This window comes from Dermacentor variabilis, chromosome 8 (genome assembly GCF_050947875.1).
Source record: "Dermacentor variabilis isolate Ectoservices chromosome 8, ASM5094787v1, whole genome shotgun sequence".
Taxonomy (NCBI): domain Eukaryota; kingdom Metazoa; phylum Arthropoda; class Arachnida; order Ixodida; family Ixodidae; genus Dermacentor; species Dermacentor variabilis.
Window position 1 is genome coordinate 14,065,137 of NC_134575.1, and position 72,089 is coordinate 14,137,225.

The 72,089-nt window shown below is 46.5% G+C and overlaps 2 protein-coding genes across 2 annotated transcripts; both read right to left on the reverse strand.

The window, feature by feature from the left end:
• Window positions 1-19,126: 19,126 nt before the first annotated feature.
• On the reverse strand, window positions 19,127-24,532 carry LOC142590835 (uncharacterized). The gene is made up of 3 exons (XM_075703238.1): window positions 23,597-24,532; window positions 20,283-20,652; window positions 19,127-19,149 (listed from the first exon to the last, which is right to left on the reverse strand). The coding sequence occupies exons 1-3, from the start codon at window positions 24,530-24,532 to the stop codon at window positions 19,127-19,129; spliced, it is 1,329 nt and encodes a 442-aa protein (XP_075559353.1).
• Window positions 24,533-25,395: 863 nt separating this feature from the next.
• On the reverse strand, window positions 25,396-57,143 carry LOC142590836 (uncharacterized). Its single transcript, XM_075703239.1, has 4 exons — window positions 56,200-57,143; window positions 54,399-55,335; window positions 51,764-52,133; window positions 25,396-25,742 (listed from the first exon to the last, which is right to left on the reverse strand). The coding sequence occupies exons 1-4, from the start codon at window positions 57,087-57,089 to the stop codon at window positions 25,396-25,398; spliced, it is 2,544 nt and encodes an 847-aa protein (XP_075559354.1). The 5' UTR covers window positions 57,090-57,143.
• Window positions 57,144-72,089: the final 14,946 nt, after the last annotated feature.

The following is a 72,089-nucleotide window of genomic DNA, read 5'->3' on the forward strand; positions in this document are numbered from 1 at the left end:
GGAGATTATTGAAAGGTGAACATGCCTTCCTGGTCATGCAGAAGCCTTGTTAGCTGGTTTAGGGAGACTAAAACGGTATGAAGAGAAAAAAAAATGACAGGAAAAATTGAGCATCAACGAGATTGACAACTGAACTCCGTGTTGCATTTACCGATTTTTTTTTTTTCCGCGTATATGTGAAGCAAAACTGGCGTGTCATGTCATCTATTTGTGTTTTGAGCTAGCGGAACGTCTTCGGCATACATAGTATAAAATAATAGCGGCAGCGCTTAAACAACCTAGAATATCTCGCTATCATCGCTCGTCCACAAACTAAATTCGGTTTCATTGCTCGGGAAATCAATATATCGTGACATCATGATGCTTAAAGTGGACACATTGGATGTGAACATTGCGACGACTGAACTTCGTATTTTATCTGTGGAAGCTCTGCTATGCTGCCAAATAGGGCCCCGTCGGGAGCAGACGTGATTGAACCTTTTATGTGAATTAATTATATTATTTTTCATAAATTAACTTGCTGATGATCCGCACCTTTTCCTAACCACTTTATTACCAATGCATACCAATCACCACAAGCTAGAAGGACAAAATGGTGACAAAAACAGCCAGTACCGGTTCCTAATTTCTTCTTGGTTAAGTACAGTACAAAAAACAGACTAGAAGAATGAATAGAATAATAATGCGCAATCTTCTTCTTCTTTATTGGAGTTTGATCACGCAAATACTGTAACGATGCTAAGAGACACAAATAGTACACATGAATTCCAACCAGATTGATAGATTGAGACTTCTGTGATGAAAAAGTCATAGTTTGGTCCGAATAGCGTAGCATCGATCGCGATAGCAAGTAAGTGGACAGCTACACCAAGTAAGGGCAGTAGTTTTATCGGCCATATAAACTTGTAAACAGAAGCACGTGAAGTAAATTATGAAGCATGTTGTCACGGGCGCACTAGCAAGCACGAACACAAACCAACATGAACCCCGGAGCCTTGCGGGCGAGCCTCCCTCCTTCCCCCCCTTTGCGTGCGCGAATTTGAGCCGCGATGGGGGGCTCACACTCACACGCTTTCCCTCGCACATAGAGCATACGGCTCGCTGCGACGATGTTTTCGCCCTTGGAGTTGATACGGAACCTTACAGCGACGGCAGAAATTCGTTTCGTATGCCCATATAATTGCTATCGCAATAATAAATATTTCATCCGTAACTGGAACAGTCTTTGTAAGCTAAAAAGCGTTGAAAGTGTAAAATTGCCATGGCGCCATCTATTTCGTACTATGGCATCTTTCCTGAGCTGTCCTGACTGGTTTATTTACTGAAATCTGTAAGGCGAGTGGTGTCGTGAGGGTTACGTCAACTCGTCCGTTTCGGAGCGGACAATTCAAACCGAGGAGCAGCACCGGGATATTCCGTTGGAGTTATTCGCGCAAGAAAGTCATCGATAGAGAAAAAAGTTATACTTTTTGACAAATATTCTATTGATTAAACTCTGCCTCATATTTTGTAGTGTCGTTCCTTAAACTATCATGGCCTCTTACTTTGCATGAGTTTGCGTGCACGAATGCTCTAACTTTCCACACACCTCCAGTGCGAGAGTCAGATGACTATAGGGTATTTATTAATTTGGGTGACTATCGTTTCCTCCAAGTGTTGATAACGCTCCCAAGTAAATTTACCAATATATACCTGCTTCATCCTGCAGTCTTCGGCAGCAGAGCTTGGCATCCTGAGGGGAGAGGAAGACAACGTGGCTCCTGCTGTCGTCGAAGAAAAGCTCTTAAATAGGGGCTGCTCGTTTCAACTACTAGGACGAGGCTGCACACCTCTTCACTCTTCTCATTCCCTACACCGCCGCACCGGGAAGCTGTTCCGAAGCCAGCGAACACTGTTTGCCAACGCCAATTTGAAAGTGTTCCAACTTCTATTTAATGCGTTTTGAGGTGTTGTTGTTTATGTTCTAGCAGCATCCTGTCATTTTGCGCGTATTGCATACCGTGGCATGAACAGCATTGGGAGATCAGTTGACACGTGTTAATTTGGAACAGTAGGCGTTGTGGCCTTCTTTCTTATTGAGCCATATTTCGGTTCTGCAAGAAGAAAGTTTAGATATATATATCTGTCCCTTTACTATTGCTTTCATTTGCTTTGTGCACTTTGAAGCGAGCCATATGTGGCACTTATTAGGCGCTGGAGTTCTGCGAACCAATCTCCATGGTTTTGAAGTAAAAAGTAACACGCAATAAAGCGACTGTTTCGCCTTCTACGTGTTTACCTGCGTGTGATCGTCTGCCGATAGGTTTCTTACTTTTTATCTTATTCTGTACATAAGTATCAACTGCCAGGCGTTGATTGCTGTGCTGTATGGTGTAATCATCATGCCTGACGAAAGTAAGAAATATTCCATGTGTTCCTGCAGTGAAGCACTAGCCAGCATTTACAGGTGCAGAATCGGGTCACTACACACGTTGAAGGTGAGAGGTGGGAAACGAGAACTTGAATGTAGAACGTCATGAGCATTTTGTTGGACATGTATATGTACGCTTCTTGCGTATGAATGCGCAAAAAGAAAACGACTGTAACGCGATCTTTCAGTCTGAATAAAAAGTTTACTTGCTGCCCAGCGCTTGTCTGATTTACACTGCCATGCTGACTGCCGTGGCTATAGGATACCAGAAAGTTTGCTTGGCCCGAGGCCGACGCAACATAAGCAGGGCATTCCGCATGACGGCGGAAAGATGGTCAATCCCCAACGAAAGCATCTCGTGCATATTAATCGAAGCACAATCAAGGCAACGGAGTAATAAGAAGACGGGAGAGAGAGATGGGGACACATGGCCGTTACTGCATACTTGTTGTGGTGTTGGTGTTGGGTTGTAGCAACAGGTTGGCTTGGCCTCGCTACGCTGGGCCATTTAACGACACACTGCGCCTACTTACAGAGGGCGATGAAGAGAAGTCTGCGCAATAAGCGGATTCTACTCAGCCGAGCACCGGAGAAATTTTAAAGGACCTTTTTTGGTCATTCAAGAGAAGAACACACGCGCATGCGCAGTTGTATAAGTTGGCGTCAAAGAGGTTTAGTGCAGAGTGGCCGTACCGAGTGGCCGCATAGGGAGTGGCATAAGTTTGCATCAAGTTCGTTGAGCAGGTGCACAAACCCAGTGCTCCATGTTGGCATCAAACAGCTTTATTCAACAAAAGCACATGCCCAGTCGTACACACCCAGTTACTCGGATGGATGGATGGATGGATGGATGGATGGATGGATGGATGGACGGACGGACGGACGGACCGATGGACGGACGGACGGACGGACGGACGGATGGAAAATTTGTCCCCGGAAATTGCACGGAGTACCCAAGAATGCTAGTCAAATTAAAACATTTCACGTACTGTTAGTCAAAGTGCCGCTAAATGTCACTGCCAGTATAGGGTTACTTCGGTCTCCCTTTATGTACCCGGGATTGTTTTAAAGAGTAATACGTGCATCGTTAAGGTAAAAGTAATAATAACCACATAACAAATGTTTATTCAGCGGCACCTAATTCTTTATTCTGCAAGGACCTATCTTTATTATGACGTTATCTTACGCACTGTGGAAGATAAGTTATTTTCCGGCTCCAGTAATAAATATTATTTTTATGTTGTTTTTCATGTACTCGCACAACCATTCGAGCAGGCAGGTGAGTCGGAGTCAGTAACGCCAAGGGTGCGAAACGAACTTAGATCGCAGTCTTTAGACTACACACTTTTCCCTTCTGCTCTCATGCGCGTCGTCCCAGTGCGTTGTAGGCATGCGATCTCACCTATTTCTTTATTGCATTGAAGAACCGAGAGCCAATAGTGTTAATTGCCATGTGCTTCTCGAGGGATTTGGGATACCAGATTTCGACACTTTGCAGGCAGCCAAATATATCACGTTAATGTAGCATCATTATATAAGCGATCTTTAACCCGTTAGAATTATCGTCGTATCACATCAAAAAATGGGGCCGGAACATTCAGCCAGTCTTACACAGCATTTCGAAGTGCTAACTGTCACGGGGGAAGAATTAAAAAAAAACAGCCCGTAACGCATGTGTCACAGGCTTGAAAGAGGTACATTGAACTGAAAGCACACTGCGTGCATTCATGGTCTAATTCAGAGAGCAATGAGATGCTATGCTGGAAAAAGTATGATGCCACCATCGGTCTCGAATTTCTTTGTAGCCGTGTAACCATTGTTCAACTGTTAATATAGGCAGCTAACAGAAAATCCGTGCTAAGGATCCAGCTTACGCGAGCTTCTTGCAGCTGTCACAAAATCTAAACTTTGTGAAACATGCGAGGTACAGAAAAGCACGTCACTTGGATTAAAAAAAAAACAGTTAAATTCACTGGTTTTACGGGACAATACACGATACGAATATGAGGCGCGCGTATAATGGGGGACGTCGGATCAATTTCGAACCCCTCGAGTCTTTAGCCTGCATGGAATGCACGGTTCACGCGTGCTTTTGCATTACGCCCTCATCGAAATGCCACCTCGACAGCCGGGATTCGATGTCGTTTTAATAGAGGACGGTATGCAACGTTCCTTGTCGCCATATAGGCGGAGGCCTTTCATTTCCCTGAACAGGAAAGCGTCCATTCCAGGCGGCTTCATTTTGTACGCTGCCAAATAATATAAAAACTCAATGTTCATGTAGGCTCGGCGCATGAGTTTATTAAATTATTACCTACCGAACTATATTGAGAATGTAGAGTTAAAATCAGTGCAGTGGAGGAAAGGGGATGGTGGCTCTTTCACCTGCACTTTTCTTTGTTTTTTCGTTCCTCGAGTGGCCACTCTGCACTGGGAGGAAAAGGGCAGAAAAGAACGTGAAAAAAAGTAGAGACGGTGCGGGCGAACCAATATGTCAAAAGAAAAGCAAGGTGCATATAACAACGCCTACACTTTCTCGGAAAATCAGAGAAAATGTGCTTAGGGAAGCGAAGAGCTGACCTACGTGAGGACACGGAGCCTTGGCTCGCGAATTTTCCAAGTCCCTACCGAATGTAATGCATGATACGGATCGCTGTATATTATGTGAACCTTAAATCACTCGTGATGTCGGCTTTTTTGTAAACCCAAGAAAATAATACAACTGATCTGCGTCCATGCTCCTATAAACGCAATAAATACCGACCAAGCTCGCGTGCAGTCGGTCGGGGGAGGATTGAAACAGCGAAGGTGGCCGATCAGGGGCCATTCGGGCTACTTCTAAGGTTGTAACTTCGCTACTGCTAGATTGAAACTTGGCTTCAGGAAGTTTTCACCTCGTTCAAACGCGGTATTCTCCCTGGCTTGGGTGAATACTTGAAGCCGTTTGTCACGCTCAACTGCGGCACCTTCCCGCTTAAGGCCGTTTGCCGACAGCTCCATGTGCATGCTTCTCCCCGTCTATGCATACGTTGTAGAATTATATAGCGGATTCTTGACCAGAAACTCCAACCAGGCGTAAATTTTTTTCTTACAAAGTATGTAGTCCAGCTTCGCGACGCGCAGCCTCTTCTTCGGCAGTACGAACTTTCCTAGGCGGCCCCATGAGGTTAACTGGCCTAGAGCCGCCGTGTACATGCTTTGATATCCTTTTCAAGGTCAAGCGCATGCGCATTCGTAACCGTTACCACGGCGCATGCGCAGATCTCGACGCGGCGGGGAAACCGGCTGGGCGCGTTGTCTCCGTCGGTGGCCATCGGTGGAGTTTTGTGATACGCGGTCAATTTTACGTCGGGCAAGAACAGCTTCGCTGTTAAAACGGCTTTCCGCCATGGCAAGCTGAACAACTGTCCCTTACGAAAAACAGAAAGGATTCTTGGACCCTGGTTATAGCAGAAGTAACCACAAGTTGCTCTAAAGCTGCCGGTGCATGTTTTCTTAAGAGCATTGCTGACTAGTTGTGCGCAGTATTTATTGTACCAGCGCCTCGCGCAGCGGTAAATGAAGCGGCTCTCAAGGCGGCAGAGAAGAAGACTTGGTTCAACGAAACGAGACCCGGTATGCGCTGTTCTGCTTAAGCGCAACTATTAAGGCGTAAGCGTTTAGTGGCTCATGAGTGTCCGTGCACAGTCAGTGGTGGACGCAGGAAAGCGGTGATCAGCGGTGATCATTTCCGCGGTGCGAAAACCATGATTTGACTCGACGGCACATTTCGAGAATCGTATGCAGCTTTAACGGGAAGCGCTAAAGGGGTAAACATTCATCAGTGTACGCATTGGAGAAGCAATGCTTTTTTTATTGTTTTGTGGATGTTGACTTGCACAGGAAAATGACTGTCGGGACGACAGTCGGTGCGAGCCAAATGGCCGCCCGTGTTCTGCGCCAGCGCTGGCCTTTCATCGTTCACGGCGTTCTTCTGATCGCCCTCGCCCAGTGGAGAACATTCAGGTGAGAGTTGAAGCTCAGTCAGTGCGTGCGGAACATAGCCGTCTCACCTCTCGTTAAAGTTTTGTGCTATGCGAAGGTCACTTGGCATAAGCCAAACTGGTTCCCTCAAATATTTGTTTCTTCTGTTTTCCTTCCTCACGTGGCCGAATACAAGCTGTTTGTCCTTTGCGCCCAACGTGGTCACTCCTTTTCTTGTGCAATAAATTGATGGCTTACCTGGTATAGGAAAAACACGTGTGGCGCGGACTTTGTTTCCAATGATTTATAGGGTCTGTAGACTATTCAGCGAAAAAGCACGTGTTATCACAGGAGGCAAGCCGGTAATTTATTCACAGACACTTGCACTAATCACTGCCTATCATTGGTATCGCTAATATTGTGGCGACGCAGAACTGCTCTATAAATACAACACACTGTGCGGAATACCCGGGCTTCCGATGCTAACTTGTATCTTAGCACCGGCTTGTGAAACTTCGTAAATTACATTCCATACAAAAAAAGAAGAATGAAGGATGACGTTTCGATGCTCGCTTATCTAAGAGTCTAAGATGTAACTAAGCCTAAGATGTCAGACGATAAAATTAAGATAGAGGTTTTGCCGTGATCTGTGATTAGCATTTGGCGTTTCGTGTGGTTGGAGCTTGTGTTGCCACTCCTTTCTGGTAACCAAACGCCGATCTTCCCGCGCTTTTGTGTTTTGCGCTGCATTCGGGGCATGAAGTTATCCAGAACCCTCTTTGTGCAGTAGCGAAGGAGCCGCATTACCGCGCGACATGTATAATTTGAGGTGAACGAGGCGCGCTATCTATGAGTGCCGCTGTCGACAAACCTTTGATGTGGCATCGTGTGTAAGTGGTGACTAAGCAGTTTTTCAAGCAACCATGTGGGCACGTGCAAGAACTCTTCACGCACCATCCGAGATCGGGTCGGTGCGTGATGTGCGCTCGCGCGATTTAGCAAGCTTCCACTGCGTATATTGCAAAAGTTGCCTGGCGTTGCCAGCTATAGAAAAGCGGAAAAACGACGCTATGCGGGAAAATGGCATCCTAGGATTGTCTGGACCTCTAGTATGGTGGCTAGAAAGGGGAGGTGTGATGACCGCGGCGCCCTTCCCATAGAGAAGGGTGATCCCATTATGTGTGACCGCCGCTAGGGCAATACAGAGTGCTGCCGCCCGGGGCGCCGTCAGCATTTCCGCGGAGACGGCGGAGAGAAGGCAACGAGTACGGCTATACAGCGCTTGGGCGCCGGATTTTCACGGTTTTGCTGCAGTTTGTCGCGTGTGCTGCTTATTTATGACTGCTGTGGGCTGAATAAGGTGCCTTCAACTTCAAAGAAAAAAACTTAGAGGTGTTGCTTCGTGCCAGGGTGCGATTCCGGTTACAAATCTTGTTCAGAAAAAGTGTCCCTTTTCCGTGCGCCTACTTGCCAAGACTGTTGTTGAAGTGGGCGCGTGCCATTCCAAGGGCCGACAAGCCGCTGCAGGAAAATTCAGCTGCTTGCGCAAAGCACTTTGGCGCAAGGTATGTGGTTCTACCATGTTAACGTATGTATAGCAGGCCAAATCTTTAGCTAGCTCATCTAAATGCTGTTTTTTTTTCTCCTTTCCAGCGCGCTACGACGGAACGAACTTGCGAAACAGTCGATGGTAACTCATGCTCACAAAGCTCGTGAAGATAGTGTAGTCATTTGTTAGGTGCTGGCGCACAGCAAGTTACCACTCACGCAGCCTAGTCAAAGATTTGGGCGGCTATACCTTACTGCTTTTAAAACACGTGGTACAAACACAAACAATGCTCTACAGCTGAAGTACGAGTAAGATGCACTCCTGGAAAATGAGAAGCAGGATGATGTATTCCCCATGGAGGCTGTTGAAGTGGCCGTGGACCATGCGGACTATGTTGAAAAACGAAGCGATGCTCGCGTTGCAGCTACGTGGCCAGGAAGCGTGTTCTCTCAACTAGCTGTGCAGCATGCAATGATGCCTACCTTGTGCCGAGAGACTGTGTCCCAAAAGAACTCGCAGCTGATGCCTGCAAAGAGTGGGACTTGGGTGGGCTTCTATACCCGTTGGAGTCACTGTATCGTCTGATTCAAGCTTGAAATGAGGCTGACGTATGAATTTAGCAAAACGCGTCTGCATTCTAAAGCTGCTTTCAGCATACTCGAGAACGTGAGCACAAATGTGCCACAAATTGGTTGTGGGGAACATTGCTTGGAACTTACAAAATCAGGGGTCAGGTTTTTCTGCCTTACCAGAATTCAGTTTCTTTTAAAGAGCCTCAACCAGGAAATGAATGAGAAAAAAGGCAAAAGAACAAAGCCTTGCGTTATGCGAAGCAAGCAGCAGAATTGGTGAAGTACAATCTGCTTTATGCAATAAAGTTTGCTTGTCCAGAAACATGTTGCTTTTGTATATCTGGCTTTTGAATTGCAGTGAGAATGAAATGACTCCAGGACGTTGCGCTACAAGGTATGTCATGATTTAATGCTGATTTGGCAGGTGTAAACCAACTTAAACGCTTTCGTACGTAATAACGCCCACAACTAAAAAAAAAACTTGTGGCAACAATAAACATCCCGGGTGATCCTAGCAGTTATCGCGTTGACCTCGGGGAAAAAATACGATTGCAGATAACTCGTGCAAAGAGCATTATACGATAAGCTCCCCGCTGATTTAGTGGCTTTAATATGGAATTTCAAAAATTCCTGCTCGCTTTCTGCCAGCAGAAAACTCGGTTGTGTTACCCCGTATTCGAAAACAGCATGATAACCGTAGCCCAATACAATCTTTGCGATGTTTAAAGGACTGCAGTGTTAGCTAAAATTTATAAAAATCAGCAAAATGCGTTTCCACTACAGCATTCTCACTGCACACGCAGAGGACGGCCGCGCGAGCTGACGGCGCCCCTGACGACAGCGCCGCCCTGCCTCATTCACGCGAACGGGGGCCAGTTTTTCTTGGCCGGTCATCACGCCTCCCCTTTCTAGACACCATACCTCTAGCCCGGACAAAATACGAAACGGCGTAAATCATGCTGTTTCCTGTACGTGAATGTAACGGATACATGGCAGGGTCTGATCCCAGGTTTTCTTGCTGCACGTCTACGTATACAAATATAGCATGTCTGCTATGGTGCCATCTAACCCTTCCTGCAGTGGGTTGGTTTGGGAAGGATAGGAAGCCAGTTTTGTTGCGATAGTGTGCGCCTTTGAAGACGTTGCTCATAAATTTCGCTGTAATATTGATAACGCTGGGCACCATTACTGAGAATGGTGTGGTATGTACAAAACAGCAAATTTCTAAGCCTTGGCTCATTGTACAGCTTTTGTCTCGGCGTAGCGCTTAAGGCTTTCGGGGCAACCACTATCGATTTGTTTCTGGCAGATGACATCGATGCGTTGGAGAAACCCAGCAAGCTTCGTAATCGACGATTTGTTGTGCTGTCATTCTCGGCATCTTTGCACGTAACCGTGGACGCAGGTAGGAAGTGCTGGCCAGCCATACTTCTGGCGTACTAACGCTAGAGTACGCATAAAGCCTAAGCGTCCTGATGTGGGTATGTCTTTCAATCAATGCGAATGACGTCACGGAGTTTGGCAGGCAAAACCAGCAGGTGTAGGCTTTGTCGTGGGTAGTCGAGCTGCTTTTAAGGCGAAGCTCCCTTTGCCTCTTTGCCACTGCTGCTGCTGCTTCAGGCTGCTGTGGCTGTCTCGCACACCGCCTCCGGGGGTGGTTCAGAACGCGTATACGGCGCATGCACCGCCTATAGAGGCGCCACTGATGGCCACCTAGCGGGTGCTTCTAACAGTATGTATACGTCTCCGGACATGCTATGCACTCAGCGCCTGTTTGTTTGTCTTGTTTTCCCTGTTTCAGTCGAAGAGTGCCTGAAACTATGGGAGCGGCTGAGGGACCGCTATACTCGTGAACTGAAAGCTATTGAAGCGATGAAAAGGAACGGCAGCGGCTACGTGTCTGTGTTATGTAGAGAGAGAGGCCTGCGGAATGTGTCTGCGTCCGTGCCATCGACGAGCAACAGTCCGGTACGCGGTGGCAACCGCTACCGACAGAGGAAGCGCGCGAAAAGATTTGTTTCGATGTTCCACGACAGGCGGCACGGAGCGGCGCCGTGTTCTGCGCATGCGCTACTCCAGCTGCGGCAGGTGCGCGGCGTTGTACTGTAGGGGGACGGATTTACGCCTGACGCGGCGTAGCCGACCTGGCGTGACGTGGCGCAACCACCGCGCGCGCGCGCGCCGGGTCACGTCGAAGTGTATTGGCGTCTTAACCCTTTGCAGCAAGGATGGCTGAAGTTCGCGGCTGCGATTTCTCCTTTGTTCGGGCGCCAGACAGCTTCTTCTGCAGTGACAGCTGTAGGGAAGACGCTGACCTCTGTGGGAGAAAGGTATGAGCACGATGTTACCGGTGTTTGGGACAACATGGTCAACATACGTGCCAGGTGCGTCCCGCAGCCAAACGCCATGAACCCCATTTACATTAAGTGGAGCTCATGTGAACTAGCAGATAAATTTTGTTGACTAATGCGATGTCTCGATCGTGTTTTTTTTTTTTTATACCCGTGCCGTAGTGCTGCTTGTGTGCCTCAATAATAAGCACCCTTCGTTAGTGCAGGCTTATATCAAACAAATCCTCACGGTGCGATGTCTGCATATGCCGTTGTGATTTTTCTGCCCATGAATACATATGACATCGCTGAATAAGTGCAGTCAAAGTCGTCTCAAGAAGAGTAATTGCGAATTTATTGATGGAAGCGCGTACGCTAGTCAACGAAGTCACCAAACGCACGGGTTAATAAAAGCGCGTGTTAGCGCTGTACCGACTATGAACTGCCGTTCCCGCTGCAGGTTTTGCAATTTTAAATTCCCCAAGGGAGCTGCTTGGAGACGTGCAAAGCTAAAGTCCTGCTAACTTTTCAGTACTTTTTTTTAATGTTACTAAAGAGAGGTGCCACATGATATACTTAAAGGCAGAGCAGCGCCAGCCCAATTAGATGAGCACTGGCAGCAAGGCCGGGTTTAGTCCTCTGTAGCGCAAACATAATAAGAAATAATCCAATTGAGTACAAAATTCACATGCAAGAAGCAACCCCTACGTTGTGAAACAAATAAAACACTCGGCGTGTTAAGTCTGCTCAGACAGCATCGAGATGTGATGACTTCCCAAACGTGACGCGAACTTTTCAGCGAGAAATGGAACAAAAATACCATATGCAGCAACTATTAGCAATTCTCGCCTTGAACTACCTATTTTCTAAAGACATTTCCCAAAAGGCCACAATATCTAAGATGCCCTCGGGCGAAAAGAATAAAGCTGTTAAAGAAGCACTTGTTTGGTATCATTCCGACAAGACAAAGCGTGATTTATACCCCTTACAAATGATGCAGGGTGAAAACCTCGCAGCTCAAAAGAATCAACAAGTGTTATGCATGAAGCAACTAGCAGCAGTTAAACATGTGCGAAGCCACGCATAAAATACATGTAAAAACATGAAGTGCGCGACAGCTGGTGCGGGAATTTACCGGTCCACATAAAACTAACAATATCAGTTCTTGCAAACTTCTGTAGCTTTAACATACAATACAATGCGCTCGTGCAGTCGTGCTACCTAGCTAGTGCAACGGCGTAAAGAAGCGGAAAACAATATAAGCGGCAAACGGCATTCCGCACTTTAGCGAAATGATTTTAAGCCTGCACTGCAGAACTTCGTCGCTTACGTGTCTAACGACGATCGAGTGGACAAAAACACCGACGACACAAAGGAAAGGATGAAAACAAGAAATTTCCCGCCGAAGCAACGATCCATCGCTAACGTTGCTCCCGCTGATGTGGCTTTGCGGGGAATGATTAGAACCGTATCGCCGGCACGTTTTCGCCGGTATTTGAGCCCCCCACCGTGCAACAATTCTTCTTCGACATTCCTTGAAGCTTTGGCCACCCCACACATGCGAAGGGTGTTGCCTATTTTGCTCTGAAAACGGGAATAAGAGAGAGAAGCACTATCAACGACACAACAAACTACGGCGCGCGGCTGGTTCCTCTCCCGTGTGTTCTGCGCAAGGCCGCCACCAGTGGCACTTCCATCGGCGCGCACTACGCGTATACGCCTCGTGCACCGCCTATAGAGGCGCCACTGAAAGCCACCTAGCGGACGCTTCCAACAGTACGCGCGGGAGCAGTAGCAGAAGACAACCCTTTGCAGCAAGGATGGCTGAAGTTCGCGGCTGCGATTTCTCCTTTGTTCGGGCGCCAGACTGCTGCTTCTGCGGTGACAGCTGTAAGGAAGATGCTGACCTCTGTGCGAGCGGGTATGAACACGATGTTACCGGTGTTTGGGACAACATGTTCCACATACAAGGTGTGTCTTGCAGACAAACGCCATGAACCCCATTTACATGACGTGGAGCGCATGTTCACTAGCCAATAAATTTTGTTGAGTGATGCGATCTCTCGATGGTTATTTTTTTATTCTACCCTTGCCGCAATGCTGCTTCTGTACCTGAAAAATAAGCAACCGTCGTTAGTGCAGACTTATATCAAACAAATCCGCACGGTGCAGTCTCTGCATATGCCATTGTGATTTTTCTGCCGATGAACACATGTGTCATCGCAAAATAAGTGCAGTCGAAGTCGCCTCAAGAAGAGTAATTGCCAAATTATTGATGGAATCGCGTACACTAGCCGACGAAGTCACCAAACACACAGGTTAATAAAAGCGCGTGTTAGTGCTGTACCGCCGATGCAATTCTGCTGCATACGCCGATGAACTACCGTTCCCGCTGCGGTTTGTGCAATTTTGTATTCACCAAGGGAGCTGCTTGGAAACGTACAAAGCTAAAGACGGACTAACTCTTCAGTACTTCTTTATATTACAATATAGAGGTGCCACATGATATATTTAAAGGCAGAGCAGCGCCAATCAAAGTAGATGAGCGCTGGCGGCAAGGCCCGGTTTAGCCGTCTGCAGCGTTAGTATAAGAAAGAATTCAGTTGAGTACAAAACTCACATGCAAGAAGGGACTACGTTGTGCAACAAACAAATCACTCGGCGTGTTAAGTTTGCTCAGGCAGCATCGAGGTGTGACGACTTCCCAAACGGGACGCGGACTTTTCAGCGAGAAATGTAACAAAAATACCATATGCAGCAGCTATTAGCATTTCTCGCCCTGAAATACCTATATTCTAAACGCATTTCCAAAAACGCAAGCAAAATCTAAGATGCCCTTGGGCGAAAAGAATAAAGCTGTTAAAGAAGCACTTCCTTCGTATCATTCCGATAAGACGCAGCGTGATTTATACCCTTTACAAACAGCTCAATAGAATCGACAAGAGTTATGCATGGAGCAACTAGCAACAGTTAAACATGTGCGAAGCCGCGCATAAAATAGATGTAAAAACACGAAGTTCGTGACAGCTGGTGCGAGGATTTACCGCGCCACTTGAAACCAACAATTTCACTTCTTGCAAAATTCAGTAGCTTTAATGTACAACGCAATGCGCTCGTGCAGTTGTGCTGCCTAGCCAGCGCAACGCGGTAAAAAAGCGGAAAAGAATATAAGCGGCAAACAGCATTCCGATCTTTAGCGAAATGCCTTTGAATATCATGCTGCACTGCAGACGAACTTCGTTGCTCACGCATCTAAATATGATCGAGTGGAAAAAAACACCGACGAGACAACTGAAAGGATGAGAACAAGAAATTTGCCTTCGAAGCGACGATCAATTTTTGCTACCGTTGCTCGCGCTGATGAGGCTTTGCCGGGAATGGTTAGAACCGTATCGCCGGCACGTTATCACCGATATTTGAGCCCCCCACCTTGCAACAATTCTTCGATATTCCCTGAAGCTGCGAATGGTGTTGCCTATCTTGCTGTGAAAGCGTGAATAAGACGAAAAGCACTATCAACGACACAACAAACTACGGCGCGCGGCTGGTTCCTCTCCCGCGTGATCTGCGCAAGGCCGCCACCAGTGGCGCGTCCTTCGGCGTGCACGGCGCGTATATACGCGTAGTGCGCGCCGATGGAAGTGCCACTGGTGGCGGCCTTGCGCAGAACACACGGGAGAGGAACCAGCCGCGCGCCGCAGTTTGTTGTGTCGTTGATAGTGCTTCTCTCTCTTATTCCCGTTTTCAGAGCAAAATAGGCAACACCCTTCGCATGTGTGGGGTGGCCAAAGCTTCAAGGAATGTCGAAGAAGAATTGTTGCACGGCGGGGGGCTGAAATACCGGCGAAAACGTGCCGGCGATACGGTTCTAATCATTCCCCGCAAAGCCACATCAGCGGGAGCAACGTTAGCAATGGATCGCCGCTTCGGCGGGAAATTTCTTGTTTTCGTCCTTTCCTTTGTGTCGTCGGTGTTTTTGTCCACTCGATCGTAGCTAGACGCGTAAGCGACGAAGTTCGTCTGCAGTGCAGGCTTAAAATCATTTCGCTAAAGTTCGGAATGCCGTTTGCCGCTTATATTGCTTTCCTCTACTTTACGGCTAGGTAGCAGGCTAGGTAGCACGACTAGCTAGCAGTCGTGCTACCTAGCTAGCAACCTACCTTACTGCCCGGCTTTTGTGACGGATGCCGGGCAGTAAGCCTAGTTGCTTGACGTGCGTCGCAGGCTGTCGAACAAAGTTTCTCACCTTGCCGTAGTCCAATAGTGCAGTGCTGCTGTGTCGAAGTTCCGAATGAACGCAATAATTTGCCGGGACGCCACCAAACCAGGCCAATTCCAAAATAGAAAAACAGGCAGACGGATGCCCGAACAGTCCAACGCTCAGATGCGCGGCCTGTCTGGCCTCTCTCGCTTCGGCGGTGTGTCTGACGAATGACGTAAACATCTGGCTCGTCATTCGCCGGTTCGCCTGTCGCTAGGCGACGGAAGTAAGCCGCAAAGTTTAATTTAATTTATACGCAGATATTTTTAATTTTTCCGGGAAAGAATAAAAAAAAGAACAATTTCTGTTAATCTCATTTCACATTCTTTTTTTTTTCGATGCTCGCGACCCCAATTCGTCGATGTGATACGACGATACTTCTAAAGGCGAAAAGACCGCTTATATAATGATGTTACATTAACGCGATATTTATGGCTGCCTGCAATGTGTCAAATTCTGGTATCCCAAATCCCTCGAGAAGCACATGACAAGCAACAATATTGGCTCCCAGTTCTTCAATGCAATAAAGAAATAGGTGGGATCGCATGCCTACAACGCACTGGGACGACGCGCATGAGAGCAGGAGGGAAAAGTGTGTAGTCTAAAGACTGCAATCTAAGTTCGTTTCGTATCCTTGGCGTTATTGACTCCGACACACCTGCCTGCTCGAATGCGTGTGCGAGTACATGAAAAACAACATAAAAAAATTAATAATCATGCTTGTTTACCGTTTTCCACTACGCATGTGTAAGCATAGCCGATGTTTTAAATATGTTCAAACGACAGAACGCCACGATAACCTTTGTTACTGGAGCCGGAAATTAACGCGTCTTCCACAGTGCGTAAGATAACGTCATAATAAAGATAGGTCCATGCAGAATAAAAGAATTAGGTGCCGCTGAATAAACATTCGTTATGTGGTTATTATTATTTTTACCTTAACGATGCACGTATTACTATTTACAACAATCCCGCGTAGATAAAGGGAGATCGAAGTAACCATATACTGGTAGTGACATTAAGTGGCGCTTTGACTACAGTACGTGAAATGTTTTAATGTGACCAACATTCTTGGGTACTCCGTGCCATTTCCCGGGACAAATTTTCCGTCCGTCCATCCGTCCATCCGTCCGTCCATCCATCCATCCATCCATCCATCCATCCATCCATCCATCCATCCATCCATCCATCCATCCATCCATCCATCCATCCATCCATCCATCCATCCATCCATCCATCCATCCATCCATCCATCTATCCGAGTAACTGGGTGTGTACGACTGGGCATGTGCTTTTGTTGAATAAAGCTGTTTGATGCCAACATGGAGCACTGGGTTTGGGCACCTGTTCAACGAACTTGATGCAAACTTATGCCACTCCCTATGCGGCCACTCGGTACGGCCGCTCCGAAACAAACCTCTTTGACGCCAACTTATACAGCTGCGCATGCGCGTGTGTTCTTCTCTTGAATGACCAAAAAAGGTCCTTTAAAATTTCTCCGGTGCTTGGCTGAGTAGAATCCGCTTATTGCGCAGACTTCTCTTCGTTGCCCTCTGTAAGTAGGCGCAGTGTGTCGTTAAATGGCCCAGCGTAGCTAGGCCAGGCCAACCTGTTGCTACAACCCAACACCAACACCACAACAAGTATGCAGTAACGGCCGTGTTTCTACCTCCTCTCCCGTCTGGTTACTTCTCCGTTTCCTTGATTGCGCTTCGGTTAATATGCACGAGATGATTTCGTTGGGGATTCACCATCTTTCCGCCGTCATGCGGAATGCCCTGCTTATGTTGCGTCGGCCTCGGGCCAATCAAACTTTCTTGTATCCTATAGCCACTGCAGTCAGCATGGCAGTGCAAATCAGACAGTCCTGTGCAGCAAGACAACTTTTTATTCAGACTGAAAGATCGCGTTACAGTCTTTTTTTTTTTTGCGCATGCATACCCAAGAAGCGTACATATACATGTCCAACAAAATGCTCATGACGCCTACGTTGTTACTATATTCAACTTCTCGTTTCCCATCTCTCACCTTCAACGTGTGTAGTGACCCGATTCTGCACCTGTAAATGCTGGCTAGTGCTTCACTACGGGAACACATTGAATATTTCTTACTTTCGTCAGGCATGTCGATTACATCATACAGCACAGCAATTAACGCATGGCAGTTGGCACTTATGTACAGAATAAGATAAAAAGTAAGAAACCTATCGGCACACGATCACACGCTGGTAAACACGCAGAAGGCGAAACAGTCGCTTTATTGCGTGTTACTTTTTACTTCAAAACCATGGACATTGGTTCGCAGAACTCCAGCGCCTAATAAGTGCCTCATATGGCTCGCTTCAAAGTACACAAAGCAAATGAAAGCAACAGTACATAGTAAAGGGACAGATATATATATCTAAACTTTCTTCTTTCACAACCGAAATATGGCTCAATAAGAAAGAAGGCCACAACGCCTACTGTTCCAAATTAACACGTGTCAACTGATCTCCCAATGCTGTTCATGCCACGGTATGCAATACGAGCAAAATGACAGGATGCTGCTAGAACATAAACAACAACACCTCAAAACGCATTAAATGGAAGTTGGAACACTTTCAAATTGGCGTTGGCAAACAGTGTTCGCTGGCTTCGGAACAGCTTCCCGGTGCGGCGGTGTAGGGAATGAGAAGAGTGAAGAGGTGTGCAGCCTCGTCCTAGTAGTTGAGACGAGCAGCCCCTATTTAAGAGCTTTTCTTCGACGACAGCAGGAGCCACGTTGTCTTCCTCTCCCCTCAGGATGCCAAGCTCTGCTGCCGAAGACTGCAGGTTGAAGCAGGTATATATTGGTAAATTTACTTGGAAGCGTTATCAACACATGGAGGAAACGATAGTCACCCAAATTAATAAATACCCTATAGTCATCTGACTCTCGCACTGGAGGTGTGTGGAAAGTTAGAGCATTCGTGCACGCAAACTCATGCAAAGTAAGAGGCCATGATAGTTTTAGGAACGACACTATAAAATATGAGGCAGAGTTTAACCGATAGAATATTTGTCAAAAAGTATAACTTTTTTCTCTATCGATGACTTTCTTGCGCGAATAACTCCAACGGAATATCCCGGTGCTGCTCCTCGGTTTGAATTGTCCGCTCCGAAACGGACGAGTTGACGTAACCCTCACGAAACCACTCGCCTTACAGATTTCAGTAAATAAACCAGTCCGGACAGCTCAGGAAAGATGCCATAGTACGAAATAGATGGCGCCATGGCAATTTTACACTTTCAACGCTTTCTAGCTTACAAAGACTGTTCCAGTTACGGATGAAATATTTATTATTGCGATAGCAATTATATGGACATACGAAACGAATTTTTGCCGTCGCTGTAAGGTTCCGTATCAACTCCAAGGGCGATAGCATCGTCGCAGCGAGCCGTATGCTCTATGTGCGAGTGAAAGCGTGTGAGTGTGAGCCCCCCATCGCGGCTCAATCTCGCGCACGCAAAGGGGGGGAAGGAGGGAGGCTCGCCCGCAAGGCTCCGGGGTTCATGTTGGTTTGTGTTCGTGCTTGCTAGTGCGCCCGTGACAACATGCTTCATAATTTACTTCACGTGCTTCTGTTTACAAGTTTATATGGCCGATAAAGCTACTGCCCTTACTTGGTGTAGCTGTCCACTAACTTGCTATCGCGATCGATGCTACGCTATTCGGACCAAACTATGACTTTTTCATCACAGAAGTCTCAATCTATCAATCTGGTTGGAATTCATGTGTACTATTTGTGTCTCTTAGCATCGTTACAGTATTTGCGTCATCAAACTCCAATAAAGAAGAAGAAGATTGCGCATTATTATTCTATTCATTCTTCTAGTCTGTTTTTTGTACTGTACTTAACCAAGAAGAAATTAGGAACCGGTACTGGCTGTTTTTGTCACCATTTTGTCCTTCTAGCTTGTGGTGATTGGTATGCATTGGTAATAAAGTGGTTAGGAAAAGGTGCCGATCATCAGCAAGTTAATTTATGAAAAATAATATAATTAATTCACATAAAAGGCTCAATCACGTCTGCTCCCGACGGGGCCCTATTTGGCAGCATAGCAGAGCTTCCACAGATAAAACACGAAGTTCAATCGTCGCAATGTTCACATCCAATGTGTCCACTTTAAGCATCATGATGTCACGATATATTGATTTCCCGAGCAATGAAACCGAATTTAGTTTGTGGACGAGCGATGATAGCAAGATATTCTAGGTTGTTTAAGCGCTGCCGCTATTATTTTATACTATGTATGCCGAAGACGTTCCGCTAGCTCAAAACACAAATAGATGACATGACACGCCAGTTTTGCTTCACATATACGCGGAAAATAAAACAATCGGTAAATGCAACACGGAGTTCAGTTGTCAATCTCGTTGATGCTCAATTTTTCCTGTCATTTTTTTTTCTCTTCATACCGTTTTAATCTCCCTAAACCAGCTAACAAGGCTTCTGCATGAGGAGGAAGCCATGTTCACCTTTCAATAACCTCCCATGTCTGTACGATTATCAATGAATAAGAAAGCCGATGATCTGGAAGCAAGCTAGTTGTGCGTGATGAAAGTTTATTATTGCATATGGAATATAAGAAAGCGATAAATAAAATAATCAAATATTTTTGATCCCTCATGTCAGTGAAATACTATGCAACATGATATTGACTATTTGCCATGTATACACCTTCTGATTTTGTGCCTTATGCTATCCGAGAAAATATGTCGCATATATAAACATCAATCACACGTTTATGATTAAGACGTAGGAAAGCTAATGGCGCCCGTAACAGCAATATAACAAACTGAAGAATTCTAAAGTTACTGCCCACGAGGTCTAGGGATCCAATATCCGCCGCGGCGTCCGCATTTCGATGGAGGCGAAATGCGAGAACACCCGTGCAGCTTGGAATGGGGGCACGTTAAAGATCCCCTGGAGGTCGAAATTAATCCGGAATCCCCCACTACTGCATGCCTGACAATAAAGGCGTGGTTTTGGCGCGTAAAATTCCAGAATTCGTCTCACTGCGGAATGGCATTCCAGAAGTCTATGATAATTTTTTGTTAATTTCATTGTTGTTTATAGGCAACCATGTTCACTTGGATCATACTGTATTAAAAGAGCAGGTACTTCAAGCGCCTACATCATACAAAACACAAATTGTGTTACATTGTTCCCACTGACCTTCACTGCCACGTTTGGGCAGCACGTCCACTATCTTCAGGAAACTTCGAATATGGAGCCAGCAGTCATGGTTAAGGTCGACGAGCTGTAGCCTAAGGCCGGCATCACTAGGGCACTCCACCGCATCCTTCACAACGCCAACCATTTTCATAAACTGGTCAAGACTACAGTTCTGGGCGCGAAGCAGGGCTCTACGAATGATCTTCTTCGCTTCGGTCTTTGTGGCGTCAGCCTCTTCCCTCACCATTTCGAGGAAACGTGGGTGGTTCTGCATCAGCTCAAGGGCACGTATGCCCTCAACACCACCTTTTTCGCCTCGGACGAACTGCGCAGCGTCCAAGATGGCGGATGCATTCTTTTTGGTCACTTCCTGCATGTAGAGAGATTAGCCATGGTTGGTAAAGTATAAAAAAATATCTACAAGCCATCAAAAGTAAAATGTTCCAAGTATTTTATAGCGTACGGAAGTGAACTGTATACTGCGTACAAATCAATAAAGAAAGTGAATGTGGCCGTGCATATCGTGGCCGAGATAATCTCGTAGATTGCCAATATGAAGTCTACACTACGGGATATAATCATTTTAACGTAAAGCGCCATCCATTGAAACATAGAGTGATCAAACATGAAAGGCAAACACCATTTTGGGTGCAGAAAGATGATAGACATCAACATCATTATAAGCTTATTTGATGCCCACTGAAGAGGAATGCCTCTCCCAGTGATACCGCTGTCTTAACCGAGCAGATTAAAACTTGCGCCTGCAAATTACCGAAATTATACACTCCAGAAAGATAATATATTGGTTCGTAAATTGCAGTTAGGGAGCGCAATGTAGAAAGTTGTTTGCTGGATCTTTTTTCGCCATGTGCTCGGTTGGCGCACCTTCCGACATGATTCACGGGCTAGCTGTCGCATGGTGAGGGCCGTATAGGCAGCAACATACACCTCGCTGTAAATGCAATGGGCAACGAGGCTCAGCAGCTGCCGACACGAAAGCTCGATCATGTAACAAAAAATTAAGCAGACTCAACCCCAGCTGACGTCTACGGAATTCGAGGCCTTCACGATTTTGTAGAAAATGCTTTCAAGCATCGTGTGTCCGCAACGAACGGTTCCTTCTGTGCCCATGTGTGTGTATTTCAGGGCTCATTCTCTCTCTCTCTCTCTCTCTCTCTCTCTATATATATATATATATATATATATATATATATATATATATATATATGCATATATATGTATTGGCTTATAACGAGCGCCACTGCGTAATTGCGTTACTAGACACATGACCTCAGATATTTAGCAAGGGTGCCTGGCAAAAGCAGCTCCGGAAGAGTCCCATTGACATTATTGTTCCCCTTGCCCATTCCCCCGGTCATAGAGTTTCTCACTACATTACCTAGAGAGAAATCTGGCGCTGCTGTGCTGTGGTATGCATGGGAATGCCGGTATATTGTGACTTCGGATTGGCATCGTTCTCGGATAGACAGGACACCTTGAAGACGCGCTTGGCAAGTACCGTTGCGTCTGTCACAATGATTCATTTTCTACTAAAACAGCACGTGAAACGCTGTTTTGGCTTTATTATTACGCGAAAACATGTTTTGTTTGACTATGAGAACTTGTTATTGCGTGTACGCTTATATGTTACGTAAGAAGTATCAGCGGGCCGCTAAAGTTGGAGCACAGACGACAAGGTTCCCGCTCGCTTTCAAACAGTTTGTCGTCTGTTCCTGCTTTTCTTCGCTTGGTCGTGCATTGTGGGTGAGTAAAGATGTAATATGCGTGAATGGAAACATTTTATGAAGATTTTACTCTGAGAACGCGTTATTTGCACAGCCATATCCACGTTTTAGACGAAGCCTCTTACAACACCAGCCAACACGAGCCTCGCAGACACATATACCGTGATTCCCATGGCGGCACGGTGCCCCCTTAAGAAACTCCCATAGACGGTGGCGCCAGATTACCCTCTAGGTGTTATAGTGAGAAACTCTATGCCCCCGGTGTAGGGTAGCCAACCGGACATTATTCAGGTTAACCTCCCTGCCTTCTACTTTTCTCTTCCCTCTCCCCCTCTAATGTTACTGCAGAAATGTTATTTCTAAAGAAAGCATTGCATTAAAAATAACCAAGTCACCATTATGAACATTTCTGGTTGGGAGGATTCGAACACACGACCTCAAACACAGAATTAGGACATTGAAACCATTAGGCCACGGACGCATATACCATGGTGGATGTGTTACTTGTTTGATGATAATCATCATTTGTCATGAAGGCCGCATTTGCGCCACCAACGCTGTTTTTCCGCCAATTACAACGAATACCACGCATGGACACCATCTTGTGAAGAAGAAATTCTATGAGATGCCCACATCGTGGGATCCTCGTCCTGTGCAATATTGCTCGATCTAGCCTCCGAAATACCTCCACAGATTCCATTGCTCTCAGAGTCAGTGTGGAGCGTAAGGCCTTGCTCTAATTATGCGCATTGCTGCTGCGCGATTGCTCAGTACTTAGTGCGTTCGAGACAGAAATGCACAATGCTTAAGTGACACTGGCTCAAATTCCAGTATATAAGTGGCTGTGTAGATGGGTTAATATTCTTCGCGCTTAGGCAGTGGTGAAGCTTGTCACTACGAGGTGGCCTGATGGTGAAAGAAAATTACCGGTGTGCCAAACCGAGTTTCGAACAGTAATATTTCCTGTGGTTCCGTCATAATGGACACACACAACTCGGAAAACGTCTGCGCATGAACTTAAGGGCAAAATCACATTGAATTGATAAAATCTCTGAAACAATAGCTTAGGATATGAGAGCTTTCACAGTAGAGTTCATTGTTTAAAATATGCTGGACAAAAAACGCAGAGCTACAACAACCCATGTGTTCGCGACAAAGCGAACTAACTATCCGATTGATCGGTGCAAAAATAAACTCTAACTCCCACACAGTATCCGAGTAAACTCTGACGAATATTTCATTCAGCTTAAACATGAATGATGTTTAACATGTATGTTTTTCTGCGTGTATACTTGTTCCTACAAGCGTTCGTGTGACGCCCCTTCTGACATTATTTGGCTCTCTAAATTTCGAAGCACGGCGAGTTTTCTAAGGAAAACGGTACAATAACTCTTTGCGCATATGTGGAGTCATGCAGAATGGCGGCGTTTATGACGCAAAATGTTGATAGAAATCATTGGTCCACCTTGTAACTCTCCTAAAGATTGTCCAGTGCGTGCGATGTCTTTAGTAGGCCACCGCTTTCCTTGTAATGCCCGCAAACAAAAAGCGGTTAGAACAGAGCCATACCAGAATGTCCACCAGGGCGCTCTCCTTGCGGTTGGCAGCTTCCCTGAACGCTTCGGCCTTGTGTACAGAATAGCTGCGCAGCTCTCCACGGGCTTCATGATGCATCGCGTTGAAGATGCTCGCAGGAATCCCGGTGAACTCGATGAGGCTGAGACTCTTGCTAGCGCCATGCGCGAGCACGATCAAGTCGTCCCAGAAAAGCACCAGACCTTCGACGTTGACTCTGACTAGCTTGAGGTTATAGGCAAGAGCATACACCAGTTCTTGCTCCACATCCCGAATTTCCTGGTTTGTCCGACCGTCCCACTCGTGAGTAAGGTGTATGTCTATTTCAGTAAGCGTGGAGGAGACCCTTATAAATGCTGCCAGGGCAGAAAATTCATAGCATTTGAAGCCAGCGGTATGAACACGAAGTGAAGTTACGTGCTTGCAAGCACAGACATCACGTAAAGCTGTCATAACTGAGGGCAGGACGTTGGGAATTGTGTTGATCGATGCGATAGTTGCATTGTAGATTTGCGGACATTGCTGTAGCTCAATGGTGTTGTGGTGAATGCAAAAACTCTTGACGACAGCGCGATCATCAAGTCCCCGCTCCCGGATAGTTGTGGAGACTCTGTCGAAACCATTTATGCAGGGCAAGCAGTTGACGACCACGGACTTGATTGCTTTGTTGTCCGCCACTGCGCCGAATAAGGCGTGGCACTCTGCTTCTTCAAAGGGCCGCAAATCGACGGAGAGCTGGCTGAGCGACGAGTTTGATTCCTGCAGGGCTTCGCACAAGGACTTCATGCACGTCGCCGCTTGGGGATCGGGAAACTGAATATTTGGATTCCACGGTGACGCAGGGCATATGCACAACGACGAAGGTAGCCTCAGGCGGCGTAATGTGCCATTCCGTTTGATCATTTCGGCGAAGAGGTTCATCGTATCCATGCTGGAAAGACATGTACAAAATATTTTTCGTTAAAAAATTTAAACTAAATAAAAAAAACGCGAGAAAAACACTGTTTAGTGCTCAAATATAATGTTATGCTAGAAACAGAAATCAACGTTACTTAACGCGTAAAAGAGAATTTATGTTTCGAAAACAAAGATCACATCTTGTTTCATAAAATCCGCAAGTTTTTGACAACCATCCCGTTAGCGAGACGGCGTAAATGAAGTATGAAACAACCGCATTGATAACCACGACATGACATTGAAATGAGGGGCTGAGTTTCCGGGGCAAAATTCAACCAGAACGAAGTTTGTTTGTCCCTTTTTCGGGTAGGGCTAATCATTTTGCTTTGAAATTATTAGCAATCATTTAAAAACCACAGCTAATCATACGAAGTCACTTGAAAAGCGGTTTCTTATCTTTTGGGAATAAGTCCAAAGTTCAAGAAAAGAACTTAACTCACTGTTACATATAACTCATTCATAAACATGTAATTCCCAACCGTAGTTTGAAATCAAAGAAAAATACAGGAACAGGTACACGTTTATTTCACACCGTGAAGAGCGATTTCTTTCGAGAAAATATTTGTTGTTTTAATATAAATAATATTTGTGTAGCAATACTTATTTGTTTCCATAACTCTTCAGAATTCAAAAGCTCGCTCCATCGTATGAAATACAACGCTATATGTTTTGTGCTAATTGGCATCACCTAAATCAAATTTGACGTATCATACTTAGTGCCAAATAAGCCTATATGTCATGTTCGGCATTGCGGAGTAAAAGAGCTTACGTCCCCTAATAAGTACTGCGAGATGCCCTATTGTTTGGGGCGACTCATATTACATTTCAAGCTATACTTACAATAATGCGTTGTCCATAACGATGTCTGCATTGAATTCTTTCAAAGTATTCATCTCGGAAATGGCCTCGATGATTTGCATGAAGAGTGTTTTCATCAGATCTGAGCCCGGCCTGTCGTAAATGTGTGGTGATTTGAGAGTCAATTTACGTAGCGTGGAGTCTTCTATGGCAAGGTATCTGGCGAAGACTGCGTTGGAGGCTTCATCGCAGTAGCCGAACACGCTTTCTCCAACGGCGAGTTCAGTGATGCTTTTGTTTTCAATGAGCTCTCGGATGAACCAACGCGCATGAACTTTGTCCATTTCAAGGTCTGCGATGTTGAGTGCTGTCAGATGACCCTTGCCTGAGAAAAGTGACCTTCCAGGCAGAGGTATCACAACTCCGCTTTCCTTTTTGAACTCGTACACTTCGAAGGCGACATTTTCAAGTAGCGGGCTAGGATTGAGCACTTCGAACGAGGGAGCGCGGCACCAAGGTGGTTGTATTGACCCGCAGATAGTAATGCTTTCCAAGGAGGGATTGAGCATTATTGCTGAGAGCATCGAACGACGAACTGTCAGTATGAACGTGAGTTCTATTGCTGTGATGCAGCGATGCTCGGCGAGTAGATGTTCAACAAGATCCAGTGCCTCCGATTTGCACGATGCTTGTCCCGAGCCATGCATAGCATACCTGGGAGTGTTTGCCTGGACACAAGCAATGAGGACATCACCTCTGTTCTTGCCACGCGGATCTTCCCGAAGCTCAAGGCAAGCACTTACAAGGACCTTGTTCAAATCACGACGGTGCTTCATTAAGCTGCAAGTCGCCCCATTCTTCTTTGTGCATAGGATGTTGAGCGTATTCCTATCCGTGCTGACGCTGTCGGGTGCAGGTTGCGAGAATTGAGACATGGTTCACCACGCCCTTGCTCGGCGAAACGGTGTGGTGCCTGTGAATGCCGTCCTTTGGTCGTTTCTCGTAAAACCTGCGTAAAGAAAAAAGAAAGGTTCACAAGAGTTTTGTCAAGTAAACAGTTCCTCCCGGATTAAACATGGCCAGCGAGGTTCTCTGAAAGGCTGTTCCATATGTTATAAAGCATGTTTTGATGACAAAGAGAAAGAATATTGCCAACTATCTGGAATATATATAAATTCAGGCAAGGAACACTGCGCAATTGGACGATGTTACAACTGCCTCGTGTGATGAACAATTTGTGTCCCTCCACTATGGCCTTTGTGAGAGTTCATGCCTTACAAATAATTACTGGGTCTTTTCAGATATTTCACAAGAGGTAAACGACGAAAGCCTACTCGCTCATTAGTAAGCATATTTAGTCATTTGTAACCAATTGTAGTCGTTACAATTAGTCGTTAGACATATTGGTCATTTCGTAATCATTACTAGTCAATACAAATCCTTTCAGTCATTAAAATTCGTTATTGCTCATTGTTAAGCATTCTTAGTCATTTGAAATCAATTGTGGTCATTACAAGCTGTCGTTGGACATGTTGGTCATATCTTAGTCATTACAAGTCATTTCAGTCATTACTAGTTATTGCTTATCATTACTAAGCAATTTAGTCATTTCTAATCAATTGTAGGCGTTACAAGTGGTCGTTAGACATATTTGTTATTTCATAGTCATTAATAGTCATTTTAATTATTAATACACCTTACTAGACATCTATAGTCATTTCTAATCAATTGCGGTCATTACAAGCCATTGTTAGACATACTGTTTATTTCGGAGTCATTAATATTCATTACTAGTCATTAGTATACTCTACCAATCTTTATTATAACGTTATCAATCACTAACTGTCGCTATTAGGATCATCTCTCATTCTTTAATCGCTCTTCATACGACGTGATGACGCTTCGGCGTACGCTGCAATGGTCAGGTCTGCTGACACTAACTTCACCACGAGCCTAGAGAGGCGAAACCGCCCGCAACTGATGAAGAATGCCTGTTGCCGAGCGCAAGGTCGCATCGGCAAAGTGGCGTTGGCCTTTGTGCGAGCATTCTCGCCTCATTCCCCACGGTGCGCTCGACACCCTGATGTCTGCGGGAGTTGTCCAGCGCCACCTACCTTCAGGGAGCGAGACGGCAGCTCACCAGGTCTGGCCATCTTGAGTTGATACGCACATTACATACAATGCGCGCTCACGAACACGTCTGCTAAGAATTACGTCGCTACGCGGCGCAGAAGGAGCTGGAATTTCAAACTAAACGCTGAGTGCCCTTCTCCTCACGGTTTCCACGCATCAAGAGGAGGGGGGGCAAAATGGGGGGAATGAAGTATATCAGCAAGTGCGCCTCCGTACTCTGTATGCTTTGACATCGCTCACAGTGACACTTCAAGAAATATTCTAGGCAACAACTGTCTGCGTGTTTTTGTTGTACTTCGCACCGGAGCAAAAGAGAGTGTGGTTCCGTTTCGTCTGCTCGTTCTCTCGTCGTGCAGTTGCGCGTGCCGTGAGCGAAACTATGTCAATTTCTACCTTGTTCCAGCGCACGAGCATGCTCTGTGGTGCGCTTGCGTCTGCCCCAGTGTTCGTGTAGCACTGACTTGTATCGCTAGTCAGGCGTTCTCGTGCCCAGCGCACGAAGTCGTGTGATGCGCGAGACGAGAGAAATGCAACAGCTCGCACGCGCGACCTTCAAAAAAAAAAAAAAAAATTAAAGAAAGCGAGGCACAGGGCGTATGTGCCACGCGAGACTCCAGGTTCGGTGTGGGAGAATGCAGGTAAGGAATTTCGTCGTGGAATCTTGACCGGTAAGTGGTGAGAGAGTATTTGTTGGCAGTGACGCTCGCCTTCTGAAATCATGGGTTCACCGCTAGGGGGCCACGGAGTGCGGACGCGCGTCGTACCGGCTCCGCAAATTTTCTATGGTTTTCGGCAAATTCTCTACAGCTATCCTGTTCACGGCATTCCCAGGTGCTTGCGAAACTTCTACGGACTCTCTCGATACCAGATTTCGGCAGGTGAGCCCGTTTTCCGGCCACTGTTGGAAAATTTTCCGCGTCGCCACGTCGGCACGACAGCCTGGCCGGTAGACAAGGCACGGAAGCACTAAGCGTGAGCGGAGCCCCAATCCGCTGCGCCGGCTCTCGAGATGGAAGTCGTGCAAGTCGAAGGCGAGGAAATGTCGGCGACATAGCTCGAAAAACAATAGGGATGGTGCGAGATCATGCGTAACACCAAGAAGGCGGCGGGAGACGACGACCCAGCGACGAACCAGCAAGCCACGACAGCGTCCTCCAAGGAGGCGGCGTAAAATGCACTTCGTTCGTAGCAAATGATTGCGTAAACGGCTTTCGCTTAGTCTCACGCCGCTTCGACGACAGAGTATTCTGAATAAGATTGTGGTGTTTTCGAGATCGCTTCTTGTTTCGAACGAGTAGAAGCCTAACGTAAAAAAATGGATGGATGGATGTTATGAACGTCCCCTTTGGAACGGGGTAACATTCGAGACGTCATTGCCACCTATCGCTACAGTTGGGAAATAGCCACAACGACGGCATGTGGCCTCTGAAATCCGAAGATCTCGCCGGCCAACCAAAACTGTAAAAACTGCGCTGCTTAGCGTACGCTCCACTATAGCGTACGCTGTAGGTTGCGTACGCTAAACTAAAGGTAGAGAGTTTTAGAATAGGGGCCCCAAAACGTTCGGCGTCCCTACTAAATAGCGTCGAAGCCACTGCACGAGACGCAAACTGCGTTTGGGTTTTGCGTTGGGAATACTATTTCACCGATTCAGCGCGAGCCCAAATGGCGGCCCCAAAAGCTTTGCGTCAGTAAACGTGGCGGCACCCATCGAAGCGACGGCTCTAACCTAGCACCAAACTGGGTTCGATTCATGGTAACGCGTGAAGTTCGCAAGCTAGAAGAAGTCACTGCGGTTATCGCTTTCTCACATTTAGCGTGTGTTTTAAAGAGTGATTCATTAGACGCCGCTGATTCCGAATTGGATTGTGGATGTTATGGCTCGTAGGCCTAACACGGCTAAGCTTGTCTTTAGAAGGCACGTAAAGTTGGTTTGTTCAAAACTAAGCGCAAGTTATTGTTTGCTGTTTGCAGAGTAACCTCTAAATTGTAATTAAACGCGAATACACGCAAGTCAAAATTACTATTCCCATCATAAAATGGTATACATTATTTAATTATTCCTAACAGCTTTTCTTTGACGCCGTAGGGGCGCTGTCAGCGCAAGACGCTATCCGCAAACGCAAAGCCCTAAGGCTCGTTTACACGGAAGGCTGAGCGGACAAGCGGATCCGGCCAAGCGGCCGCGGATTTTCCGCGTTGCGGAAAATCCGATTTTTTCCGTGCGGACAAGCTGGCCGCTTTGGCCGCAGCCAATCAGAACCGGACACTGCGGAAGCGCTGGTTAACGAATGTAAACGAACGTCTTTCTCTGGGCTTTTCGTTTCTGTTCTTGGAAAGCGTCAAAACGGCAAGTTGGTCCAGTTGGTTGGGATTCATAGTAAGGATTGTTACAGCGCAACACAAGACAAGGACAATAGAAGGTATAAAACGACGACACGGCGCCGTGTCGTCGCTTTATACCTTCTTTTGTGCTTGTCTTGTGTTGCGTTGTAACAAATCTTGAAAAGCGACTAGACAAGTGGCGAGTAAAATGCCAAAGATCTCGTCTTCTTCGTCTTAGCTCATCATTTTGCAGAAGTAGATAGCGGACGGGAGCGCGCCAACTCACGAAGAAAAAAATAACGAAAGTGCGCGTACAAACCCAAAGTGCCGCGAGATGGCGGCACGTCCCTGAAATTGCTGAAGAGATTCTGAGATGCCCCGCCTTCCCTGCGACGCGGGCCGCTAGGCAAGCCGTCCGGTGTGAACAGGCGCGCGCGCTCACCGCCTCGCCGTGTTGAAAATCCGCTTGACCGTTTAGACGCTCCGCTTTCGGTGTGAATGTGCCATTATAGAGAGATTTAGTATAGGCAGAGTCCTTCCATGTTTTTCTGGTCACGAAACTCCGCCGTCACGCTATGGGAGAGGTTCATATGCTGCCCAAAGGTGCCGCGACGCGGCGCCACCGTGCCACAGAGGGCATCGTTCGCGTACCGAAATGCGTGCGCAGTGCGAGGCGAGCTGACTTTTCGGGTACGTTCTGTGCATGTGCTGTGCTATTTTTCGAGTGTTGGGCTGTTTGGTTGAAGTGGTTGGGTGGGACAACGATGCCGAACACGTGTTGCGTGCCTGGGTGCCGTTCCGGCTACAAGGGCACGACCGAAAAGGTGTCGTTGTTCTGTTTACCTAATAACAAGGAGCAGCGCGAGAAATGGAAGCGGGCCATACCGCGGCAGGAAAGTGGCGGTTTTAATTTCGAATCGAAGTATACACGTGTGTGCGCGAAACACTTTGACGCCTCGGACATCGTCACTGCGTACAATTTCAACATCAACGGCGACGACGTGTCCCTGGAGCGTGAGAAGCCGACGCTGAACACATTTGCTTTATGCTTTGTTGCAACCTCAATTTGTGTTATACCAGGATAGAGTAGTTCACAGCAATAGCGCCCTTACCCCGACCATCTATGAAAGGTGTAGCATTAGAATTCCTTTAAATGCAAGTGTTAAAACAGAATAATATGCATTGTTTTATTTTCCATTGTCCTTTAGTCTTGGCTAATGATGGCCTACAATTCTTCAATTGCACGTACTTTTAAGTCTATAAGCTGCTATGAGTAAGAAGGTTATTAGCACACTGTTAGCTACATTTGTATTGTGATTTGCTGAGCAAGTTTTGTCTGCATGTTTAAGTAACAGCTGAAGAAGTAGAAAGGTGGTATCTCTAACAAGCCATTTAAAAAAAATTGCTGTATTTGTGATGTGGCTACTTGTGTTCGTTTGAGAGTTCTTTAGCCGTGTGTTATGAAATGCTTATGCTTAACACTTTCTTGTTTATAGAAACAATTGACTATGCATTCTGTACTTATTGCCATTCGTTTGCTGGTGTTTGTTTCCTGCCTCCCAATGCATACCTCTCACGTTTGATCTTATTTCTTTATGCGTATTATATCAGTGTCATGCTTTTAACAAACTTCTTGCATTGTGAATGGTGGACCATTTGTGACCGGACGCCTCCGTGCTATCTGTATTTCGCTCCGCTTATTTTACATGATAAATAAATGATCGTGCTTGTATTTTGTTTTTGCACCAACACGTTTTATTTATTTTCTTAATCGAATTATAAAGTTTTTTTTTTTCATTTTTCGACCATGATAAGAATATCAGGACCGGTGATTGCAACATTTTAACATATTGTAAATAGTTGCGAATTAAGAACCAAAATACCTAGTCTCGTCGTTTCTGCGTCGAAACCACGAGCAGTGAAGTGCTGGGCTTACTGACGCTTCTAAACGACTGCTTGCTAAGGCAATTGCCTAATTACAGCTAGTTTCAACTGTGCAGGTCCTAAAACTTCAGGTTCGCCTTAAGCCGTTGTTAAAAGCCGCACCGAAGGCATTTAGCAGGATGCGTTGTTGGGCAAGTTGGTTCATTGTAATAGGAAACATTGGTTGCGCTTTCTAGACAATCACATGTAAGAAGACAGGACAGGTCTGTCTGTCTGTCCTGTCTTCTTACATGTGATTGTCTAGGAAGACATTTAGTAGCGAAGTTCGTCTTGCATTAATTCTACCTAAATCTTATTCAGAAATGACATCGCTTTGCAAGAAATCTTAAGCGCATGGAGCAGCTCAGTTCCCTTTTCTTTGTCATTAAGTATTCTACGGTAGCAGCCCTTTGCAATAGCAATTTCATTCTTTTGATCTCGTTATAAGATACTGCCGACAGAGTCCTTCTATGCCACAGTTTAACAGAAACTGAACAGCTGTGCTCGGCGAACAATCTGGCGCTATGCGCAACGGAGAATTGGCGCTTACTCCTCTGGTGATAAGTGGGACCACTGGCGTTTTGTTGCGAATGCGCGGTGTTTAATTTAAGGCAAATATTAAAAAGCGGAGCCCACCGAAGCGTTGTGGCGAACGGCGATGACGAAGAAATCCGGACCGGGACCGCCCGGCCGTGTACAGCGGACGCACTTCGACGGGGGCGAAATGCAAAACACCCGTTTATTTAAATTTAGGTGCATGTTAAAGGATCCCAGGTGGTCAAAACTAATCCCGAGTCCCCCACTACGGCGTGCCTCATAATCGTATCGCGGTTCTGGCTCTTAAAATTCCAGATCTTTCTTCTTTTTGGTCTGAGACCGCCGCAAGCTCCATGTTATGAGCGGCTTTTTTTTTTCGTCCCGTGCGCTCATATCATCGCAGAAGACACGCTCAGGCAGTAATTTAATTATATTCAATGTTAAAAATAGTTACGCGAAACTAAAGCGATCGTTGAGGAAGTTGAGAAAGCTAGAATACCGAGGCTGCCCCACACACAACCACAACCACAGCGGTAGCGGCGTTCGCATGCCCTCTCATGCACGGTTGCGCCTCTAGCGGCGGGCGCTGGCGCTATATGAAACTGAGGCGGCAGTTTCGTGACCAGAAAAAACATGGAAGGACTCTGGTATAGGGGACGCAAGCGGCTTGCGTACGCAAGAACTAGGGGCGACGGTACCGCGCATGCGCAGACCGCTACGTCTTCTTGAGTCCTTGGGTTGTTTGGCCAGCCGAAAACATCGCTGCCCCTAAGTGGTCACGTTACCCACGTGACTCTCGCGGTGTAGATCTAATAAATCTAATAAATGTTTCGCCAAGTGTCGACAGACGTCGTTTTCATATATATTAGAGGTTTAGCGTGTCCGGTATACGGATAAACGTAGTTTGGGCGGAGCTATAAACGGCAGCGTCCTGCATGGTGCCTCCACCTGGCGGCGCAAAGCTCAAACGGACAAAAGCAGCTAATATTGCTGTAACCAATTCTATTCTACTTCGCTGCTGGTGTAAATTTTCGGCACTGGAGAAATTGTGTTGCTGCCAAAAATTTATACCTGCAGCAAAGTAAAATATAGTTGGTTACTCCAAAATTAGCTGTTTTTGTCTGTTTGAGCTTTGCGCCACCAGGTGGCTGCAGCAGGCTTCCGCTCAAAGCTCCGCCCCACCGCCCCAGCCAGCATTTACCCGAATACCGGACATTCTAAACCTCTCAATTAACTGCTTTTAATAACAAGAGTTTTATGTGCTTTACTTCATATGCTTGATTTCACGTTTTAAGAAAAGATAACGCAGCAAAGATGAGACGTTGATGGCGCTGCGAGCACATGCGACCTCACTGCGGCTTGCGTTTGGGGCCGCTAACCTACAACGTGTTTCTGCTTGCGTACGGAAACGCACCCAAGCGCTAGGGGTCCCAACGCCTTGCGTCCCCTAAACTAAAACTCTCTATTCTAAAACTCTTCACTCCTGCGTGCCCCAACGCAAACACCCGCAAAGCTCTTTGGGGCCCCTATTCTTAAACTCTCTAATGTCTATCTTTCAGATTTAGCGTTAGCGTCTTTGCGTGGTTGGCGTGAATCATGGCGGCAGTCCCGGCTGCCCACTTCGAATTGACCTTATCGTTGCTTTTGTAAAATGCATGTCGTTCGTATCAAATGGGTGTGTAAACGGCTTTCGCTTAGTCTGAGGCCGTTTCGACGACAGAGTATCATGGATAACCTTGCGGTGTTTTCGAGACCGCTTCTTGTTTCGAACGAGTCGAAGCCCAACGACATCAAACGATGGGGTAGGTGCCTGCCAACGACTTCAACGTTCAGCACTACGCTTCGTACTTGTCCGTTCAGGCACCCTTGCTCACCATTATACCGGTGTCGCAGACTCAGGTCCACACTTTTCGCGCGGCCGTTGAGCATATCAACACTTCCTCCACGATGTGATTCGCCATGTTAGGCAACGACAGTGCTAACATAATCGCTGCCTACAAACACGCCTCTGTGTGCACCACGTGGACAAGTGGTGCAGGCAAGGTAACATTTTGCATCACATCACGACTGACGAATGCCGTCAGCATCACTGCCAAATACCGTCAATGAACGGAAACAGCCCACAAAGCTTCGCTTATATCGATTCCCAAAGGGCACCAAATCTGCACTTTTTTTAGTGCACACATTCAAGTCTTAGCAGCAACAAGCCGTGATCCCATGCATGCTTAATGACTATTATAGCTGCTCTTTGGACTAGAACTGCTGCTGACATATTCCATAGAAAATGTTCACATACTGTGCCTTAAATGCGCCGCTGTATTTGTTCGTCGCACGCTGTATTTTCAGTAACCATTCAGTACTACGGTACTTAAGCGTAAAATCTAGGCACGAAAGCGTTAAGTCACGGATCGACATGTGCTCGCAACATAATAAAACGGCAAAAAGGAAGTGAAAAGAGAAAGCGCTGCTGGCAATGCCGCGCAGTTGCGGCTCCTACGCTTACTGATGTGGCTTTCCAGGATAACTTTACAGCCAAAGATGGCCGACCTTTCGAGTCGCCACCTCTTTCGAGGCCGCTATGCCACCGTTATTGCAATGTCACGAGTAAATTGCTTCCGCCATCGCCTACCCTGCGCGCTAGAAGTAGCTCATAAAAGTGCCATTTATCAGGTTCGCCATTTATCAGCAATCAGAAGGGCGCGACCAAGCCGATTAGAGAAACCACAAAGAGGTAGTTTCCGGAGACTCCTGCACTGGTGTACAGGCGTCGCCGGAAACTACACGGGCCTGCAGACGCTGCATTACACCTATCATTTGCCGCGATATCGAGTTGCGCTACCGTATGGCATGAATTATTCCACTACAGGACAGCTGCCTTGCAGAACCTGGCATGATTTCTGCATGGGTAAAGAACTTTAAGAAGCAGCTCCCCCCCCTCCCCCCAATGAGACGCAAATTACCACCATAAACGCTGCTGAACGAATACCCGTAGCTAAACGATGTGCCGTCAGCGAATTGTAACTAACAAAACCGTGCGCGCTTTGATAGCGGTGTCCATTTTTTAGCAGTAGTAAATTAATATCAGACGATAGGTGAGAAAAAATTTCTAAATCTTTTGATTTCTTGTGGTTTCCTCACAAGTAGCAGTTTATTCAAGAAAAGTTACCCCCAAGTGACGGCACCATAGCTCAATGCCCAATCCACTGCGCTTGGTCTTCACATGGTTAACAGCTAATACAGGAAGAGTATACGCCTGTTTCCTAGCAGTTTTACAGCAACCTACAAAACACAACTACAGCTCCACTTGACTTGACAAACAGCGTCAACGACTGCGTGAAGGCTGCGCTTTAGTTCCCATCCAGGTATATCACTTCAATTTCTACTGAAATACTTCGGCGTTATTGAAGCGTTGCCCCTATTTTGGCACCTTCAAGGACAAAGGAGTCACAACAAAAACACCGCTTTCAAAGGCGAACGCCGAGGTCACAGGCCGGAGACCTTGGCACTGGTGGTAGTGACGTTGTCAAAATAGTCTTAACGCTATGTTACAGGCACCCCATAGACACCAAACCACTGAGGACGAAAAACGACCACCTTGCCGTTACAGACTCTGTTTTCAGTCGCCATCGCTGACACGTCATGTCTACAGTCATTTCCGGTTTAAGCACACCACATCAAGCTTACAGCATTCCGATTTCATCGTACTAGGTTAAAGAACAACGAAATTCGTCCCACTGTGGAATGCTGCGTTGAATCTCTGCCAGCGCAACTACAAATGGAAAGGCTACAAATGTAGGCGAGCTATAATTGAGGGTAGGGCTAACCACTTGCATTTACCACTAGCTTCATCATCTTCAACCATTCTTGCGCGCTTGTTGAGCTAGAGGTCAAAAACGTTCTTATAGATAATTTGGACCTAAAATTTGTGGTCGTAAGAACATAACCCGTCAATAAAACACGAGTTCTTGACTCACCTTCCGAGTGCCGGACGCTGAGAACTGTGGTCACGTACGGCTGCAAGTGGCTTCGTTCCTAGTGGGCGATGCGGAGCTCAAAGATATCCACGTGCTTCACTTCACGCAAGCAAGAGCGACCTGACAGCGGTGAGCCTGCTTTTGGCAGCCAGCATATATCTGCTCCGATCGTGAACGTGGGTGAGGGAGGGACTATTTTGCTTGCAAGAAGAGGTCCGCATTTCACACGAATTCTGATATAGACAAGTTGCCCTCTCCTAAAGAAGGCGCGTGACGGAGAATAAGGGAGAGCCGAGAAGCTCGGTTCACCTTCCCACCGCATCGAATGTGCTCAATACCCTCTGCAAATTCCTGGGCGTCGCCACATGAGCCTCTTGACAGCTGTAACTATCCCTGACCCCTTCAAAACCACTGCAGAAATTCCAGCGTTTACATTTCTACGAACGTCCAAGTGCAGAGGGAAACAAGACGGAATGGTGGAGACGATGCGGGGAGAAAGCAGGAAATGGGCAGCCCCGACGCATTCTGCGAAACGGGAGAATAACAGCCTTGCCACTCTTGGTTTGCAGTTCCAAAGAAGAGGGCGGGGGTGCTGATATAGAAAAGGCGACGTGAGAAAGCACGACAAAGCGGGTAAGGGGGAAACGGGATAAATTTTAGTTGAAGGTATGGTACAGTGCATTTCTGTGATTTCTAAAAAAAAAAAACAACCAGTAAATATGTACAATGGACAACTCATGTGCGTGGCGTGCAGAAGCAGAGCCGCATTAAATGAAGTGCACCGCAGGGTCTATACAGCACTATGAAAGTGTGGCACATTAAATCAACACTTATGTCCCCGCAGTAGCTTTGCGGCTCGAGGTGGCGGATTGGATCCCGACCGCGGAAGCCGCATTTTTACAGGGCGAAATAAATAAGCGCTCATGCACTGAGATTGAGGGACCCATTATGAAAACCTTATGGTGTCCAAATTAATCCGATTGTGGTTGTGACACGTACAGCCCCATAATTGAATTAAAGTTTAATACTTCTGTCAATATGAGATCTGTCTTGTGAGGCGATGAAAATGCTCAACCTTCGCAGAGGTTATGAAATATGGCGGACAACAACGCCTGAAGCAAACGCCTCTCCCTATTGTTCTTTGTACTACGCAGACAAACAACAGTGGTGAACGGAAGGTAATGCTTAACATAACTCACCACTCTCCTGTTGGACTAAAGGTAAAAACTATTAAGCCTTAGCCTTCAACATCACCGCTGATTAGCGTCAATGAAAGCAAAGAGCTCAGAAAGCTTCGCTTACGTCGATTCCCACAGTGCCTGGGATATGCACATTTTTCCCCCCCTTGTCGTTGCCTCTTGTCCTATAGAACCACTCATAGCCTTCAAAAGCAAGGAAAGGGTATGAAGTCGGGCTGAATTGCCATCACGCGGGCATCGGGAGATCCCCTCCCTTCGCACTTCCACCAACTCGACCCTGCTTGTGGCCTGAATGTACGACATGAAATGTGCTTTTCGATTACTGATATAATGCCACAAAGATCGAGGCTATAACAAACTCAAGAGGAAAGATTGCGTTGCTAGGGAGAATAAACACGGTGAAAAGAAAGTTATTGAAATTAAGCTATAATCAACTTCTATTATTTTCTCCCATTTGTGCAATGATTCCAGAATGTCTCGCTCCTTCCAAATCAAGGAGACGACAGATGGAGCAGGAAACAGTGGTACAATAATTACAACCAGGGATAATGAGCCCCAGAAAGGCTGGCCAAGGTTTGGATAGGAGGGCCTAACTTCGTCGAAGGCGGCCTTGTCATCCTAGGCAGGTTAGACTTAACAGCTCATTAAGGTGAGGACGCGTGCGACTGCTGTAGGCAGCGGATGGCTGTACATGAAGAGACATGAAAGAAAATGAGTGCTGTCGCTTGACGGATGAGGCGACAAGAGCGGGTAGGTGGGAAAGCAGCAGGAAGTAAAAAAAATGGGCATAGGAGGGTGTTAGGGGAGCGATATAGGTCAGGCAGCCTTTAGAGAGCCGAACAGAAGCCCAGGCGGCGAGTTTTATTTGCGCCGGGTAGCACAACGCCTGATATTAACGGCGTGCTCTTTCAAAGTACATTAGCCGCAGAATTTCGCCGTAGGCGTCGTCCTGTGGCGCCACCCTGTGCGTTGAAAGCTCCGAAAAAGGTGTTTGTACGTAATGGGACATTATAATGTGTTCCTGTGGCACTGTGTATAAATCGGATCGATTACATTACAGGGATAAATTCTTACTATACATTTAAAACTTACTCGCGGCCTTTTGCCGTTCTGCTTGCGCAGTGGTGTCCTGTGGTAAAAATTATGCAGATCCCATGCACTGAAGGAATCGATGCAAGCGAAGCTGTCCGCGCTGGATGCTTTGATTGATGATAATTAGCGGTGACGTTGACGGCTAAAGCTCAATTTCTTCAACGTTTAGGCTAAAACGAGAGTGGTGATTTGATGTTAAACGTTACCTTGCGTGCACCAGTGCGGTTTGTCTGCGTGGTACATAGAACACACCGTAAGAGGTGTTTGCTTGAGGCTTTTTTCTACGTGCGCCATATTTTATAACCTCGTAGAGGATTTAGCGTTGTCATTTCCTCACATGGCACTTCGCATTGCGGCAGAAGTATTCTACTGTAATTGCATTAGGGGCTGTATGTGCCGAAACCACATTAAGATTATGAGGCAAGCCTTAGTGGCAGACTCCGGTTTAATTTTGACACCGTGGTGTTCTTTAACATGTCCCAAAATCTAAGTGCACGTGCGTTTTCTATTTCACCCTCACGGAAATTCGGCTGCTGCAATTGGGATCAAACCCTCCACCTCTAGCAATCATCATCATCATCAGCCTAGTTACGCCCACTGCAGGGCAAAGGCCTCTCCCATACTTCTCCAACTACCCCGGTCATGTACTAATTGTGGCCATGTTGTCCCTGCAAACGTCTTGATGTCATCCGCCCACCTAACTTTCTGCCGCCCCCTGCTACGCATCCCTTCCCTTGGAATCCAGTCCGTAACCCTTAGTGACCATCGGTTATCTTCCCTCCTCATTACATGTCCGGCCCATGCCCATTTCTTTTTCTTGATTTCAACTAAGATGTCGTTTACCCGCGTTTGTTGCCTCACCCAATCTGCTCTTTTCTTATCCCTTAATGTCACACCCATCATTCTTCTTTCCATAGCTCGTTGCGTCGTCCTCAATTTCAGCAGAACCCTTTTCGTAAGTCTCCAGGTTTCTGCCCCATATCTGAGTACTGGTAACACACAGCTGTTATACACTTTCCTTTTGAGGGATAGTGGCATCCTGCTGTTCGTGATTTGAGAATGCCTGCCAAACGCACCCCAGCCCATTCTTATTCTTCTGGTTATTTCAGTCTCATGATCCGGATCCGTGGTCACTACCTGCCCTAAGTAGATGTAGTCCCTTACCCCTTCCAGTGCTTCGCTACCTATCGTAAACTGCTGTTCTCTTCCGAGCCTGTTAAACATTACTTTAGTTTTCTGCAGATTAATTTTCAGACCCACCCTTCTGCTTTGCCTCTCCAGGTCAGTGAGCATGCATTGCAATTGGTCTCCTGAGTTACTAAGCAAGGCAATATCATCAGCGAATCGCAAGTTGCTAAGGTATTCTCCATCAACTTTTATCCCCAATTCTTCCCACTCCAGGCCTCTGAATACCTCCTGTAAACATGCTGTGAATAGCATTGGAGATATCGTATCTCCCTGTCTGACGCCTTTCTTTATAGGGATTTTGTTGCTTTCTTTGTGGAGGACTACGGTGGCTGTGGAGCCGCTATAGATATCTTCCAGTATCTTTACATATGGCTCATCTACACCCTGATTCCGTAATGCCTCCATGACTGCTGAGGTTTCGACTGAATCAAACGCTTTCTCGTAATCAATGAAAGCTATATATAACGGTTGGTTATATTCTGCACATTTCTCTATCACTTGATTGATAGTGTGAATATGGTCTATTGTTGAGTAGCCTTTACGGAATCCTGCCTGGTCCTTTGGTTGACAGAAGTCTAAGGTGTTCCTGATTCTATTTGCGATTACCTTAGTAAATACTTTGTAGGCAACGGACAGTAAGCTGATCGGTCTATAATTTTTCAAGTCTTTGGCGTCGCCTTTCTTATGGATTAGGATTATGTTAGCGTTCTTCCAAGATTCCGGTACGCTCGAGGTTATGAGGCATTGCGTATACAGGGTGGCCAGTTTCTCTAGAACAATCTGACCACCATCCTTCAACAAATCTGCTGTTACCTGATCCTCCCCAGCTGCCTTCCCCCTTTGCATAGCTCCTAAGGCTTTCTTTACTTCTTCTGGCGTTACCTGTGGGATTTCGAATTCCTCTAGGCTATTCTCTCTTCCACTATCGTCGTGGGTGCCACTGGTACTATATAAATCTCTATAGAACTCCTCAGCCACTTGAACTATCTCATCCATATTAGTAACGATATTGCCGGCTTTGTCTCTTAACGCACACATCTGATTCTTGCCTATTCCTAGTTTCTTCTTCACTGTTTTTAGGCTTCCTCCGTTCCTGAGAGCCTGTTCAATTCTATCCATATTATAGTTCCTGATGTCCGCTGTCTTACGCTTGTTGATTAACTTAGAAAGTTCTGCCAGTTCTATTCTAGCTGTAGGGTTAGAGGCTTTCATACATTGGCGTTTCTTGATCAGATCTTTCGTCTCCTGCGATAGCTTACTGGTTTCCTGTCTAACGGAGTTACCACCGACTTCTATTGTGCACTCCTTAATGGTTCCCATGAGATAGTCGTTCATTGCTTCAACACTAAGGTCCTCTTCCTGAGTTAAAGCCGAATACGTGTTCTGTAGCTTGATCCGGAATTCCTCTAGTTTCCCTCTTTCCGCTAACTCATTGATTGGCTTCTTGTGTACCAGTTTCTTCCGTTCCCTCCTCAAGTCTAGGCTAATTCGAGTTCTTACCATCCTATGGTCACTGCAGCGTACCTTGCCGAGTACGTCTACATCTTGTATGATGCCAGGGTTCGCGCAGAGTATGAAGTCGATTTCATTTCTAGTCTCACCATTCGGGCTCCTCCAGGTCCACTTTCGACTAACCCGCTTGCGGAAAAAGGTGTTCATTATCCGCATATTATTCTGTTCTGCAAACTCTACTAATAATTCTCCTCTGCTATTCCTAGAGCCTATGCCATATTCCCCCACTGACTTGTCTCCAGCCTGCTTCTTGCCTACCCTGGCATTGAAGTCGCCCATCAGGATAGTGTATTTTGTTTTGACTTTACCCATCGCCGATTCCACGTCTTCATAAAAGCTTTCGACTTCCTGGTCATCATGACTGCATGTAGGGGCATAGACTTGTACCACCTTCAATTTGTACCTCTTATTAAGTTTCACAACAAGACCTGCCACCCTCTCGTTAATGCTATAGAATTCCTGTATGTTCCCAGCTATTTCCTTATTAATCAGGAATCCGACTCCTAGTTCTCGTCTCTCCGCTAAGCCCCTGTAACACAGTACATGCCCGCTTTTTAGCACTGTATATGCTTCTTTTGTCCTCCTAACCTCACTGAGCCCTATTATATCCCATTTACTACCCTCTAATTCCTCCAATAACACTGCTAGACTCGCCTCACTAGATAGCGTTCTAACGTTAGACGTTGCCAGGTTCAGATTCCAATGGCGGCCTCTAGCAATACCATAACCGTAAAGCTAACCCGGCGGGCACAGAAGTGTTCATTTAGCGGTCGATCGCTTCCATGGTGTCTCCTGGACTCTGCGGTGCGCTTTAATTGATGCGTCTCTGCTACTGCACGCCCTCGATAAGCTGCGCGCTTGTCATATTTGCATGGCGTTTATTTTTCAGAAATGGCAGCAACGTACTCTAGCGTACCTTGAATTTAGCTTATCCAGTTTCCTCGCAACCGCTGTCGTCTAGTAATGGGGTTTCCTTGCCTTCTCACGTCTCCTCCCCCCTCTCTTCTTTTGGAAGTGCCTCTTCTCAACCACCTCTCCTTTTTCTTCTGCTCTCCCCTCTACAGTTGTTTCTGCGGTATCTGCGTCTCCTGTGGCCTCGCACGTTAGTACAAAGGGAAGCGGCGCAGTTTCTGCAATGCTTCTGAGGGTAGTCACGGTTAATTACAGCTGTCAAGCGACTAATGTGGCGACCGCCAGGGAGCTGCAGAGGTCATTGTGCACATTCGACGCGGTAGGGTGAAAACGAGTTTCTCTTGTTACCTTTGCTCCCTTACTCGCGTTTGTCATCTATATACGCGCCGTGCACGCCGACGGAGGTGCCACTGGTGGCGGCCTTGCGCAGTACACGCGGGAGAGGAGCCTGGCTGCGCCGTAGTTTGTTGTGTCGTTGATCGTGCTTCTCCGTCTTATTCACGTTTTCACAGCAAGATAGGCAACACCATTCGCACGTGCGGGGTGGCCAAAGCTTCAGGGAATATCGAAGAATTGTTGCAGGGTGGGGGGCTCAAATACCGGTGATAACGTGCCGGCGATACGGTTCTAATCATTACCGGGAAAGCCTCATCAGCGCGAGCAACGGTAGCAAAAATTGATCGTCGCTTCGAAGGCAAATTTCTTGTTCTCATCCTTTCCTTTGTCTCGTCGGTCTTTTTTTCCACTCGGTCATAGTTAGATGCGTGAGCAACGAAGTTCGTCTGCATTGCAGCATGATATTTAAAGGCATTTCGCTAAAGTTCGGAATGCTGTTTGCTGCTTATATTCTTTTCCGCTTCTTTACCGCGTTGCGCTAGCTCGGCAGCACATTTGCACGAGTGCATTGCGTTGTACGTTAAAGCTACTGAAGTTTGCAAGAAGTTAAATTGTTGGTTTCATGTGGCGCGGTAAATCCTCGCACCAGCAGTTGCGAACTTCATGTTTTTACATCTATTATATGCGCGGCTTCGCACATGTTTAACTGTTGCTAGTTGCTCCATGCATAACTCTTGTGGATTCTATTGAGCTGCGAAGTTTTCACCCTGCCTTGTTTGTGAAGGGTATAAATCACGCTGTGTCTTATCGGAATGATACCAAGGAAGTGCTTCTTTAACAGCTTTATTCTTTTCGCCCACGGGCATCTTAGATTTTGCTTGCGTTTTTGGAAATGCGTTTAGAATATAGGTATTTCAAGGCGCGAAATGCTAATAGCTGCTGCATATGGTATTTTTGTTACATTTCTCGCTGAAAAGTTCGCGTCCCGTTTGGGAAGTCATCATACCTCGATGCTGCCTGAGCAAACTTTAAGGGGTGGAGACATCAAAATTTTCGTTCATGCTTTTGTTGATTCATATGTTGCGTCATGCTTCAGGGAGCACGATACACACAGCGGGATTCATATATATCCGATAAATAATTTAATAATAGCATTATTATACCGAGCGATTTCGGTTTCGGTTTCTGGGCTCCGGGGGATGCTATGACGTCACAGAGGAGGAAACGCAACATGGTTTGGTCACGTGGACCACAAGAAATAGTGACGTAAAACTATGCTGCGTCGTCTGCTCTCGCATACGCGTGCTCTGCCAGCAGAGGTCAACAACTGGCGATTCGAAGTGCATGTCGCGATGATTATAATTATTGCGAAGAGCGACAACAACGGTAAGAAAATATTGCGGCTTGTGAGAGTCGGTGATTCATTCCGAAGCGCCGTAATTTAGCTTTGAAGTAAACCGGAAAAGGCCTAGCAACGATATCGGCGGCACCGAACGATCAGAGGCGGTGAAGCTGCCGTCGGTGCCAGAGTGACCACTCCTCGGTCGCTGATTGGCCTCTTCGCCGTACGGCTGCCGCACAAATGGATCCCGGGCCCGTCCTCTCTACGGCAAGGAAATCTCGCCGTTCGCGAGCAAAACCGCCGGCGCACGGGGGCCCGCGAACGGCAAACGGCGTGCGGCGAGTTTCCGTGTCGGTAACGTGGACGGGCCCTCACATTGAGAAAGGCCAAGTGAACGAGAGACCGCTCCGACCTGCCGAACTATGCGACTATGCGTGGAGAGAAGCGGGCAACACGAACGCCGTATATCCTGCTGGTCTCTTTCGGAGTCGGTCGGCTGGTGTTACACTCAAACCTGTAAGGGCCGATTTACGCTCGAGCCGCCCATCGCTGCAAGCCGCACCGCACGCGTGCGGTCGCGCGAAAGATTGCACGTATCAGACGCTTGTGCGCAAATTTCGGTTTACAATGTGTAAGGTATACACTGTGCACACAGTGAAAATGGTAATTTGTGCACAAGTGCTGCATACGTGCATTTTTCGCGCGACCGCAAGCGTGCGGTGTGGCTTGCGGCGATGGGCGGCTCGAGCGTAAATCGGCCCTAAAGGCCCGTCCGCACGGCAACTCGCCGCACGCAGTTTGCCGTTCGCGGGCCGCCGTGCGGCGTTCGTGTTGTCCACTTCTCTCCTCTAGTGTCCGTGCCTGCACGCCTTCGGTCATAGTGGAGGCTATGCTCGGTCGCTCGGCTCAGCTAAAGCCCCTGCATCTACGCGCCACCGCCGCCACCGCCGCGGAAACGTGTATGGAGGGGCTTTAGGCTCAGCAGGCTCCGTAATCGGCATTTCATCGCTACTCATCATACGTCACGTTTTTGTGCTAGTGTGCTATGACGTCAGTATTTTCGTTCCTCCTCTGTGACGTAGTAACTGCCGCGCTAGCGATGGGTCTCGACTACGAGAAGGAGTTTTTAATGACTTTTTGGAGCTGAATTAAAATTATTTTGAAATGTTTGCAGCGTCCAATACCTCGTTCTGGGTGTCCTTGCATACGGAAGCAGCCTACAACATGCTTTTTATAGCCTCAAAATTTGGTGTCCCAACCCCTTTAACACGCCGAGTGATTTGTTTGTTTTACAACGTAGTCCCTTCTTGCATGTGAGTTTTGTACTCAACTGAATTCTTTCTTATACTAACGCTGCAGACGGCTAAACCGGGCCTTGCCGCCAGCGCTCATCTACTTTGACTGGCGCTGCTCTGCCTTTAAAAATATCATGGAGCACCTCTCTATTGTAATATAAAGAAGTACTGATGAGTTAGTCAGTCTTTAGCTTTGTACGTTTCCAAGCAGCTCCCTTGGTGAATATAAAATTGCACAAACCGCAGCGGGAACGGTAGTTCATCGGCGTATGCAGCAGAATTGCATCGGCGGTACAGCACTAACACGCGCTTTTATTAACCTGTGTTTTTGGTGACTTCGTCGGCTAGTGTACGCGATTCGATCAATAATTTGGGAATTACTCTTCTTGAGGCGATTTCGACTGCGCTTATTCGGCGATGACACATGTATTCATCGGCAGAAAAATCACGATGGCATATGCAGAGACTGCACCGTGCGGATTTGTTTGATATAAGTCTGCACTAACGACGGTTGCTTATTATTCAGGTAGAGAAGGAGCATTGCGGCAAGGGTAGAATAAAAAAATAACCATCGAGAGATCGCATCACTCAACAAAATTTATTGGCTAGTGAACATGCGCTCCACGTCATGTAAATGGGGTTCATGGCGTTTGTCTGCGGGACACACCTTGTATGTGGAACATGTTGTCCCAAACACCGGTAACATCGTGTTCATACCCGCTCGCACAGAGGTCAGCATCTTCCCTACAGCTGTCTCTGCAGAAGCAGCAGTCTGGCGCCCGAACAAAGGAGAAATCGCAGCCGCGAACTTCAGCCATCCTTGCTGCAAAGGGTTGTCGTCTGCTACTGCTTCCGCGCGTACTGTTGGAAGCGTCCGCTAGGTGGCTTTCAGTGGCGCCTCTATAGGCGGTGCACGAGGCGTATACGCGTAGTGCGCGCCGATGGAAGTGCCACTGGTGGCGACCTTGCGCAGAACACACGGGAGAGGAACCAGCCGCGCGCCGTAGTTTGTTGTGTCGTTGATAGTGCTTCTCTCTCTTATTCCCGTTTTCAGAGCAAAATAGGCAACACCCTTCGCATGTGTGGGGTGGCCAAAGCTTCAAGGAATGTCGAAGAAGAATTGTTGCACGGCGGGGGGCTGAAATACCGGCGAAAACGTGCCGGCGATACGGTTCTAATCATGCCCCGCAAAGCCACATCAGCGGGAGCAACGTTAGCAATGGATCGCCGCTTCGGCGGGAAATTTCTTGTTTTCGTCCTTTCCTTTGTGTCGTCGGTGTTTTTGTCCACTCGATCGTAGCTAGACGCGTAAGCGACGAAGTTCGTCTGCAGTGCAGGCTTAAAATCATTTCGCTAAAGTTCGGAATGCCGTTTGCCGCTTATATTGCTTTCCTCTACTTTACGGCTAGGTAGCAGGCTAGGTAGCACGACTAGCTAGCTACCTACCTTACTGCCCGGCTCTTGGGACGGATGCCGGGCAGTAAGCCTAGTTGCTTGAAGTGCGTCGTAGGCTGTCGAACAAAGTTTCTCACCTTGCCGTAGTCCAATAGTGCAGTGCTGCTGTGTCGAAGTTCCGAATGAACGCAATAATTCGCCGGGAGGCCACCAAACCAGGCTAAATTCCAAAATAGAAAAACAGGCAGACGGGTGCCCGAACAGTCCAACGCTCAGATGCGCGGCCTGTCTGGCCTCTCTCGCTTCGGCGGTGTGTCTGTCGAATGACGCAAACATCTGGCTCGTCATTCGCCGGTTCGCCTTTCGCTAGGCGACGGAAGTAAGCCGCAAAGTTTAATTTAATTTATACGCAGATATTTTTAATTTTTCCGGGAAAGAATAAAAAAAAGAACAATTTCTGTTAATCTCATTTCACATTCTTTCTTTTTTCGATGCTCGCGACCCCAATTCGTCGATGTGATACGACGATACTTCTAACGGGGTAAAGACCGCTTATATAATGATGTTACATTAACGCGATATTTATGGCTGCCTGCAATGTGTCAAATTCTGGTATCCCAAATCCCTCGAGAAGCACATGACAAGTAACAATATTGGCTCCCAGTTCTTCAATGCAATAAAGAAATAGGTGGGATCGCATGCCTACAACGCACTGGGACGACGCGCATGAGAGCAGGAGGGAAAAGTGTGTAGTCTAAAGACTGCAATCTAAGTTCGTTTCGTATCCTTGGCGTTATTGACTCCGACACACCTGCCTGCTCGAATGCGTGTGCGAGTACATGAAAAACAACATAAAAAAATTAATAATCATGCTTGTTTACCGTTTTCCACTACGCATGTGTAAGCATAGCCGATGTTTTAAATATGTTCAAACGACAGAACGCCATGATAACCTTTGTTACTGGAGCTGGAAATTCACGCGTCTTCCACAGTGCGTAAGATAACGTCATAATAAAGATAGGTCCTTGCAGAATAAAAGAACTAGGTGCCGCTGAATAAACATTCGTTATGTGGTTATTATTATTTTTACCTTAACGATGCACGTATTACTGTTTACAACAATCCCGCGTAGATAAAGGGAGATCGAAGTAACGATATACTGGTAGTGACATTAAGTGGCACATTGACAGCAGTACGTGAGATGTTTTAATGTGGCTAACATTCTTGGGTACTCCGTGCAATTTCCGGGGACAAATTTTCCGTCCGTCCGTCCGTCCGTCCGTCCGTCTGTCCATCCATCCATCCGAGTAACTGGGTGTGTACGACTGGGCATGTGCTGTTGTAGAATAAAGCTGTTCGATGCCAACACGGAGCACTGGGTTTGTGCACCTCTTCAACGAACATGATATAACCTTATGGCACTCCCTATGTGCCACTCGGTATGGCCGCTCTGCAACAAACCTCTTTGACGCCAACTGAACACACGCAGCTGCGCATGCGCAACTGCGTGTGTTCTTCTCTCGAATGACAAAAAAGATCCTTTAAAATTTCTCCGGTGCTCGGCTGAGTAGAATCCGCTTATTGCGCAGACTTCTCTTCGTCGCCCTCTGTAAGTAGGCGCAGTGTGTCGTTAAATGACCCAGCGTAGCGAGGCCAAGCCAACCTGTTGCTACAACCCAACAACAACACCACAACAAGTATGCAGTAACGGCCGTGTGTTTCTACCTCCTCTCCCGTCTTGTTACTTCTCCGTTGCCTTGATTGTGCTTCGGTTAATATGCACGAGATGATTTCGTTGGGGATTGACCATCTTTCCGCCGTCATGCGGAATGCCCTGCTTATGTTGCGTTGGCCTCGGGCCAAGCAAACTTTCTGGTATCCTATAGCCACTGCAGTCATCATGGCAGTGCAAATCAGACAGTCCTGGGCAGCAAGACAACTTTTTATTCAGACTGAAAGATCGCGTTACAGTCGTTTTCTTTTTGCGCATGCATACGCGAGAAGCGTACATATACATGTCCAACAAAATGCTCATGACGTTCTACATTCAAGTTCTCGTTTCCCACCTCTCACCTTCAACGTGTGTAGTGACCCGATTCTGCACCTGTAAATGCTGGCTAGTTCTTCACTACGGGAACACATTGAGTATTTCTTACTTTCGTCAGACATGACGATTACATCATACAGCACAGCAATTAAAGCATGGCAGTTGACACTTATGTACAGAATAAGATAAAAAGTAAGAAACCTATCGGCACACGATCACACGCTGGTAAACACGTAGAAGGCCAAACAGTCGCTTTATTGCGTGTTACATTTTACTTCAAAACCATGGACATTCGTTCGCAGAACACCAGCGCCTAATAAGTGCCTGATATGACTCGCTTCAAAGTGCACAAAGCAAATTAAAGCAACAGTGCATAGTAAAGGGAGAGAGATATATATCTAAACTTTCTTCTTTCAGAACCGCCATCAGGGTCAATAAGGACGACCGACGCAACGCTTACTGTTCCAAATTAACACGTGCCAACTGATCTCTCAACGCCGCCGTTCATGCCACGGTATGCAATACGAGCAAAATGACAGGATGCTGCTTGAACATAAACAACTACACCTCAAAACGCATTACATAGAAGTTGGAACACTTTCAAATTGGCATTGGCAAACAGTGTTCACTGGCTTCGGAACAGCTTCCCGGTTCGGCGGTGTAGCGAATGAGAAGAGTCAAGAGGTGTGCAGCCTCGTCCTAGTAGTTGAAACGAGCAGCCCCTATTTAAGAGCTTTTCTTCGACGACAGCAGGAGCCACGTTGTCTTCCTCTCCACTCAGGATGCCAAGCTCTGCTGACGAAGACTGCAGGATGAAGCAGGTATATATTGGTAAATTTACTTGGGAGCGTTATCAACACATGGAGGAAACGATAGTCACCCAAATTAATAAATACCCTATAGTCATCTGACTCTCGCACTGGAGGTGTGTGGAAAGTTAGAGCATTCGTGCACGCAAACTCATGCGATGTAAGAGGCCATGATAGTTTAAGGAGCGACACTATAAAATATGAGGCAGAGTTTAACCGATAGAATATTTGTCAAAAAGTATAACTATTTTCTCTATCGATGACTTTCTTGCGCGAATAATTCCAACGGAATATCCCGCTGCTGCTCCTCGGGTTGAATTGCCCGCTACGACACGGACGAGTTGACGTAACCCTTACGCAACCACTCGCCTTACAAATTTCAGTAAATAAACCAGTCCGGACAGCTCAGGAGAGATGCCATAGTACGAAATAGATGGCGCCATGGCAATTTTACACTTTCAACGCTTTCTAGCTTACAAAGACTCTTCCAGTTACGAAAGAAATATTTATTATTGCGATAGCAATTATATGGACATACGAAACGAATTTTTGCCGTCGCTGTAAGGTTCCGTATCAACTCCAAGGCCGAAAACATCGTCGCAGCGAGCCGTATGCTCTATGTGCGAGTGAAAGCGTGTGAGTGTGAGCCCCCCATCGCGGCTCAATCTCGCGCACGCAAAGGGGGGGAAGGAGGGAGGCTCGCCCGCAAGGCTCCGGGGTTCATGTTGGTTTGTGTTCGTGCTTGCTAGTGCGCCCGTGACAACATGCTTCATAATTTACTTCACGTGCTTCTGTTTACAAGTTTATATGGCCGATAAAGCTACTGTCCTTACTTGGTGTAGCTGTCCACTAACTTGCTATCGCGATCGATGCTACGCTATTCGGACCAAACTATGACTTTTTCATCACAGAAGTCTGAATCTATCAATCTGGTTGGAATTCATGTGTTCTATTTGTGTCTCTTAGCGTCGCTACAGTATTTGCGTGATCAAACTCCAATAAAGAAGAAGATTGCGCATTATTATTCTATTCATTCTTGTAGTGTATTTTTTGTACTGTACTTGAGGAAGAAGAAATTAGGAACCGGTACTGGCTGTTTTTTCGCCATTTTGTCCTTCTAGCTTGTGGTGATTGGTGTGCATTGGTAATAAAGAGCTTAGGAAAAGGTGCCGATCATCAGCAAGTTAATTTATGAAAAATAATATAATTAATTCATATAAAAGGCTCAATCACGTCTGCTCCCGACGGGGCCCTATTTGGCAGCATAGCAGAGCTTCCACAGATAAAACACGAAGTTCAATCGTCGCGATGTTCACATCCAATGTGTCCACTTTAAGCATCATGATGGCACGATATATTGATTTCCCGAGCAATGACACCAAATGTAGTTTGTGGACGAGCGATGATAGCAAGATGTTCTAGGTTGTTTGAGCGCTGCCGCTATTATTTTCTACTATGTATGCCGAAGACGTTCCGCTAGCTCAAAACACAAATAGATGACATTACACGCCAGTTTTGCTTCACATATACGCGAAAAAAAAAACAATCGGTAAATGCAACACGGAGTTCAGTTGTCAATCTTGTTGATGCTCAATTTTTCCTAGCATTTTTTTTTCTCTTCATACCATTTTAGTCTCCCTAAACCTGCTAACAAGGCTTCTGCATGAGCAGGAAGGCATGTTCACCTTTCAATAAACTCCCTCGTCTGCACAGCTATCAATGAATAAAAAAACCGATTATCTGGAAGCAAGCTAGTTGGGCGTGATGAAAGTTTAATATTGCATATGGAATATAAAAAAAAGCGATAAATAATATAATCAAATATTTTTGATCCCTAATGTCATTGAAATACTATGCAAGATGACATTGACTATTTGCGATGTATACATCTTCTGAGTTTGTGCCTTATGCTATCCGAGAAAATATGTCGCATATATAAACATCAATCACACGTTTATGATTAAGACGTAGGAAAGCTAATGGCACCCGTAACAGCAATATAACAAACTGAAGAATTCTAAAGTTACTGCCCACGAGGTCTAGGGATCCAATATCCGCCGCGGCGTCCGCATTTCGATGGAGGCGAAATGCGAGAACACCCATGCAGCTTGGAATGGGGGCACGTTAAAGATCCCCTGGAGGTTAAAATTAATCCGGAATCCCCCACTACCGCATGCCTGACAATAAAAGCGTGGTTTTGGCGCATAAAATTGCAGAATTCGTCTCACTGCGGAATGGCTTTCCAGAAGTCTATGATAAATTTTTGTTAATTTCATTGTTGTTTATAGGCAATCATGTTCACTTGCATCATACTGTATTAAAAGAGCAGGTACTTCAAGCGCCTACATCATACAAAACACAAATTGTGTTACATTGTTCCCACTGACCTTCATTGCCACGTTTGGGCAGCACGTCCACTATCTTCAGGAAACTTCGAATATGGAGCCAGCAGTCATGGTTAAGGTCGACGAGCTGTAGCCTAAGGCCGGCATCACTAGGGCACTCCACCGCATCCTTCACAACGCCAACCATTTTCATAAACTGGTCAAGGCTACAGTTCTGGGCGCGAAGCAGGGCTCTACGAATGATCTTCTTCGCTTCGGTCTTTGTGGCCTCAGCCTCTTCCCTCACCATTTCGAGGAAACGTGGGTGGTTTTGCATCAGCTCAAGGGCACGTATGCCCTCAACACCACCTTTTTCGCCTCGGACGAACTGCGCAGCGTCCAAGATGGCGGATGCATTCTTTTTGGTCACTTCCTGCATGCAGAGAGATTAGCCATGGTTGGTAAAGTATAAAAAAATATCTACAAGCCTTCAAAAGTAAAATGTTCCAAGTATTTTATAGCGTACGGAAGTGAAGTGTATACTGCGTACAAATCAATAAAGAAAGTAAATGTGGCAGTGCATATCGTGGCCGACATAATCTCGTAGATTTCCAATATGAAGTCTACACTACGGGATATAATCATTTTAACGTAAAGCGCCATCCATTGAAACATAGAGTGATCAAACATGAAAGGCAAACGCCATTTTGGGTGCAGAAAGATGATAGACATCAACATCATTATAAGCTTATTTGATGCCCACTGAAGAGGAATGCCTCTCCCAGTGATAACGCTGTCTTAACCGAGCAGATGAAAACTTGCGCCTGCAAATTGCCGAAATTATACACTCCAGAAACATAACATATTGGTTCGAAAATTGCAGTTAGGGAGCGCAATATAGAAAGTTGTTTGCTGGTTCTTTTTTTCGCCATGTGCTCGGTTGGCGCACCTTCCGACACGATTCACGTGCTCGCTGTCACATGGTGAGGGCCGTATAGTGAGCAACATACACCTCGCTGTAAATGCAATGGGCAACGAGGCTCAGCAGCTGCCCACACGATAGCTCGATCATGTAACAAAAAAAAAATTAAGCAGGCGCAACCCTAGCTGACATCTAAGGAAATGGAGGCCTTCACGATTTTGTGATTTTGAGAAAATGCTTTCATGCATCGTGTGTATGCAATAAACGGTTTCTTCTCTGCCCATGTGTGTGTATTTCTGGGCTCATATTCTCTCTCTCTGTCTCTGTATATATATATATATATATATATATATATATATATATATATATATATATATATATATATATATATATATGTATATATATATATATATATCGGCTTTTAACGAGCGCCACTGCGTATTTGCGTGTCTTGCAAAATGACCTCAAATCTTGAGCAAGGTGCCCAGTCGCTGAGGCAAAAGCAGCTCCGGAAGAGTCCCATCGCCATTATTGTTATTTAATGTTACTGCTGCAGTGTTATTTATAAAGAAAGCACTGCATTGAAAATAAGCAAGTCACCATAATGAACATTTCTGGTTGGCAGCTAGGTTTCGAACACAGGACCTCAAGCACAGAATGAGGTCATTGAAACCATTAGTCCACGGACGCATCTACCATGGTGGATGTGTTACTTGCGCGACGAAAATCATCATCAGTCATGTAGGCCTCATTTGCGCCACCAACGCTGTTTTTCCGCGTATTACAACGAAGAATATCACGCACCTTGTGAAGAAGAATTTCTATGACATGTCCACATCAAGTGATCCTCGTCCTGTACAATATTACTCGATCTAGCCTCCGAAATACCTGCACAGATTCCACTGCTCTCACAGTCAGCGAGGAGCGTAAGGCCTTGCTCTAATTATTCGCATTGCTGCTGCGCGATTGCTCAATATTTAGCGCGTTCGACTCAGAATTGCACAATGCTTAGATGACACTGGCTCAAATTCCAGTACATAAGTGGCTCTGTAGATGCGTTAATATTCTTCGCGCTTAGGCAATGGAGAAGCTTGTCACTACGAGGTGGCCTGACGGGGAAAGAAAATCACCGGTGTGCCAAACCGAGTATCGAGCAGTAATAGTTCCTGTGCTCGGTTCCGTCATACTGGACACACAAAACTCGGAAAACGTCTGCGCATGACGTAAGGGCAAAAGCACATTGAATTGATAAAATCTCTGAAACAATAGCTGAAGATATGAGAGCTTTCGCAGTAGATTTCATTGCTTTAAAAAGTGCGCGACAGAAAACGCAGAGCTATAACAATCTATGTGTTCGCGACCAACAGAACTAACTATCCGATTAATCGGTGCAAAAATAAACTCTAACTCCCACACAGTATCCGAGTAAACTCTGACGATTATTTCATTCAGCTTAGACGTGAATGATGTTTAACACGTATGTTTTTCTGCATGTATACTTGCTCCTACAAGTGTTCGTGTAACGCCCATTTTGGCATTATTTGGCTCTCTAAATTTCGAAGCACGGCGAGTTTTCTAAAGAAACCAGTACAATTACTCTTTGCGCATATGTGGAGTCATGCAGAATGGCGGCGTTTTTGACGCAAAATGTTGATAGACATCATTGGTCCACTTTGTAACTCTCCTAAAGATTGTCCAGTGCGTGCAATGTCTTTACTAGGCCACGGCTTTCCATGTAATGGCCACAAACAAAAAGCAGTTAGAACAGAGCCATACCAGAATGTCCAGCAGGGCGCTCTCCTTGCGGTTGGCAGCTTCCCTGAACGCTTCGGCCTTGTGTACAGAATAGCTGCGCACCTCTCCACGGGTGTCATGATGCATCGCGTTGAAGATGCTCGCAGGAATCCCGGTGAACTCGATGAGGCTGAGACTCTTGCTAGCGCAATGCGCGAGCACGATCAAGTCTTCCCAGAAAAGCACCAGACCTTCGACGTTGATTCTGACTAGATTGAGGTTAGAGGCAAGAGCATACACCAGTTGTTGCTCCACATCCCGAATTTCCTGGTTTGTCTGACAGTCCCACTCGTGAGTAAGGTGTATGTCTACCTCACTAAGCGTGGAGGAGACCCTTATATATGCTGCCAGGGAAGAAAATTCATAGCATTTGAAGCCATCGGTATGAACACACAGTGAAGTTACGTGCTTGCAACCACAGACAAAACGTAACGCTGTCATAACTGAAGGCGGGACATTGGAAATTGTGTTGCTCGATGCGATAGTTGCATTGTAGATTTGCGGACATTGCTGTAGCTGCATGATGTTGTGGTGAATGCAAAAACTCTTGACGACAACGCGATCATCAAGTCCCCGCTCCCGGATAGTTGTGGCGACTCTGTCGATACCATCTATGCAGGGCAAGCAGTTGACGACCACGGACTTGATTGCGTTGTTGTCCGCCACTGCGCCGAAGAAGGCGTGGCACTCTGCTTCTTCAAAGGGCCGCAAATCGATGGAGAGCTGGCTGAGTGACGAGTTAGATATATGCAGGGCTTCGCACAAAGACTTCATGCACGTCGCCGCTTGGGGATCCGGAAACTGCTTATCTGGATCCCAGGATGACTTAAGGCACACGTACATCGACGAAGGTAGCCTCAGGCGGCGTAATGTGTTATTCCGTTTGATCACTTCGGCGAAGAGGGTGACCGTAAAGATGCTGGAAAGACATGTACAAAATTTTTTTTGTTAGAAAATAAAAACTAAATTTAAAAAACGCGAGAAAGACACTGTTTAGTGCTCCAACATAATCTTATGCTAGAAAACGCAATCGACGTTACTTAACGCGTAAAAAGAATTTATGTTTTCAGAAACAAAGATAACAGTCTGTTTCATAAAATCCGCAAGTTTTTGACAACCATCCCGTTAGCGAGACGGCGTAAATGAAATATAAAACAACCGCATTGATAACCATGACATGACATTAAAATGAGGGGCTGAGTTTCCGGGGCAAAATTCAACCAGAACGAAGTTTGTTTGTCCCCTTTTCGGGTAGGGCTAATCATTTTGCTTTGAAATTATTAGCAATCATTTAAACAGCGATAGCTAATCTTACTAAGCCACTCGAAAAGCGCTTTTTTGTCCTTTGGGAACAAGTCCAAAGTTCAAGAAAAGAACTTAACTCACCGTGACATATAAGCCGTTCATAAACATGTAATTCCCAACCGTAATTTGAAATCAACGAAAATTACGAGAAGAGGTACACGTTTATTTCAAGCCGTGAAGAGTGATTTATTTCGAGAAAATATTTGTTGTTTTAAATAAGTAATATTTTTGTAGTAATAATTATTTGCTTCCGGAACTCTTCAGAATTCAAAAGCTCGCTCCAGCTTATGAAATAAAGCGCTATATGTTTTGCGTTAAGTGGCATCCCCTATATCAAATTTGATGTATCATACTTAGTGCCAAATATGCCTATTACATGTTCGGCATTGCGGAGTAAAACAGCTTACGTCCCCTAATCAGTGCGGCGAGATGCCCTATTGGTTGTGGCGACTCATAATACATTTTAAGCTATACTTACAATAATGGGTCGTCCACAACGATGACTGCATTGAGTTCTTTCAAGGTGTTCATCTCGGAAATGGCCTCGACTATTTCTATCAGGAGTGTTTTTATCAGAGGTTTGCCCCTGTCGGAAAAGTCGGGTGATTTCAGAGTCAGTTTGCTTAGCGTGGAGTCTTCTTTGGCGAGGTATCTGGCGAAGACTGCGTTGGAGGCTTCATCGCAGTAGCCGAACACGCTTTCTCCAACGGCGAGTTCAGTGATGCTTTTGTTTTCAATGAGCTCTCGGATGAACCAACGCGCATGATTTTTGTCCATTTGAAGGTCTGCGATGTCGAGTGCTGTCAGATGACCCATGCCTGAGAAAAGTGACCTTCCAGGCAGAGGCATCCCATCTCCGCTTTCCTTTTTGAAGTCGTGCACTTCGAAGGCGACATATTCATGCAGCGGAATAGGATTGAACACTTCCAACGAGGAAGTGCGCCTCCAAGGTGGTAGTATTGATCCGCAGACAGTAATTCTTTTCAAAGAGGGATTGAGCATTATTGCTGAGAGCATCGAACGACGAACTGTCAATATGAACGTGAGTTCTATTGCTGTGATGCAGCGATGCTCGGCGAGTAGATGTTCAACAAGATCCGGTGCCTCCGATTTTCGCGAAGCTTGTCCAGAGCCATGTAGAGCATACCTGGGAGTGTTTGCCTCGACACAAGCAATGAGGACATCACCTCTGTTCTTGCCACGCGGATCTTCCCGAAGCTCAAGGCCAGCACTTACAAGGACCTTGTTCAAGTCACGACGGTGCTTCATTAAGCAGCAGCTTGCCCCATTCTTCTTTGTGCATAGGATGTTGAGCGCATTCCTATCCGTGCTGATGCTGTCGGGTGTAGGTGGCGAGAATTTAGACATGGTTCGCCAGGCCCTTGTTCGGCGAAAGGCTGTGGTGCCAGTGAATGGAGTCCTTCGGTCTTTTCTCGTAAAACCTGCGTAAAGAAAAAAGAAAGGTTCACAAGAGTTTTGTCAAGTAGACAGTTCCTTCCGGATTAAAGGTGGCCAGCGAGGTTCACTGAAAGGCAGTTCCATATGTTGTAAAGCATGTTTTGATGACAAAGACAAAGAATGTTTCCAACTATCGGGAATATATATGAATTCAGACAAGGAACACTGCGAAATTGGACGATATGTTACAACTGTCTCGTGTGATGAAGAACTTGTGTCCCGCAACTATGGCCTTTGTGAGAGTCCGTACCTTACTAATAATTACTGGGTCTCTTCAGATATTTCACAAGAGATAAACGGCGAAAGCCTACTCGCTCATTAGTAAGCATGTTTAGTCATTTGTAACCAATTGTAGTCGTTACAATTAGTCGTTAGACATATTGGTCATTTCGTAATCATTGCTAGTAGATACAAGTCCTTTCAGTCATTAAAAGTCGTTATTCCTCATTGTTAACCATTCTTAGTCATTTGAAATCAACTGTGGTCATTACAAGCTGTCGTTAGACATGTTGGTCATATCTTGGTCATTGCTTATCATTACTAAGCAATTTAGTAATTTCTAATCAATTTTAGGCGTGACCAGGGGTCGTTAGGCATATTTCTTATTTCATAGTCATTAGTACTTATTTTAATTATTACTACACCTTACTACACATTTATAGTCATTTCTAATCAATTGCAGTCATTACAAGCCATCGTTAGACCTACTGTTCATTTCGGAGTCAGTAATATTCATTACTAGTCATTCGTACACCACCAATCTTTATTATAACGTTATTATTCACTAACTGTCGCTATCACAATCATCATTCATTCTTTAACCTGTCTTCATACGACGTGATGGCGTTTCGGCGTACGCTGCATGCAATGGTCAGGTGTGTTGACACAAACTTCACCACGAGCCTAGGATCAGCCGCACGTCAAATAATAATGCGGACAGTCGCCATGGCTCGACACGACACCACAAAAACACAACGCCCACTACAGCGCAACACACAGAACACGTACACGTTCTGGCAGTGGAACTGCAGGGGGTACTGAAAGGAAAAGGGGGCATCTTCAACGCAACCGGGAACGGCCGGACGTAATACTATTACAAGAAACCAACGACCCGGTCAAGGTGGCCGGTTACAAAGCGATCGACGAGGCCGTGACCGCGGGAGCACCGTCGGCCGCTGCAAAGCTAGTATGACGCAACCTCACCGTAGCGCAACGCGAACGAAAGGGCGCGGCCTGTTTGTATTGAACGTGTACAGTAGACCTAAAGGCAAACACCGCTTTAGCACGGTACTGCGAAAGGCGAGCGAGGCAGCCGGCGACAGGCCCTTAATCATCGGGTGTGATTTCAACGCGCCTCACGCTTCGCGGGGGTACAAGTACGAAACGCCGAAGGGTAAGCGCCTGTGGGAAGACGCGCAGAATGAGGGGCTGGAGCTCGTTACGGATCCTTCCGCGCCCACACGCAAGGGCAACAGCGTATGTGCGGACACTTCTCCCGAGCTGACGTTTACGAAGAACGTCGCTGGAGCGCGGTGGCATAACACGCCGGAGGACTTGGGGAGTGATCACTCGGTGATCGAGATCTAGGTGGACGTGGGACTGCACTACCATCACCATGGTTATCGGGACGGCATCAAGGGCAACCACTATCGGCTGGTGGAATGGGACGCGTTTCGCATGGCCCGGAAAGAGCATAATCGCGGCAGCGAGGCAATCGACGACATCGAAAGCTAGACCGCGACGCTCAGGAGGGACGTGGAAACGGTAACGCGGGAAGTACCGCAGGAAGCACACCTGGAGGTAATAGATAGTAAACTCCTACACATGTGGGAAGCCAAGCGAAGCCTGCAAGGCCGGTGGAAGCGTCAACGGCACAATCGAACGCTACGCAGACGGATAGCACGGCTAAACAGGGACACAGAAGAGCACGCATTGCAGGTATGCAAAACGCAATGGGAGGAGACGTGCAACGGTATGGAGAGCCAGCTAGGAACGCCCAGGACATGGCACCTCCTCCGGCATCTCTTGGATCCTGAGGAGACTAAATCAGCGCACGCGCATAAGATCAACAGGCTGGTACACGACTACGAAGGCACGTCCGCGGACATTCTAGAAGCCGTGCGAACCCATTACGTCAAGACAACTGTCGAGTCGCGCTTCCGGCGTACGCGGGGGAGTATAACGCGCAGCTGGATGAGGACTTTAGAGTAGCAGAGGTGAGGGCGGTACTGCACAAGCTCAACCGAAAATCGGCGTCGGGCCCGGACGTTATAACCAATAAAACTCTCCGCAACTTGGACGACGAGTTGATAGAACGGCTGACGGATTCCATGAGGTATAATAACGAAGAAAAAGCATGTGCTTGCTGCTCTAAAGCTAAGGAAACTATGGAGCATGTTTTATTAGAATGCGAAAACTTCTCCCGAGATGTCGATTTTGGTACAACAGACCTCCTTGAAGCCCTTGGGTTCTTCGCGAGCAGTGGAAAAGTAAACATATCGGCAGTAGAAATTAGTAAGAGGTGATTGAAGGATTGGTGAAAGAAAAGTAGTCAAACGACAAAAAAACGGAGACGTATAAAAGGAAAGTTCCCAATAGGGGATCAACAAATTTGGTTGGGGGAGTTCATGGTGTTTTTTTTTTCAACGTGCGTAGGACATTAGACAGTAGAATAGCAAGAGCTTGGTGGCGCAACCCACCGCCCCGTTCCAAAGGGGACGCTCATAACATCCATCCATCCATCCACGTATTGGCCCCGATAACGAACAACAGGGGCGCTGCGAGCGTCGCTCGCGTGAGTAGGGCACGGACTCGTGCCTGTCGTCTGCTGCAGTTCGGGCGGTGACCTTGCGCCTTCTGCAGTGCTTCGTCGTTCCCTATGCCTGTATACTTATGACGGGCCTCTCAAATATATATTTACGTCTTCAGTCACGAAAATGTAATCAAGGAGCTTATTTCCAAGACGACAATATATTTCTCAAAGGCAATGCTATATACTGGCAGCCGAGGGAGCTTGATCAGACCAGTGCACTATGGGTTTCTCATGCGCGGATCTACGCGTTGCAGCGGTAGCTCACGCGAATAATGAAAGCATAGACGCATAATCACAGTACATACGAATCCAGTTAGTATTTCATACCCACCATGGTGCAACATCTGTGTCACATTAAACTCTGGCTATATATGACTTCTACAACATTCAACTTCATTTTAACACGCTAAAACATCTTTTCTCCCGACGTTCACTGTTCAATATCGAATTTTTATATTTCTTCACAGAAACGCTCACCAGTAAAACATTTCCCTTTATTACTAAAACTGCGTTCTTTCAATTCAGTCTTGTTATAACATCTTTGACTTGTGTTCGTCATATATGTTGACTACCCCGCCATTTATGTAATACCCTGTAAAGGGTCCTTAGGGGGCCAATAATTGAAGATGATGACTTAACTAACACTGCAGTTTAGATTATTCAAGCACCACTTGCTTTTTAACTACTTCTCAAAATTAGGCCGTTCTTCACCGGTTAAAATTCAGTGGAGATAATATGAAGTAAAGCTGAGGTTGCAGCACACGGAAAGGAACGTACCAATGTTTATTCCCTTTCTGTACTACACGTTTAACTCACTTCAGCAATATACTGGTTCTTCTTGCTTGAGAAACAGACATTGACGAATCTGTTTGGAGAACTGCCACAGGCATGCTTGGGCCAAATGTTTGAATGAAGTGTGCTTTTTATACCGTTTCGCTGCAGCCAGCAAGAAGCCGTAGCGTCATTCATTAGTAGTGTGGCACATATTGAAGATATCATTGTTGCCCTGTGGAGGTCAAAAGTCAAGTGAATTCGTGTGAGGCTTGTGGTGTCTTCTTTATGAGGCTATATACGAGGTCCTTTTTTATGTATTGACGAAACGAATAGTTTTCAGTTAGTGTAGTTTAAAGGCAGCCTAAGCTACGCTTACAGTGCCTCGAGTTTCCTGTAGCTATTCTAATCGGTGCGGTGAAGAGCTACTTTATGGTTTCAATTTGATGTTCTGCTGAACTGCCGGGTTTCGCGAGAAATGCGTGCCTCGCCATAACAACAGTCGTTCGCTTCCGTTGCGGGAGCGATGTGCCATATCGTCGGCAAAAGCTAGCGAAGGCCATTATGACACATTTCATCGCTTGCAGTTGATTTGTTCTCGATCTTAACCACAAATTTTTTTTTCGTGTGATTGCTGTTATGGTATCCTGGAAGTATACATATACTATACATGATGCTCCATCGTGTGAACAGCCAATGCGCTTCTGGGTGCCTGTTTCAGAGAAAGGTGAAGGTAAGTACCAAACCTTTCCTCACAAAATGCGCGCATAATTCTTCCTTTGAAGCTTTAATACAGTTGCCACGTTTAACTAAACTACTCACTAAAGCAATGAGGAAGGATCATGATGAAAGCTTCGCTGGGCAGTGCCCTTCTAACGCCGATTTATAACCTTGACACCAAATATCAAGGTTTTTCTTTCATGCAATATGCGATGACTTTCATAGCTATTTACTAAGATAATGTTAAGAGTTTAGAGGAGCATCATACATAACTTCGCGTGTTGAACTTGCAGGTATTCTTTTTAAGCAAAAATTTATTGACAGACACGGCGCATATATGTACTGCAAGGCGAGTAAACCCCTTCAGCGCTACAAAGCTTGCGATACGCAAGTCGCAAGTTTTCATGACTTGCGCGGTTTTGAAGAAACAGCGGTTCCGGAATGGCCGCAGAAATAATCCGAAACATTCTTCTTCGAGTACGGCTCGAGCCGCCAATGCCCCAAGCATGCACGAAAAGAACGAGGGCGGGCGGCTACCAAGAAAGCATGACCGAGCGCGTCCTGGCCGTGGCGTCACTCGCGAGAGGGCGCCACTCCAAGTTCTGGCTGCTAATAATCAAAATTTGCTATGTTGCCCTGCGAAGTGGCTTCCCACTCCGGCACCACGAGTTCCGCATTTCATTCATTGTTTGCGGACGCACTATGCTTTCTGCGCTCATTGTATGGATGTGAACTATATTGGAGTAGAAAGCCTACTTTCTGCGCGTTCCAATGATCCCGAGTATTATCGCCTAGAAACGGAAGGGTTTCTAGGCGTTCCAAACTAGTATGAGAAAAAAACCGGTGTTCGAACTGTACTATCCACCGCTGTACTGCGTTTTCAGTAAAACTGTTCAATACGAAAAAATGAAGTATGCGGAACCAAGAAATTAATGTTGTAAAAGTTTTCTATGAAATTTTCATGTACATGTTCATTCATAACCAGTGTTGCACATTATTAAAGCCATACAGCGTCATGTCATTACTTGCCCTGCGAGTTTCACTAAGCAACCCATGAAACAACATATTTCTAGTAGACAATAAACATCGCAGGGCTTTTCTTTTTTTTTTTTTGCTGTAGGCGCCATCTGTGCCAAAAAAATGTATCAAGCTGTTTCACGTCAGTTCTAAAGTTTTTCAACTGTAGCGCCACTAAACATTACAAAGCGCGCCAAACGCGGATTGAGTCTCTCTCTAGATTTGAGTGTTCAACGGCCTTCAACGTAGTCCTAGGCGAGCTCTCTCAATTCTGGCTGCTGGGAAGAAAAAGAAATGAAAGAAAGAAAAAGCCGTGCATGGTACATCACGAGTGCATGCCAACTAGATCGCAGGTTAGGCTATTGTGCCATGGTGCCCAAGAGAATTACAGATAAAGTAAGATTCCAAAAGCTTTCTCCGTGCTCACTTTGTTCACACATGATTGTCTAAAAGTTTTGAAGCGCACACAGAAGTTGTCTTCGCCTCCTCCTAGCTCCCAGGCTCACCCGACGATATCTGGAAACTTGCTTTCCCCACGCAGTTAGGTGTGATGTCTTTGGTGCAGTACTGTGCTTGCTCTATTCTACGTGACTATCGGTTCAATTGTACGATTATAATGAGCGACCCCTTATTTCCCCAACTGCAGCGAAAAGTGCGGACCCATGCGTGACCAACAACATTCCAAGCCATGCGCAACAAACCAAATGTCACCTGCTCCGACGCCCAGCGAAGCTTTGCAACACGTGACTTCGGTAGCCGGATTTACCTGCGTAATCATCGCACTCACATAATGCTCGCACCCCCCAACCCCCTGCCCACTTTCTCTTTCGAGCAGTCATCGTACCCTCGAAAATTACTGCAGCGATTGCCATCTGCTTCCTGCGGTGCATGACAGCCGATAGAGGAGACTTTCGAGCGCAGTGCGCTCGAAAGTCTCCGATTTCCGCCGAAAAAAAGAAGAAAAAGCATGGAAAATGCGAAAAAGGACAGGCAGAACCTGCAACCTTTACGCGATGAACACTGATGACATAGAGAAAAAGATTACTTTTGGCAAATAGCCTGTTTGTGCAATTCGTGCTTATTCCAATGGCCAAAGTGATGACTTGGCAATGGGCGCCTGTGTCATGGCGAGGTAGAGAAGCTGTGCTCCGCGAAAGCGACGAAAACGGCTAGATGTCTTCGAAACTTTGAAAACATTTGAGGGTTGTTCACAAGGCTATGCGCGAGTGCTTGCGGTGGCCATGAGGACCACAGCGCTTGCATGATGAGTGCTGACAGCGCTGAGCGAGTTCGCACTTCCTAAAGCAACTGCTTTGAGCTGTACCGCTTCTTTCTTTTACCACGTCACGGTAGCGCGGCTCTGAAACTCGAATCACGTGATCTTCAATACCACGCTATACGTTACGTATGCGTTATTCTTATTTCGCACACCCCTTCTCGAATTTCATTTCCGGAAAACGTTTCTCCATAGTACGCCGCAACCTTCAAATTCATACACACAACTGCAGCCTATTTTGGTGAACAACTAAATAAGCGGACATAAGCAATTGACAGATGACACGCGTTGAAACAAACCCGTATAATAAAATTTCTTTTATGTACTCACACACGCATATTCAACGTGCCATAAAGTGGCACTTATGAGTTCACTCAAAATGCCTTCTTTTTCTGCTGTTTTTATCTGCAGAGAATACAGCGACACGGAAGCAGCATTATTCTTTGGGTTGCATTCCTTCCTTCACGTGCTCGCTGGTCAATTTCTTTGTGAATCTGGCAAGTAATTTGTTTAGGCAATGGGTCTACTTGAAAGGATAATTATTGATGTGTAATTTCTTAATTGCTGGGACGCATATGCGTGCTAAGTGTTACACAAGCAGGTGCATCATATGGGCGTCGATATGAAGACTCGCCTGAAAGAACGCAACGCCAAGTTGTGTCGTATACTGTATCTGTATACTAGATGATGAAAATAATGTCCTTTCGAAGTTTCTCTCGCAGCTCATCCAACACCAGTGGTGAGCTAAAAGCGTACGTGCATCTGGCCGAAGGAATCGGGAATAATTCCGCTCCATTGCTGCACGAGGTAATCAGGCATTAGGCAATTCCCGTTTTATCACGTGACTTCATGTGCAGGTGTGCTACCGGCTGCGCTTCGATCGTGGGTCGTACAGATGCACACACACATCAAATATTGATGACAACCATTGCAAAGGCTATGTCCGCATGCTTAGACACCGTGCCAAAAACCATTCGGCCGGCTCGTTGGACGGTCGGAGACACGACATTTTTCTAAAATGTTTTCGGTAGTACGCGAGACCGTTCAAGAATATGTAAAGGAAAATATTGACTCATAGTGAAGGTAAAAGAACTAGGAAGTTTAGTAGCAAATATCTGAGCGGTATAGCAAGCAACATGGCAACAAATTAGATTAAACGCAGTCAGGGAAGCTGCGGCAACCTCCTGGGGCAATGAAAAAGAACCACAGGCGAATGACTACCTAAAAGGTAGAAAAATGAAATTAGGAAAGAAATAATTCATGACAAGTCAAAGAGAAGCTCATTACTTATCGAAGGAAGATCGTGCTGCCTTAGAACACGTAGTGATAAAGCGAGGTACATCAAGGGAAAGGAAGCATGTTCTTGCTGCCCTTGAAGGGAAATGACGGAACATGCTTTACTAGAACGAGAACACATCTGCCCAGCTGTCGGCTCCTCTGGCCTCCTTGAATCTTTCGGATTCAGGGATGAAAGGGAAAGAAAACGTGCTCAAGAGAGAGGAGTAAAAGGCGTTCGGAGTTTTTGTGGCACAAAAGCAGCGAAACTGCAAACGATGGAAGCGCACAAAAACTAAGTTCGGAATAATGGTTTCGAATGCTTGATGCCTTAAATTTTCGTGTGTTAATAACAATAAAGATAGGCAAGGCATTTGGCTAGTCCAGTATATACTAGCTTATTTTGTGGGTGCGCCGGCAAAGCGAAGCTGTGGTGCTTGAGACGAAGCTGCAAATTTCGCGGACAACATTTTGTGGCCATGAAGTGAAAGCCACGGAGACAAAGTACACAGAAGGGAAAGCGCTTCTGAAAAGTCCCGCTTTTTAATCCATGTTAGTTTATGCTGGGGAAGACAAAGTCAACACCCAGTTTGCAGGAACGAAATGGCAGCCCATCTATCGATTGGTTCGACAATGTTTCCGTTACCACGAGATTGCGAAACCAGCTGGGCACTGGTTGACAGCGTTGCTGACGCGCGCGTCGTGTGACTCAAGTACGGAGACGTCGACGTTGCACAACATTAGCCCCTCGGCAACGCGAAAAGAAATCAAACGCTTCCTTGCATTCGGAATCGCTTAGCACGCACATGTGGCACCGATATCTGGTCGTGACGGCACCAGCATAAATGCGATGGGGTGGATGCTCGCCGGGGATTTCAACGTTGATTTGAGGAAACCCGAACACCGTGGGCTGCCAGGGTTTATGCGAGAGGACGTCGTTGTGCGCCTCGCGAACTGCGACACACCATTGCCAACTTTCAGAACTGTCACTGCAGATCCCCGTTTTTGCAAAGGGAATTAATATTATCAACGTTCAGTACTACGCCTCGTACTTGTCCGTTCACGCGCCCTCGCTCACGATTATACCGGCGTCGCAGCGTCAGGTCGACACAATTACACTTACGCCATGATGTGATTTGCCGTGTGAGCCAATGGCAGTGCTAACATTCTCGCTGGCTACGAACAACGGTACGTATCGACGTCTCGAGCAAACACGCCTCTGTGTGCACCTCGAGGACAGACGCCAGTGGTGAAGGTAGCATTTTACAACACATCACGACTGTAGAATGCCGTCAACATCACTCCCAAATACCGTCAATGAACGAAACAGCACACAAAACTTCGTTTATATCGATTCCCAAAGTGCGTCGGATCAGCACTCTTTCTTTTTTTGTTGTTGTTGGGGGGGGGGGGGGGGGGTACACACATTCAAGTCTGAGCTGTCGCAAGCGGTGAACCCATGCATGAATAGAATTTATTGATAGGAAAGACAGAGAGGTCGACCTGAGCTAGTGCGCTCTAGTCTGCTACTCTGCACTGGGGAACAGGGAAGGAGAGTGAAAGTTTTGGGATGATGATGATGATAAGAGAAGTGGTGAGTGCTTATGCACATGAGACAGTTGCCTCGCTAGAGCCGCTCGTCGAGCTTGGTGTCCTGTAGGAACTTCAAGAATACTTTGTTGCACGGATTGAAATTGCAGTGTCAGGCCATGGGCCGAGGGATCCCATGCATGCTTAATAAGAATTATAGCTTCTCTTCCGACTAGCACTGCTGTTGAAATATTACATTGAAAAAGGAAATGCCAGATGCCCCGGTGTATTTGTTCGTTGCACGCTGTATTTTTAGTACTACGGCACGTAAGCGTAAAATCTAGGCTCGGAAACTTTAAGTCACGTATCGACTTGTACTCGCAACATAGTAAAAGAACAAAAGAGAAAATGAAAACAGAAAGCACTGCTGACAATGCCGTGCGGTTGCGGCTCCTATGCTTCGGGTGCGGCTTTCCTGCATAACTTTACAGCCAACGATGGCCGACCTTTCGAGGCGCAAACACTATCGAGGCCGCGATGCCACGGTTATTGTTACCGCTATCGCCTTAGCTGCGCGCAAGAAGCAGCTCGTAAAAGCGCCATTTAGCAGAATCGCCATTTATCAGGAATCAGAAGGGCGCGACCAAGTTGATAGAGAAGCCACGAACGGGTAGTTTCCGGAGATTCCTGCGCTGGTATGCAGTGGTCTCCGGAAACTACACGGGCCTGCAGACACTGCATTGCACCTAGCATTTGCAGCGGTATCGGGTTGCGCTACCGTATGTACTGAATTATTCTACTACAGGACAGCTGCCTTGCAGAACCTGGCATGATATCTGCATGGGTAAAGAACTTTCCCAAGCAGCTCCCATGAGACGCAATTACCGACATAAACGCTGCTGAATGAATTCCCGCGTTCACGTAGGATGTGCCGTCAGTGAGTTGTTACTCTCAAAAGCGTACGCATATTGATAACGGTAGCCATCTTTTAGCAGTAGTAAATTAATATCAGGCGACAGGTGAGCGTTAAAATTTCTAAATCTTTTGTCGTCTCGTGGTTTCCTCATAAGTAGCAGTTCTTTAAAGAAAAGTTATCCCCAACGGACGGCATCGTAGCTCAGTGCCCAATCCACTGAGCTTGGTCTTCGATGTTTGAGAGCTAATAGAGGAAGAGAATATGCCCGTTTCCTAGCAGATTTACTGCAACCTATAAAACACAACTACAGCCCCACTTGTCTTGATAATCAACGAAAACGATTGTGTGAAGGCAGTCACTTCAAGTTATGCTGACATATTTCGGTGTTATTATAGCTTTGCCTCTCTCTTGGCGCGCTCAAGGAGGAAATAATCACGTCATAACACCGCTTTCAAAGGCGTGCGCCGAGACCAGACCATGGCACTGGTAGTAGTGACGTTGTCAAAATCGTGTTAACGTCATGTTACATGCGCCCCATAAACACCAAACCACTCAGGCCAAAATGCGACCGCTTAGCCGTTACGGACTCTGTTTTCAGTCGCCGTCGCCGAAACGGCGTGCCTACAGTCCTTTCCGGTTTAAGCGCACCACATCGAGCCTACAGCATTACAATTTCGTCGTACTGGGCTAAACAACAACCAAATTCGTCCCACTGTCGAACGTTTCGGTTCATAAACGTTGAATCTCTGTCACCGCAACTAATAATACAAAGGCTGTGTACACGACCTATAATTGAAAATAAGGTTAACCAGTTGCATTGACCACTTGCTTCGCCATTTTCAACCGTTCTTGCGCGGTTGTTGCGCGAGAGGCCAAAAACGCTTTTATAGATACTTTGGACCTATAATTTGTGGCCGTAAGAAGATAGCCTAGTCAATAAAACACGAGTTCTTGACTTGCCTTACGAGTGCCGGACGCTCAGAATTCTGTTCACGTATGGCTTCACGTGGCGTCGTTCTTGTAGGCGAGGCGGAGCTCAAAAATGTCCACGTCTTTCACCTCAGACAAGCAAGAACTAAATGACCCCGGTCAGCCTTCCTGTGGACTCCCGCAGCCAGCATGGTCGGCTCCGACCTTGAACGTGGGGAGGGAGGGACTGATTTGCTTGCCAACAGAGCGACCAATTGTGGACACATTTAACAAGAATTCCGAGATAGCCAAGTTGCCCTCTCCTAAAGAAGGTGCGTGACAGAGAACAAAGGAGACCCGAGAAGCTCAGTTCACCTTCCCACCGCGTCGAATGTGCTCAATACCCTCTGCAAATTCCTGGACGCCGCCACATGAGCGTCTTGACAGCTGTAACTATCCGTGACCCCCTCAGCACCACTGCAGAAATTCCAGCGCTTGCATTTCTACGAACGTCCATGTTCAGAGAGCAACTAGATAGCATGGTGGAGACAATGGGAAGAGCAAGCTGGAAACGGGCAGCCTCGACGCATTCCGCGAAACGGGAGAATAAGAGCCTTGCGACTCTTAGCTCGCAGTTCCAAACAAGTGGGCGGGGGGGGGGGGCGGTGCTGATATAGAAAGGTGACGGGAGAAGGCACAATAGTGGTTAAGGGGCAAAGGGAAGAAAATTTAGTTGAAGGTTAGGTGCGGTGCATTTCTGTGATTTCTAAAATAAATAAAAAAACACCATGTAAATATGTAAAATCGACAACTTATATGCGCGGCGTGCAAAAGCAGAGCCGCATTAGATAAAGCGCACCGCAGGGTCTATGCAACACTGTGAAAGCGTCGCTGATTAAATCAACACTTATGTCTCTGCAGTAGCTCTGCGGCTCGAGTTGGCGCATTTAAACCCGACCGCGGCAGGCGCATTACTAAGGGGCGAATTAAACAAACTCCCATGCAATGAGATTTAGGGCCACATTAAGAGAACATAATGGTGTCCAAATTAATGCGGAGTTCGCCTTTACGGCGCGTCTAATAATCCTATTGTGGTTACGACACGTACAGCCCCATAATTCAATTAAATTTTAATGTTTCTGCCACTATGAGATGGGCCATGTGAGGCGATGACAAAAACCAACCCTCTAAGAGGTTATGAAATATGGCGCACAACAACGCCTCAAACAAACACCTCTCCCTGTGTGTTCTGTGTACTGCGCCGACAAACAAGAGTGGTGAACCCAAGTCAACGTTTAACATCAACTCCAAAGTATGTAACATCAACTCCAAAGGTCTCCAAAGTATGTTTTCGCAATTGGGCCGCGTTGGTGGAGTAAAGGTTCCCGAAACTTGCATGTTTAATATCTGGTTCCTTTAGAACACAATGTAGTCAATCTGTACCACTATATATAATTAGTAGGTCCTAGAAGATGCCATCCAAGACGTCACAGCCCCCAGGTACGGAAACTTAAGTAGACGTCGCCACCAGTTATTTCGTTCTTGCGCTTTTTCTGGCTAACCAAACGTCTTATTGGTGTAAGAGTGGTGTTTTTGGTGTTGTAGAAAGGTAATTTACTAATGCAGAAGAAATTATTTTTCACTTTAGTGTCCCTTTAATTTCTTCAACGTTTAGGCTAACACGAGAGTGGTGAGTTGATGTTAAACGTTACCTTGCGAGCACCACTGCTGTTTGTCTGCGCAGCACACAGAACACACAGTAAGAGGTGTTTGCTTGAGGCGTTTTTTCTACGTGCGCCATATTTTATAACCTCGTAGAGGGTTTGGCGTTGTCATTTCCTCACACGGCACATCGCATTGCGGCAGAACTATTCTACTGTAATTGCAATAAAGGGCTGTATGTGCCAACACCACACTCAGATTATGAGGCAAGCCGTAGTGGCGAACTCCGGTTTAATTTTGACACCGTGGTGTTCTTTAACCTGTCCCAAAATCTAAGTGCACGTGCGTTTTCTATTTCACCCCCGTCGAAATGCGGCTGCCACGATTGGGATCACATACGCGACCTCTAGGGATACCATACCCATAAAGCTAACGCGGCGGGCACAGAATTGTTGTTTTAACGGTCAACCGCTTCCGCGGTGCGCTTCAATTAATGCGTCTCTGCTTCTGCACGCCCTCCGTAAGCTGTGCGCTTGACATATTTGCGTGGCGTTTATTTTTCAGAAATACCAGCTACGGTACTCTACCGTACTTTGAATTTAGGCTTATCCAGTTTCCCCGCTACCGCTGTCGTCTAGCAATGGGGTTTCCTTGCCTTCTCACGTCACCTCCCCCCTCTCTTCTTTTGGAAGTGCCTCTTCTCAACACCCTCTCCTTTTTCTTCTGCTCTCCTCTCTACAGTTGTTTCTGCGGTATCTGCGTCCCCTGTTGCCTCGAACGTTAGTATAAAGGGAAGCGGTGCAGTTTCTGCAATGCCACCGAGGGCAGTCACGGTTAATTACAGCTGTCAAGCGACTTAATGTGGCGTCCGCCAGGGAGCTGCAGAGGGCATTGTGCACATTCGACGCGGTGGGGTGAAAACGAGTTTCTCTTGTTGCCTTTGCTCCCTTACTCGCGCTTGTCATCTATATACGCGTTCTGCACCACCCCCGGAGGTGGTGTGCGGGACAGCCACAACCAGAGCAGCCCGAAGCAGCAGCAGCAGTGGGAAAGTCGACGGAAGAGGCAAAGGTAGCTTCGCTTTAAAAGATACTCGACTACCCACTACAAAGCCTACACCTGCTGTTTTTGCCTGTCAAACTCCGTGACGTCATTCTCCTTGATTTGCAGGACATGCCCACATCAGGACGCCTAGGCTTTATGCGTACTCTAGCGTGAGTGCGCCAGAAGTATGGCTGGCCAAGACTTTCTACCTGCGTCCACGGTTACGTGCAAAGATGCCGAGAATGACAGCACAACAAATCTTCGTTTACGAAGCTTGCTGGGTTTCTCCAACGCATCGATGTCATCTGCCAGAAACAAATCGATAGTGGTTCCTCCGAAACCCTTAAGCGCTACGCCGAGACAAAAGCTGTACAACGAGCGAAGGCTTAAAAATTTGCTGATTTGTACATACCACACCATTCTCAGTATTGGTGCCCAGCGTTATCAATATTACAGCGAAATTTATGAGCAACGTCTTCAAAGGCGCACACTATTGCAACAAAACTTGCTTCCTATCCTTCCCAATCCAACCCACTGCAGGAAGGGTTAGATGACACCATCGCAGACATGCTATAGATGTATGTAGACATGCAGCAAGAAAACCTTGGATCAGACCCTGCCATGTATCCGTTACATTCACGTACAGAAAACAGCATGATTTACGCCGTTTCGTATTTTCTTCGGACTAGAGGTCCAGACAATCCTAGGATTGCCATTTTCCCGCATAGTGTCGATTTTCAGCGTTTCTATAGCTGGTGACGCCAGGGAGCTTTTGCAATATACGCAGTGGAAGCTTGCTAAATCGCGCGCGCGCACATGACGCACCGACCCGATTCCGGACGATGCGTCAAGGGTTCTTGCACGTGCCCACATGGATGCTTGAAAAACTGCTTAGTCGCCACTTACACACGACGCCACATCAAAGCTTTGTCGACAGCGGCACTCAGACATAGCGCGCCTCGTTCGCCTCAAATCATA

Bases quoted from the DNA above. Each gene is read 5' to 3' on its own strand.
- LOC142590836 (XM_075703239.1), bottom strand. From the start codon at position 57,089: ATGTCTAAATTCTCGCCACCTACACCCGACAGCATCAGCACGGATAGG. The intron at 52,134-54,398 runs GTATGGCTCTGT...CTCTGCATGCAG, and splicing joins GCGCCCTGCTGGACATTCTG to GAAGTGACCAAAAAGAATGC. The intron at 25,743-51,763 runs GTCAGTGGGAAC...CACTTTTCTCAG, and splicing joins GCCCAAACGTGGCAATGAAG to GCAAGGGTCATCTGACAGCA.
- LOC142590835 (XM_075703238.1), bottom strand. From the start codon at position 24,532: ATGGATACGATGAACCTCTTCGCCGAAATGATCAAACGGAATGGCACA. The intron at 20,653-23,596 runs GTATGGCTCTGT...CTCTACATGCAG, and splicing joins GCGCCCTGGTGGACATTCTG to GAAGTGACCAAAAAGAATGC. The intron at 19,150-20,282 runs GTCAGTGGGAAC...GCTGCCAAATAG, and splicing joins GCCCAAACGTGGCAGTGAAG to GGCCCCGTCGGGAGCAGACG.